This window comes from Aythya fuligula, chromosome Z (genome assembly GCF_009819795.1).
Source record: "Aythya fuligula isolate bAytFul2 chromosome Z, bAytFul2.pri, whole genome shotgun sequence".
NCBI lineage: Eukaryota > Metazoa > Chordata > Aves > Anseriformes > Anatidae > Aythya > Aythya fuligula.
This window is the reverse complement of record NC_045593.1, coordinates 28,019,658-28,091,746: the sequence shown is the minus strand read 5'-3', so window position 1 is coordinate 28,091,746 and position 72,089 is coordinate 28,019,658. Positions and strand designations below refer to the sequence as shown.

The following is a 72,089-nucleotide window of genomic DNA, read 5'->3' as shown; positions in this document are numbered from 1 at the left end:
GGCGATTTATCTTGATTCTTTTTCATGGCTGTTTGTGGTAAAGGGCTGCCTCATCACAGCTAACCAGCTTCACCGTGACCTGTTCATCTTTCTTGCGACTATTGTCTTCTAGGGAGAACTACTGAGGCAGATGCTTTGTCATTCAGAGCCTCTTCAGCACTGCACTTTCCCAATTCTGTCTAATTTTTGATTGTGTCAGAAGTGAATTGGCTGCATTTCATTTAAATTAATACTATTTATTGAGCAAAAGGATAAAACTTCTCCCCTCAAGACATCTGATGTCATCCTTCCTCTGAAGAAAAGCTCTTCAGCCTCTTCTTGAAGCTTCTATTGTACAGTTGCTGCTGCATAGCTCTGTTGCTGCTACCTCTTGCCAGTAAGCATAACACCCACTTGCAGTTTTAGATGTTCAGAGGAAATGCTTTGGCCTTTTTATTCATCATTTTGGATTAGAAGTCACCTCACTGCTACTGGTATCAGGCTATCTGACTGGGATTTTGCCTGCTAGGAAAAAAAAAGAAAAGCTTGATGAAAATTTGAGGTGCATTGTTCTGGATGAGCACACTGTGAGTTTGAAGCCCTCTCTGAGTGAGGCAAATATGGGCTTCACTAATCTTTCTCTTTGGAAAGTACACTGTAGTCTGGACAAACTGTCTTCTTTCATCCTTTGTGCTCACCAGAACCTTAAATGCATGTAGGGTTCTTGATCATTCTGCCTCAATGTCTTCTCTGGTACGTCTCCAAAGTACCACCACAGAAAAGTGTGGATTCATGCACTGAACTGCAGAGCAACGTGTCAAAGAAAACATCTGCTGATAAGACATCAGTGGCGTGATGCTACGCAACCCAGTGGAATGCCGAGTCATTTCTTAATATATCATGAAGTGGGAATGGCTTGGCAACCTGCATTTTCAGTAATTACATTTGGGATGTTATTTTGCTGAGGGGGCAATCCTCCAACCCACCGTCCAACAAAGAAGAAGAGGGGAGTGAGGAGAAAGCTTCAAGATCTTTCCACTGATTTGGCAGATGCTACTGGGTGTGCCCTGTCTGCTGTCTGATCATCCCTGTGTCTAGTGGCATTGCTCTCCCAAGACTGCAGAAAGAAAGAGAGAACCCCAGCTCAGTCATCCTCCCAGTCATTACTTCCATACTGTTAATGATATACATCATTGGATTGACCTTGGATTTTAGTTCTAGATTTACTTCCATTGTATTCAAACCTAATTTGATTTTATAATGTACATAATACATCATACTCTGTTATAATGTGCATGTATAATTTTATTTTTTTTCTTTCATCCAGAGTGCTGAATCATGCAGCTGCAAATCTGGTATATTCTAGCTGAATCCAAACTTCACCTTCTGTGTGCATAGTATGTCTAAGCTGTTTTTTGTTTGTTTTCAGTTATTTATTTTTCATTGAGTACTATATTTTGGACACTGACTGGCTCAGTGGTCTGACTATGCCTAACCAGGATCTTTCCCTTACCACAAATCTGCATCCACAACAAAAGTGGTTAGGAATGGTGGACAGGCTCTGTCATTAGCAGCATTGCTGAATCATAGTCCTTATTGCTTAACTGACCTCCAGAAAGCTTCGCAGTCTTCCCACACAAGCTTGCTGTCAGAGGCCACCAAGCTGTTATCTTGTCTCTTCTTCAGGTCCAGCACTCACTTATTCGACACACTTCAGCTTCATGATCAGCATCACATTACTTCTCATATACTTTTCATATGCACAGTACATGCGTGGTATTTTATCATATTTACTTTCTTGATCTCAAATATTCCAACACCTGGAAAATATTAAAGCTTGCTGAGCTGTGGTTGCCTGCCAAAACTACGCCCCAAAAATGTACCATATGGCCAAGAGATTTTTGAGAAATGAAAATAAAGAGACTTGCAGAAGACAGTCACTGCCTATGCCTCTGAACAATGATGCATAAGTCAGGAAGTGGAGGTGGTTGATTATAGTTCAGTTATTTTTCTCTGGAGTGGTTATGAAACATACAGATGATACTGTATTTTCAAATCTCTCTAGAGTTTAATATTGCAACAACTTAATAACTGGTAGCATATCCCAGTAAGAAGTGTGCTCATACTTTGACTGGACTGCTGACAAAGAAAAAGCACTTGATGAATTATCTCTGCAGAGGCTTCAGGCTCCTGAAATGCAGATACCCATATTTGCATGGAGAACCTCCTCAGAGCTGCAATGGGAGACCAGCAGTGCAGATCTGGTTTCTCTGCTCTTTCTCCCCCTCATCCTTCAGCCCTACAACATGGCCTCGGCCAGAGGGAGGCTTGATGTTTCTGAGAAAGCATAGGAGTCAGCATTGACAGGAAAGCTAGCAGTCTGAAATCCTGACAGTTACAAGAAGTGCCACCATTGGTTGCACAGTATGAGAGGTTGGCCACACATCTCTTCAGGGTTCTCCTCCAACCCAAAGGTAGCAAACCCCAAAGGGATTTAACTCAACAACTTCATGCAAAGACATGGCCGAGTTTGTGGGAAGGGGACAACAGGCACTTTCTTAGGTGCAGTCTCTTCTGCATTTGCCAGCTAATTTGTATAAGTCTAGTGACATTCCCTTAAGAAAAATCAATCAATCAATCAATCAATCAATCCATCACTATGATGTTGGTGCTTAAAATCACAGCAGTGTCTAGACTTACCTGTACTACAGCAGCCTACTCATTGTTTTTGAAAACTTAACAACAAAACCAGAAAAATACTAAAACATATTATCCTGTTAATAGGATTATTTTTTTTTTTGATGTTGTCATCAAAACATCATGGTAGGAAACTAAACTTGTGTTTTAGCTACAGGGATCTTGTTTTTCCCTGGTCAAATGTCAGACCTTAAAATATTTGATTCCGAAATATATTTTTATGGTCATATGTGTCAACTGTATCATTTCCTTAGTAGCTGAGGAGGAAATAGAGATGTGATGTTTATTAAAATAAAAAAAGATCAAGTGTAGCATTTCTAAATCTCAAAAGTAGAATTTTGATACTTTATAAATAAAAGATCACTTAAATTTTAATTTAAAATGTGGGGCACTTCAAAGCTTTAGAATGAAGAAGTCAGCAATATAATATTTAAATATTTATTTAATAAATATTTGTTTAAATATTAATTTGCAACATGTGAGGTAACATTGTCCTTCTCTTTCAGTTTTGTAAATAAGTGTACTGCTATTTTAAAGTCGGTGCAGGGACATGGATGGCTTCTCACAATGTAGCTGCTAGGTTGTAGGACCAGCAGTCACAAAGCAGGGGCTTTAAAGATTGCCACCATTTGGAAAGCCAGATTTCCTCTTTCTTCTGGCTGATCCCTGTCCAGAGTGCTTCTTCTGAGCACTCCACACTTTGCAAAAGATGGCTGCCAAGAAGAGAGGCTGGTTTTGGAATTTATAAATATGCAAATAACGTGAGCGTAAACTGAGGAACAGTATATATATGCTGATATATCTAGCTAGATGTCTTTTTGTGTTTTGAATTTTAGGAATCCGATCATGGGACACAAACTTGATTGAATGCAACTTGGATCAAGAACTGAAACTTTTTGTATCTCGCCATTCAGCTCGATTCTCTCCTGATGTTCGAGGTGAGCTTTTGGACATGTTAGAGAAAGCTTTGTTTTGCTTGTTTTTAAGAACAGAATTCATAAATACACTTGGGTATTACATGGCCCATTTTCATTGGTTGTTCTTCACAACGAATACTTTTTTTCTGTATTTTTAATACATACCTTGAAAATTATATATCTATTTTTAGCCTTCTGACAAAACAAAATGCCTGAAATGTTAAACTAATCAGATGTTTAGGTTAGTTTGATGTATATCACCATGATTACTTTGGTAATAGATATTAATGTTGGGTCCCCATTAAAGTTAAGTGAAGCTTACCTTTTGACTGGACAATTTGTAGCACAATCTGGTGATTCGAGAGACCAAAGCTACTCCTTACTGTGGTAGGCAAAACACATACAAAAAATAACCTGAAGGTTAGCTCCACAGTTCAATAGAGCCAGAAATGGTGTCATGGCTGTTGTGCAAGTGTGGCTCAAGCTTTGTGTTTCTCCCCAGAGAGCTTGGTACTTTTTCTCGGTATAAAAAGCAGAGAGGTGGAGGGTCTGTCTTGACTCACAGGAACTTTCATTGGCTTTTATGAAGAAATTAGTGCTTTAGAGGACTTATGAGACTCAATCATTTCTTCTGCTGCCTTTTCAAGCTTGTCCTTCCTTCCTTTAGAAGATTCATACAATTTAAAAAAGAAAAAAAAAAGTTTTTAAGTATAAAATTTGTTTTTTTTTTCTGGTTGCATGGGAATCAAAATATTTGGTCTTTTTTTTTTTTTTTTTTTTTTTTTTTTAATGCAAACACTGAGTAAGCATGTATGAGGTTAATTTTGGCTTTCATGTAAAAATATATAACCTTTGCACAGCAGTATAGCTTGCTTTCCATGGTGAACATATTGTGGCAGTGTACATATTGACTAGTATAACCAAGAATTGACAAATACTATAAATTCTGGTTTCAGGGACATCTCTTAAACATGGTGAAAAAGGATATGAAATATATCATACCATCACATTCCTAAGGGTCAGTTGTTACATGCTGTTGACAAAGAGATCCTGATATCTTGCTAGCATGATAGCACTGACCTGCTGGTCTTGAAGAATGCACTAAAAGATCTTGTGTAACTAATTCCAGGATTGGTTATAGCAGGTATTGCTATCGTGTTCCCATATCTATAGAGATTTCACTGGATTTAAGAAAAAGATGTACCTTTATGATTTTTCACCTGATTTAAAAAACAACAGAACTGGTACAGGAATACTTGGGGCTGAATTACATGGGATTAAACTCATGGCTAGAATACAAATCTTCATTTTAAATGTCCAGAAGGAAATTTATCTCAGTGACACCAATCACTTCATTTTACAGAGAAGTTATTCTAATAAATGAAATTAGCATAACATATTTTCAAGAAGTGTACTGTAAAGTAGAATATATCTTTAACATATGTGTCTTTAGTTTAGAAACGCAGAGAAAAAAAAAAAAAAAAAAAAAAGAAACCTGTGCTTCTCCTTCAGCACAAATGTTCCAGTCAGTTTAATATGTTTGTTATCTCATTAAGATGAGCATTTGATAGCATTGCTCTTGATAGCATTGCATGACTTAAAATAAAGCAAATACTCTGGTTTCATATGATAAATGAAGGAAGATTATGCACCTCTTTTTTAAAAATTCAAATTTTGATTCAATTTCAACAACGATTATAGAATTCTCTAGGAACCCTTCTCTAGAAATTGTGTATTATTTATTTATTTATTTATTTATTTATTTATTTATTTATTTATTTGACTAGACTTGCCTATTTAGTCTGTCATTGTGTTGAATTACAGCTTAATTGCATGTGACTGGAATTCATCAACATCTCTATGACAAGCAGTAATGAATGTGTTTTTCAGCACTGCTCAATCTTTGTACAATAAGCTGCCAAAATCCATGTTGAAAGAGACTAAAACCTAGAAAAAAAAAATGAACACCCAGGAATAAAACTAGCCCTTTTGACCATTTTCTCTTCTCTCAGATTTTGTGTGGAAACCCATTGGCTCCTTTTCAGTCCCATAGCACATATCAAAAGACAAGATTTGAGTCTCTGTGGTTCTTTGATGCTGAATCTGCCTCAGGCTCCTTTGTCTTCTCAACTATTTGAGAACAAGGAAGGGTGGTGGTTTTTTGTTTTTGTTTTGCTCTGTGGCCATGAAGTTACAGAATATTTGTTTTCTGTTACAATGGACAAATGTTGAATTTCAGTGAATGTGAAACTGGCAGCTCGTACTAAACATACTGAAGAGATTGTAAGGACATACTCCTTTATGGACTCAAACTCTGTGGAATTTGTGTAACTAGGTGAGCTGTTGTCCAAGGAAAGTACTCATCCAAGGTGATGGGATAGTGTGTGGCAAGTCAGATAGGGTGTAATTAAACAGCCTTTTTTTCAGTCTTTTTTGAGACTCTGAACTCTTTGTGCAACTCAAACACAGGGACAGTTTACTCTTGAGGAAGGATAGACTCTTAGCGAGTCTGCACAGCCCTTGGTACAGTGAGGTCTGAATACTGACTGAAGCCTGTTTGATTATCATGTTTAATTATGATAATTGCTGTGCTGGCTCAGTACATGCTTGTATGCTTCTCAAAGCAGCTCGAGGATACACACAGCAGTAATGCGAATGGTATGACTAGTTCTCCAGGAGGAAGCTTGCAGGAAATTGGGCCAACCCTGTCCCCATGCCATATGCCTGCAGTGTTGAAGGACAGACATGTGAGAGAAGATGTCTGTCAGAGCATTCATATGTTTTCACTTGAGGAATTTGAGGTGTAATCCTTCTGTTTGTAGTGAATAGCCATGTACATATTGAATTTGAAGGGAGCATGACCGGGTCCCAACACTCTTTTTATGCTCTTACCAAGGGAAAGGTTTGCCACAATGGTATTTGCACATCCTATACTCAATTGCATGACAATTTGTGGATGATTTATGATTCCCTGAAAAATAGGATTCTGAATGGAAATGGTAGCAGATCTTTTCTGATACCTTGTAAAGCAGCTGAGTTAGCAGACTCCTTAATAATATCAAATCTTGCAGGAATGTTGTTATCAGGTGCTGGTGAAAAATGAGTAACAGAGCTTATTAAATGGTTGCCAAGACAACAGGCAACATGACTTAAAATGGGTGTTTGCTTCTGTTTTCTCTGTCACCTACTGATGATGACTTCCATCTTATGGTTAGCTTCACAAGGACAAAAAATTCAAACAGTGAGTTATAATGTATATACTGGAAAAGGAACTGTGTGTCTGGTAGTGAGGCAAAGCAAATGGAGGTGGTTGAAATTGCAGCTGTAGCTAGCAATCTTTTCTCAATTAAAATAAATAAATATATATATGTATATGTATATGTATATATGTTTCAACTGCATAAAGCTGAGTATCCTGCTTCACAAAAGGCCAAGTAAGTGGATTTTGCATGGAGGTGGAACAGCTGAGCGTCATTCCCTGCAAGACTTCCACACCTGCCATTTTGTCCTTCTGCTTCCACCTGTGGACACTTAAATGTTGTATTGGTGTCTATTCAAGCCCTTGTCTAGATAAAATCAATTTTATTTAGATAGCAGATCAGTACATAGTCACCTCTAACCTTCTTGGTCTCTGTGAAGAACAGCTGCTCAAACATTGTTCAGTGGCTACCTTATCCTTCAACCACATTTCATGAAGAGCGTGCATCTGTGGAAAATGCATTTCCTGCCTAAGCAGAACCAGAAGGTCTCTTGTTGCCCACCAGTCAGCAGCTGGTGATTGCACTGGCTTAAGTGAGTCCTTTCTGCACAAGATTATTTTCACCAGCCTGCCTGTGGCTAGGAGAAACTTGTCAAAATGCAAGGGGTTTATGGATTTGCCTTCTTCAGGTTTCCTAGGGAAGGCTCTTGTTCTCTGATTGCCATTGCCCCCCAAAAGCCTAACACCCTTAAATCTGAACAGTACCATTTCATAAGTTACAATTAAGGATTATTAGAGTTCTTTGGAGAGATACTGGGTTGGGAGGGGCTTTGGTTTTCAACACTTGTAGCATGGAGTTTCTCATTACCGTTGTCAAAGCAGATCTGCATCCAGTTAATATCACACCTAATAGCTTGTAATATGAGCTTGTGGAGTTGCTGATGAAATCCAAAAGTGCAAGAATTTTGTGCTGTCTTACTTTTTTTTTTTTTTTTAAAGCTAAGAATTCAAATTTCTGTTTTGCTTACTCCTACCTAAATCACTGAGGGACAGCAGTCACCAGCCTGGCTCTTTGCCCACTTCTGCTGCGAGATCTGTCTAGAAGATGATGTAGTCTTGTGTGGGTAAGAGAAAGGGGTGGACTCAGATGGTATCTCAGCACTGTCACCAAGTGCCCAGGAATTAATTCAGACTAAAAAGTCAAGTAGTTTGGTATGCACATTTAGGGACAATCTATAAATATGATTCTACAGCTATTATAGGCTGTGATAGCTGGAATAGCTATCGAGTAGAGTCATTTTAGCTCATTATATGTTTGGAGAGGTTAATTTTAGCTGGCTACTAAAGTTGTTTTGTGTTTTAGAGTATTTGTGTCTTGGAAGAAAGAAAATGGAGGTGGAATGGGACTTGAATAGGGAATTGAGCTGACTCACGCTGCTGCGGCAGTGGCTAGTGTCCCCGCAGGATGATGCTGTCCATGGTGCAAAGGTGCAGCAGTGATGCTACTGGCAGCACTGGGAGCACAGGGGCAACCAGAAGGGGCAGCACACACTGTGCCCTTGTCTGCTCATGAGCTCTTTTTGTGTGCACTGCTAGGGTTTTGGTGGCTTGGGAGAGGATTACAGTGTAACTGCCTACACGCCTGGGTACATGAACTGACATAGCCTTCCTATTTTAGTACTAATCAAAACACCAGAGATGGGCTAATAAGCTATTTTTTTTTTTTTTCAGTGAATTAATTCTTGAACTTATGTGACAATCATTTTGGCGCTGACTTCCACTCCTGCTTTTTTAGGAATGATCTCATAGAAAATTAGCATGAATTTACATTACTGCCACAACTCCAGTACCTGCTGATGCTAAGCTGCTAACATGAATCAGCAAAACAGCTAGGAGTTTATTTTTAAATGCCTTGCATCACAAGTACATACAATGAGTTCAGTTGTGTTAGACTCAACCATGTTTTACAGGAACAGTTTTTTGACCTATGTGAGATGGCTAACAGAGGCATGGGATTAAGTTAATTATGAATAATGATAGAATTTTAACACCATTATGAAATTTTTATCCCCATTCCTCTTTATTATTTGGATAATTAAGCATACCTAATAGTATATTCACAAGGGTTATTTTGTCATGGGTTATTTTACAAATGTTTACAGAATTATACTTAATTCATCCTTTACAAGACCCCTCAATCTCTCTTAGCTAGAGTTTTTTCTATTTAGGATGTCTGAAACTGAAGACTTCAACTGTTGGGTTTTTTTTTGGCCCTTGCTTAGTATCATTTATAGATGAACTGCCTCTCATCTTCTCCATCATGGATTCAAAATAAATCTGTAACCACAGCATCACTTATTTTTTGTTTGTTTGTTTGTTTGTAATGGGTAACTTTTTTCTTAGATCTCCATTTTTCTTGATTTTGTTAAGATTTATCTTTGTTTAATTGCCTGAATTTTCTGTTTATTTCTGTTTATCAATCACTAGAGAGAAATATTAAATATTTGTAATTGGACTTTATCATGGAGAGAAAAAATAATTGATCTTAGTATTTTTAAGGTTAAGTAAGGACAAAATTGTATGTTGTAAAAACATAGAAAAGGCAAATTTAAACTTCCACTTCTTGTCTGATCCAAAACAGTGCTTTATTTGCAGTGAATTGCCTACTGTTGTGTTCTTCAGTAGGACCAAACCCAGCCTGCACTGGGAAGAATAGTTTAGACTCTACTTGTTTGTAGACTGAGTGGAATGAGGAGCATGTTATTCCCTCTTTCACAGTGTTGCATGAGAAATGCCACTATGACTGCTTCCATCAACCTCACAACAGCACGGAGAGACCCAGCCCTGGTGCACCTTGTAGAGACAAATGCAGAAAGCGTAGCAAGAGATGTGTTAGTGCTGGCCACAGATCCAGGTGCTCCTGTCTGTAGTCTGCTGGGAGTACCCCTTAGTACCTCATCAGGCATGTAAGTAGAGAAACTACATGTTTTAGTTGATGTTAGTCACAAATAGGAAGGTGGGTATTTTTGTAGCAGACACCCATGTATTTACATCAAACTTCCTGATGGTTCCTTCAAAAAGACATGATGGGTTCATTTGGCTTATATTTACTGGTTACAAACTATTCCTAGAGTCAAGCAGAAAAGTCTCTATTCCTGATGACCTGGGATTGTATGCTGTCTGTGTGTGGGGGTTATGTGCAACATAGACCCATAAGCGTTAAGGACATGACTCTTCTGGTTCCTGGCTTTCCTACTGGTTGGAATTAGGCTGTTTGTGGCTCAAACCTAGTTGCCGATACAAGGCAAAATTAAGTTAAAAAATAAATAAATAAATAAATAAATAATAATAATAATAATAATAAATCAAGCAGTGCATTCAGAAATTAATTTGTGTGAATTTCAGTATATTTGTGATTGAGTTGAAGTTGAGGGCTTCTCTGTAATGGTGAGATGAGTCATCGACATGTGTCTGTCTTCTGTATAACTGTATGTGAGAAGCTTAGGGTGTTATTTAAAAACAAAACAAAACAACAGCAAACAAAACAGAAATCCATCCAAGGAGGCAGACTATGTCCTTGTGGTATAATCTCAGGCTGTATAATGTCTGAGTGACTCTAATGTGCTACAGAGACCATCAGCTGGAAGTCAACTCCCCCATGCCAAGCTAGGTAGATTTAGGAAGCTGTTCCAGTGTAATGGCAACTCTGTAACTCCTCTGAAAAAAAGGCTTCAGCTCCAGCTCTCCAGTCTCAAGACACAAATAGGCTCTACTAGCTCTTTAAAGCTCTTTGTGGTGGGTTGAGCCCGGCCAGCAGCTAAGCACCCACACAGATGTGCGCTTACTTTCCCACATCCCAGGGGAGATTGGAAAGAGGAAAAGCAAGAAAATTCATGGGTCAAAATTAGGACAGTTAGATAGGTCAAGGAGAGAGGAGGAGGGGAAAAAAAAATCAAAGCAAAGGAAATCACCATCTCACATAGGCAAGCCAATTGCCATCTGGTCTCTAAAGAATGGCCACTTTGGAAACAACAACAACAACAAAACAACTCCCCTTCTTTTTCCTTGACCCTACCTTTATTGCAGAGCATGAGTTATGTGGTGTTTCTCTCTCCTCCAAAGTTCTTGGCAACCCCCTGCCTTCTGGGGGCAGACTGGGAAACAGAAAGTCTTGACACTGTGCATATGCTGTTCAGCTGGAACATTGGTGTGCTATCAACACTGTTTCAGGCACAAATCCAAAACAAAAACCATACAAGTTGCTGTGAAGAAAGTTAAGTCCATCCCAGCCACAGCCTGTACACTCTCCTAAGGTGGGTTACCTCCTGATATTCAGTTGTGTATGAGTCCTTTCAAAAGACTGTCAGAAAAGGACCGGTGCTTCCTGGATCACTTTTAGTGTGAGGAAATCAACATCATGAAATCTGTCCTGACAGCACTGGACAGACATGACAGATGAGAAAAGTATTAAAATAGGGAAAGGGCAAACAATACTTTTATCTGTTTTGAGTTTGAGTCATGCTTTTGTTGGCACCATTGTTGGACTTCTGGGATACAAATACATGATGCCATCTGATGGTCCCTTAAAAAAAGAGTCCAGCTAAAGAGTTCTTACCAGGACACCTCCTGACATGGGTGTTTTAGCAATCCAGCATGCTTTCATAGCCTCAGGCTCTGTCTAGAAGTTTTCAGCCTTCTAAGACCTGCATGGAGCTTAGACAAACTGAAAAAGTGAATGGAAAATTATTTTCTATACGAACAGGACTTTAGATATAGAAGGCAATGCCTCTAAGAATATCTCCAGTAGGATTTAATGCCTGTAGCAAGTTACTAATTTAATGGCATTAGTCATAATTATTTGTCTCATGCTATTGATTTTTTTTTTTAAACTTATCATTTCTAGCTGCAAAGCTTAGATTCTGAAAGTTCATTAAGCTTGGAAGATTTAAATATTTTTCAATGCTAATTAGGATTTTGTACATTTAACATTTCCTGACAAATTAGTAAGTTTTAATCTTTCTGTCTACTTTTTCAGTAATTGTATTACAGAAAACCACTCTTCTTACACTTCAATCCACTATCCATGCAAAAGCTTGAAATAATATATATATACATATATATATATGCTATATATATATTTATATTGTTATATAAATATATTATATATAATATATATAATATTATAAATTATATATAATATATATAATATTATAAATTATAAATATAATATATAAATATATATTATATTTGCTATATATATATATTTAATTGTGTCCTTCAATGTGAGTTGCTGGGTCAAATGAAAAACAAACCACTGTTCAACTGAACACATGGAAGTCACCAAAAAGAAATCCAAATGGAAATGGTGTATTGTTTAGGTGACTCCTTAGAAATAAGGATGGGACCATTTGATTGCAGCACTGTCTCAGCTGCATAAATAGTATGGCTGTACCAATTGTATTCCTGGAGAGTCCCTGGTGGGAATAGTTGCACTGCAACAAACAACCTTATGTACCAACTAAAGCCTGTAATTACAAGAATTGTAATTTGTCTCCAGCTTTGGTGGGATAACTTCATTTCATGTCAAGTAGGGGATTACCATGTGGAAGGAGGGAGAACTTTGCGACATTCATATTTCATGTTAAACAGGAAGATCTGATTGTATTAATTTGTTGGTAGGAGCCATTGCCTTTCTACAGTGGAGAAGAAACCCATTTACTGGGATATACTATTGGGTGTGGGTCCTCTGCAACCATTTATTGACAATAACCACAGGAAAGAGGAGACACAAAACATTCCCATTTCCTTGAACAGTATAGGCTTACTCTTCATTCCATTGAACACTGTAATACAATCACACATTATAGCTGTACTTACCAAAAAAGATATAGTTTCATCCTTTATATTGTTTATTGGCCTGTGTGCTCCCTTTGCAATTAGATTGGTTTAAACTGAAAACAGATTCCAAGTCAAGGAATGCATTTCTTACATGTTATAGATTTGTAGAACTGATGCTTTTTTTTATTTTTATTTTTATTTTTTTTTAACTTTCAGTCCATTTCTAACTTGACTCTTTTTTCTTGCTGGTGTTGGAGACAGCTGGGCATCTATGAATTTACCTGCCTCCTGCAATGCTGTCAGGCCTTCCTGAATACTCTGAGAGTCAAGTTTTTAACATAGTGCCTTCTGCTTTCAAGGGCGGTGCTGTGTTCAACCCAGGGCAATGTTCAGTCAGGCACAGTAACACTTTCTCCCTTGCTGTCTTGCCTTGTGGTCACGAAATAAGCAGAGCTGAATTCAGAAGGAGGGCCCATTCCAATACCTTTCTTTCACTGTCAGAAGTAAAAGAGCAGTGATGCAGACAGCCGTACATGAAGTTACCCTACCAAGTTCTAATGAGCTGTTACTTCAGCCCAGGACACTGCAGCTCCATGGAGGTGCAGCCTCAGTCTTCATCCTGCGGAGCAGAATTATCCCATCATTTACAGATGGGACCTCTCAGAAGACCTTCAGAGGACCTTCATCCTGCTCATAACATAAGCATTTAGCATTGCTACAACACTGTTTTGGCACAGCTCTACTACCATGTTTCAGAGACCAGGTGTCTCTGCAAAGGCAGCTTTTGCTTGGACTAACTATAGATGACAGACTTTCTTTGATGACATTCACATCTAAATTTTTTTCCCCATTTTTCTGTTTTGCTTTGTTATTTCATCATGTTATTTTAAAAATTATATCCTGTTCTCTTCTGCTTTCCTAAAATGTGTGAAATGTTGAGTTTGGATGTTAGCAGATGTTTTCAAGGTGACAGAGGAGCTAATGTGGATCACACTTACTATTCTTCCTTTCCCTGCTGCCGTTCCTCTTAAAATCTTCCTATATGTCACAGTACATCAAGGTGATATGGTGGTAAAATGAAAATGGCACATTGCTAGTACTGGGACTTCCAGGCTTGCTCCCTCTCTTGGAGCCACACCACAGCTAACAACAAATTAACTTTTTAATTTTTAAAGATATGAGTTTTAAAAGCTGTGGTCAGGAATGTCTCAGATCACAAATAATATTTTGTAATTCTTCCTCTTTCTACGTCTACCTTTCCTCTGCTACTAAATATGTTAGAGGCTTCTTCAAGCACTTCCAACTTCTTTTTTTGATGTTCCTTTTGAGGAGATTGCTATGTCTGTCAGTGATTGTTATCTTAGTCTGGACAGTGATCAGATCAGATTTAGACCAAAGTCCTTTCTCAACCTCAGCAAATACTATTCCATACCTGTTACTTACTTGCAAAGGTAGGAAACTCTGACAGAAATGGCTCAATATTAGACTGTCTGTTTTTCATTAGCTGTTCTAGGTCATTGACTAGGTGTGGACTGGACACAATGAAGATCCCATCAGTAACCAAAAAAAAAAAAAAAAAAAAGCAGAGCAGCAGAGGTGAAGCTTAAGTGGATCTGCCTTGATGTAGTACTAGAACAATAATTATTGCTTTGTGAGTGTAATTAATAGGTCAGATATTCTCCGCCAAGATGATTGTTTGTGATCAAACCACAAACTGGCTGGGTAAAGTTTGAAATTGGGGTTGATGTAGCTGAGAGTGTAATAACAATTTCACTGCTGAGTTTGACACTGTTACAGATTTTAGTGTCAAAGGCTTAGACTCTGAATATTCTCACCAAATATTTTAAGGACTTTCAAGACTTGTTTTTTGAAAGCCTGTGAAATAAGAAGAATGGTAGAAAAGTAAAAGAAATCTCAATCTTTCAGTTCTATTCATATTTTATGATTATCTCTCATATCGTTTAAATTGTTACTATTTTCAAACATTACCTTTTTCTGGTACATAATTAATTTATAATAATAACCCTCAGATGCAAAACTCTTTCCAACCAAATTTTGTACATAAAATTCAGCATCATATCACATAGTCAAAACTATAAATTTTAAGACTTGACAAGAGCAATTAAAAAAAATATATAGGTAAGAAAACATCAGGTTTTCTTACCCTTTCCCTTTTTTGGAAATAGCTGCTGTGAAATTAATGCTCACTCATGCTTTTTTTGCCAGTAGATGGCATTCTCAATGCCCATACTTCTTGCAATGCAGCAAACTGGCATGTACCAAGCCCAGTATGAATACTTCTCTACAGCTTTTAGGTCATAGTACTTAGTATGATACATATGTTTCTACTTTGCTCTGAGATCTTGCTTGGAGTTCAGATTTCACACAATTGAGATCTGTTGACTGTGAAGGACAAATTCCTCAATGTGAAAAAAGCTCAGCAAACTTTAGATTTAGAAGGAGAGTACTGCTTATACAGGGCAATAGCTGTTACAGCTTGAAAACCACAGGTAGTGATCATGACAAAAATGCTTAATATTAAATGAACTCTGCAGAGCCAATAAGGAAAAAAGAAAGACCATCATACAAATGGTTGTATTTGTGCATAAATTAGTGATTGCTGTATGTGTATCTGAGGAAATGTTTGTTACGTTAGCCTTACAGATGATGTATTCTGTGTATTGTTAAGTTGCCTCTAACAGACCTGAGCTTCTTCCTGTTTTGAAGCTGGCATATAACTACACCAAGACATGAAGTAGTGCTTCCTCTCTGGTGCTGAATTCAGAGCATGGCATGAAATAGAAGACCTAAGACCTAAGCAAGTAGACTCTGACTCACTTGTCAAGTTTAGTACATCTCTTTTTTTTTTTTCCGCTGTCTCAGTCTGTGGTATGACTGTCTGTTAGGAGTAGAGCACCACAGCAGCATGTACTTAGACAAAGCATTTCAGTATTGTCTATCTAAAAATACTTGTTCATACAAGTTAAATCCCTGTGTAGCCTTTTGACTTCCTTAAGGATGGAAGAAAAACAAAACATAACAAAACAAAACACGTCCTTCTAAGTGACTGTAGAACATGATATATCCCAAATTAAGAGATATGGAACTTAGTTCTTAACTTTGTACTGTATAAAGACTGTCTGAGACTGTCACTCAGATGCTGTGGACAAACCTTGATCTGGTTTGTTCAGTTGCAGGGATTTAATAACAATTCTTTTTGTCTTGCTTCAGTTTTCTACCAAGGACTGCTCTGCCAACTGTGCCAGTAGGGAATCTAATGTCAGTGATTTATGCAGTGTGGTCTTCATTAGAATTCAAAATGAGGCCACCATCTCTCTTCAAATAAGCTACCAGACAGATGTTTGAAAATAATCACTCCAGCAATCACTCAACTTGGCTTGAGAATAACGCAAAAGATGAAAAGCTGAGATTAGCCATTCACCAATTTAACTCTTTCAGATTTCTTCATTGTATTAAAAAAAAATAAAATAATAAAGAGAAAGAAAGAAAAAAAAAAAAGTGAAGGACATTTTATGAGACTGAACACCTGCATACATCTGCATCAGCAAAACCTTTCAACTTAGGAAAATACTAGTAAATTGACATTCATATACTTGTCCATTTAGCTGATTTATCTGCAGACAATGTACCAGGGTTCTGGACTCTTAAAGGGAGCAGGTGTCATCATTTACTACTACTATTACTACTACTACTACTAATAATAATAATAAACAAACACAGCCAGATGTTTATCTTAAATTGTGATAACTATATCATTTTGACAAATTCTTCTTTTAAGAAGTGTAAATTCTGAGTAATTTTACTGACAGCAGAAGGGTTCCTCTAGATTAATCAAGCCATTTATTAGGACAACATTGGAGTGTTTTTGAAGAGTTGATATTTGTAGAGCCTATCTATAGATGGTTTGAGGGAATTGGTAGTGAAGAACTTACTTTGAGTTTGTAACAGGGGTGCACATAAAATGAAAGGCAGCACCACTGAGTTGCTGTGACAGCACAGCAACTTAAAATCCTTGCTAGTTCGGGCACTGCTGGGGCTGGCTATAAATCAGCTAACTTCCATTAGACTTAAACTGCTGCAGGAAGCTGAATGCTTGTGTGAAGCATAATCCAAGCTGGTGAAGTAGTCTGCCATCTCTAACAAAGCTTATGTGAAGTGGAAGTGAAATGCTTTTAAGCAGTGCCATGTGTCCATGGAAATATGTGCTCTGTGGTTACTGAGATGTTCTTACCAGTCCTAAATCCAGGTAAAGTAAAAATGTCATGGGAGGATGAAATAAATGACATTTTGATTACCCCTCCGAGCCTAGCTTAGTGACTGACACAACCTTCAAATCCTGGGGGAAGAGAAGTGGCAAGGAGGGATCCATGCCTTTTGTAACCTCTGCGAAACCATCCCCACCTCCACACAGCTGCTTATCTCATGGCAGAGGGTTAATGAGAAGACTTTGAGGCTGGAGTTGTGGAAGATAATTTGAATTCCATCTGTGTGGATTTCTATCTGGTGAAGTTCATTAGCATGCAGACAGAGCTTGAGCACATATCTTCCAAGAGGCCCATGACTTCCAGGCATTTTCACACTCCTGCAGATCTGTTGTGCCTTATGGGCTTGGCCCACATTTTTGTATTAGTACAGTTTAATTAGGCAAGGAGAGATTGCTGCATTTCCAGAATGATCTACTGATACAATAGATCAATATTTATTACAAAGATTCTTTCAAATAAATGTCTGTTCTCTTAAGACAGGTTTGCTCATTCAAGGGCCCTAGAGACATTTGAGAAACAACTAAATCCTCTCTGGTGTGAAGTGGAATATTAAAAAGGATTAACACCGACAGGGCAAGGCTTCTTGCTAGTTTAAACTACGTTCCCATTTCTTGCTCTTCTAATCTGATATTTAGGCTTGATAGAAGAGGTTGTGTTCAGCAACAGCTTCCCACTCCCTGCAGCAGCATAAGTGTAATGGGGGAAGAAAAATGGGCCATCCCAGAAAAAATGGGATGTTGGCTAAAAATGATCAATCCCAAACAGAAACACAGAGCTGTAGAGGAATATACAACCAGTATGCTGAGAAGAATGTTGGATAGCTCAATTCCATGCACTTGTCATGGTTATCCAAATTGGAAGTGCAAGGCAGGTGTAAGTGGTCCAGTCTTCTAAATATTCACATGAACAGCCATCATTATGGTGCCATCTAGTAGACGTTACATGAGGAGAGACTGCATGTTCAGGTCATTTATTTTGTTCGTATTTATAAAAAAGTATGTTATACATATTCTTATTATTCTTATTATAAATTGCACTTTTCATGTTAACATATTATGAACTACTCAGTAACATAACTTTGTAGAAATGTATCAGTCTATAAAATACGCAGTAAGGACCATAATCACCAAGTTTAAATGTATGCCTAAACTGGCAAATATGGCTAATTTGACAAGTGCAGCATAAAGGACCTTAACTTTGCTGAAATTTTCACATATAAATTGAATTTGTAGTTTAGGAAGCCTTTTTAGCAAGAAAAATCTTGTACCTGAAATTTTTTCTATTGGAAATCAGTCAGATTTTTCCTACTAATTCCAATACATGCAGGATCTATCCCAACATTGTTTATTATTCCTGTTCTCCAAGGGCAAGTAATTTTTTTTTCTCTCAAATTAAGAATATTCTTGTGCATTTATACTATTTCAAGTTATCACCAGGTGTGGGTGAGTTGGTTAACATCTAAGAAGAGTTCTCCTTAGAAAATGAAGTGTGTCAGACAGCATGAATTGTGCTTCATATGAAAGTAAAATAAAATAAAATAAAATAAAATAAAATAAAATAAAATAAAATAAAATAAAATAAAGCCTATAATACAATGCAGTGAAAGCTTCCATTGGAAATCTAATGTCAACCTTTAGATTTCTTTCTCAAGATAAAATTTTAAAATTCACAGGGTGAGTGAACACATTAAAGATGAGAAAATACAATACTGAATTATTTAATTTCTGGGATACTAAATGAACCACAGTGATACCATGTACCTTAAAGTACCTGTGATAGTACAAAGTGATATCATGTACTCCTGCACTGATTTTTCAACTGATCATTATCCTGAAGTATATCTGAGTTATAGTCATTTAATATTAGGTGTGTTAAATGTCTCACCAGTGCTGACACTTTGTCATGTTCTAATGGAGTATAATTTATGAATGTCTGTAATTTCACAGCTTGCATGTAATCAGCAAGATTTTTAAAAGGGGTGTATCATATCTAAAATAACATTTTCTGCATTACACAGTCCAATTTCACCTGACATTTTGCCAGCCAGGGCACAAGTTTTCTACAGGAAACAACAAAGTATCTCTGGTCTCCTTTAGACAAAAGAAGGTGGAAAATTAAGATTTTAAAATTTGCTTCTAATTATGTTGATAAAGTATTGCATCATGTAGATCAAACTACTGTGGATCATAGATACTTCTTTTATTGTTTTAGTAACTTGCTGTATTTGTTATGCATGAAAAAAAAATATTTTTGATAATCCATGTTGATCATACTTGCTAATGAACCAATGCCTACAATTACTGCACTTAAAGAAATCTTCAGAACATACACTGTTAGAGGGTAGATAATGAGCACACACAGTAGCTGAAGACACTGATCAGTTTAATCAGGGTTATTTTGCTTACTGCTGAAGTGTAGGAGGATGGGTGATGCCACTGGAAAATGCTGAAGTATTTAACCTATGGCTTTGTATTTATGGAAAAATCAGTTCAGCCATTCTGTTTCAGAAACACTGGTAATGAAAAATATTTCTCCATTTTAAAAGGAGTAGGCATTTACTACCTTGTTCAGATCAATTTCTTATGAAGCAGCATGACACTTAGCACTACAAATCTTAATAATGCCCAGAGGCATCCACATTAAATTTGTTCACTTAATTTTCACTGCATTACTTTTCTCATTTAAACAACAGTAGTAATGTAAAGTTAATCACAGAGCTCCAATAACTTGCAAGGGTCCTTCCAGGATATTCTCTACCTAATTCTGAAAGATTCATCTCCTAATATGCAGCTTCAGATTTCAAAGCCAGATCAATATTTTAGATAGATAGTTAAACACCTGTGTGTTTTTATTGTAAGGTGTGTTGTGTTTTTGTTGTTGTTGTTGTTTGTTTGTTTGTTTGTTTCCATATCTGGGAAGCTGGATATTTGCTACTAGTTCTCCTAGTTCAATCAAAGGACAGTACTTATGGCCAAAGACTATGAGATATTCTTTAGGCAAAATCTCTGACAACCCAACTGACTGAAAGAAAATGGGTGAGAAACACAATTTGCACTGGGTCAAGGTTTTCCACTGTCAAAAAAGAGGTGTCCAGTGCAACATTTTACTTTCCTGTGGTTGGAAACCAGTCATGTAAAAGATGTACTTCATCTTTGAAATGGATATTGGTGATAGAATTGTCTGTGAGAGTGTTCTCTGCCAGATGATGAGTAGATCAGCCAAGTTTGTCTACTGCATATATGATTGAGCAAGGTCCGGGCAAAGCTGAGAGAAAAGAGCCCCAGAATCAGTCTGGATTTTTTTAGGGAAGAGCTGGGTTTGTTTCTTGTGCCAACTTTGTTCTGAGAGTTTTTCAAACAAGGTCACCAGAACACTGGGCTTGTCATGTTCTCCATCCTGTACCAAACCTAGAAGAAAATTAGGCTAGTGCTGAGAAGAATAGGAGAAGGTGGTGATGGGAAAGACTAGAGGTAACTTTCTCTTTCTGGGTATTACTAGGAGACACACTGAGTGGGATTTGTTTCTTTCCAGGAGAAATGTTTGTTGGTTACATCAAACTGCAATGTAACTAGTATGGTCTTCAATTTATTGTTGAAAACTATAGAAAACCATAAAGAAAATCTGTTGAATATAGACCTTAAAAAGAGTCTGTTATTTTTCATATAGTAGTCCAAGGGAAATCTTGATATTTTCAAAGCAATATAGTTCTTCCCTCTTCTCTTTCCTGAATGTCCTACAGTGACATTCATACCTGGAAATTGCTTTTGTGTTCTTAAGAAGAAAAAAAAAAAAAAAATCAGTGAGGTACATACTCCATGTTTTATGTTGCCATTCAAACACTATTTTCAGATTAATCAGTACTAAAGGAGAATTCTAACTAAACTTAGGCCTTTCAAAATATTACTAGGTGAGTGGCTTTTCAATAGCCAGACAAGCTGTTCAGAGCACTTCTCAGTGTAGTAACATTCAAGTGAAAAGATAGTTCAGTATTGTGTTGGTGGTGGTGTGGTGTCTTTTTTTTATTATTGTTATCATCCCATTCCTTTGCTAATAGACCCCTTCCACTCTACTAATGTGATAATTAGCAAGAAATTGCAGCAAATCTTGACGTGGTCACATACTTCAGAACTTTAAATGGTTGGTTTAATTACAAAGAAATCTGCATTTGTTAACAAAGTAATAAAATGCAGAAACAGGGAATAAGTCCCCAACTGGGAAACCATGCATGCTGCTACTGATCTTGCAAAGAAATGCTTACTCTGCATAAACTGTTAGCTGTTTATATGTGTATGTATAATTTGCATAAACCAAAGCTGACACAAGACATTTTGAGAAATGGTTTTAGTGTTAATTTTGCTTTCCCTTCTGCTTTAATGAAACAAGAGATGGGAAGCCAAGCCTTCCCTTTGTGCCGTGTTTAAACAGATTTCCATTCTGGACAAAGATGAAGGCTGAGAAAAATTGTCATTAATATCAGAAGGACTCAGTCTGGTCCTTGTACTATTATGCATGACAAGTTAGTGCTATAAAAAGCCATTATAACTACAGAAGCTCTGCTATGCAGATGTTACATGGGTCTTATGGACCACATACCTACGTGGAAAACAGCATGGTGCAAGCTAACAGAAATGAAAGCGTATGGGAGAGTTGATTCCTGCGCTGAGAATCCAAGTGTGCCCTTGTTCTGGATGCATGATCCTAGGACCCCAGGTGCCCATGGTGTATGCTTGTCCTATCAGAAACCCTTGATACTCCAAGGCCTGCTAAGTCCTTCTCCAGGTGGCTGCCAGCCCAGTTTCTCTTCAGTGGAGAGAGATCCTCATCATCCTCTCCTTCAGTGCAGAGGGATACTCTCTGCAATACCATTTTTAAATGCTTCTTTGGACTCATATGTTTCTTATCCTACTCCACTTCCTTTGTGGGTTTCTCATCTATTTAGACTCTAAGGTTGTCAGCATAGGAAACCCTAATATTTTCATAAAAGAGAAGACCACCAAATTATTATAAAAGCTGAAACTGGATGATTCACAGGGAAAATTTAAGCTGAGGGAGATCATTTTAAAAGAGAGTTTATTTTTGTCTTTGTTTATAAAAGAAATAAAAACAGCTTCAGTACTGGAAATGTAATGAAATCCCAATGTTTTTGTGAACTTTCATTACTTGTTTAAAAACAGTACAATCGACCTATTTCTTCCCATGTGTTTTTTGAAGGGAAGCAATTTACAATAGTCAAGTTATAACCATTCACTACAAGCAGTTTGTGAAAAAAGTGCTGACAATGTCTTATTTGTAGCTACACTGCTGGGCCATTTCTGTTATGAGGTTACAATCTAGCCTTGACAGATATACTACAAAGGATCTTACACTGTCAGATTTCTTCTTAATAGAAATATACCTATATCCCTGGAGGAAATGCAATAAACAAGTTTTTGTCAGGAAATTACATTATGGTTGTATCTGGTTCTGTGAAATTCCTTTGCCAGATTGGATGACTTCACAGAGATTTTCATGGATCCAGACATCATCATACACTTATTCTCTACTCCACACAGAGAGTAGAGAGGGCAGCTGATGAAAGGTCTATCTGTTGGTCCTAGTATTCAATGTATTATTATAAAAGGTTGCCAGGATTTTTTAGACTAATCATGCAATAGTAAAATGCACAGTGAACATAAGAAAAAAAACATGAGAAACTCAAGCCTTTTATCAAGGGAACACTAAAAGAATTCTTAAATCCATCCTAGACTAGAAAAGTGCTGACTTCATTTTAGGCTTTAAGTCATAATGTTCAAAATACAATGGTATATGAGAAGAGCTGTTTGCCTACACCAAGTCCCTAGACTGCATTTTCCTAAAGCAGTCTTACAAGGTGTTTTCTAAAGTGTGTGTTTTTTTATTTTATTTTATTTTATTTTATTTTATTTTATTTTATTTTATTTTATTTTATTTTATTTTATTTTATTTTATTTATTTATTTTTAAATAAGATTAATCAGCAGTGCAAATCAGCAGTGCAGATAACATTTTCATAATGATTAAAAAAGATAGATAAAATAGGAAAATCACAGAATAAAAACTGAGGTTATGTTTTCTTAAAAAAAAAAAAAAAAAAAAAAAAAAAAAAGTAACATTCCCAGTGATTTCATCCCACTTAGAATAATGCATATGAGTAAATTCCTAATCCAGCATATGATTTCTGTAAGAAATCTAAATGTCTCTTGTTTAACTTTAGAAAAATGAAGTTTGTTTCAATGTAATATAAGCTAACTATATGCTAATGGGCAAAAATTGGTGTTACAATTTCAAACAGTTATTTGGAAAATGATACCTTTAAACTGTTTCCATTCCAGTAATATAGCTAACATCACCATCCAAGGACTTGAATCACTGTGTGCTTTATTACAAGGTGCAAATACATAAACTGAAAGGAAAGCCTTCAGAAGGATATTGGATGTATTTTTGTTATGTCAACCGTTTGCAAAATATGCTGAATTTGCCTCTTTGTAAATCAGATTTCACCTCTTACTAACAGCCAGACAGAAGAGAACCTCTTCTTTTCATATTTGTTAAGGCCAGATGGAAAAAGAAAGCAAGAAATAGGAAAACACACAAAAAGCTGATATGACAAAATGTCTTGAATTCTTCAACTCAACTTTTTTCCTTCTAGTGTTTCTCCCATGCCCTAGGGCAAAGACAGGTGCCCTTTGATCATTATTAGGGTAAGAAAAAAACACTTAAGAGTTGAAACTGGGGACTTTTTAACTAGGCAGTATTCATGGAGTGTTTTAATGGGATGAAAAGAATGCTAATACCCATTTACAGTTGTTTGTTTTTTTTTTTTTTTTTTTCCACTGGAGTTGGACATCTCCTTCGTTCACAGACATTTTTTGATCCTCATGCCTCCAACTTGAACTGATACTGCATATGAGAACCTTGAGGCTTTTGCCTGGCCAACTTTCTGCCATGCCTGGAGCAATTGCTTATTAAAATGTTATAAACATGTTAAGTATATTAGAACATTATAAATAATTTATTAAATGCAATAGCTGAAGTTGTTGATTTTAAAATAACTCTGTGTAGAAAATGTTGCTTTTTTTTTTTTTTTTTTTCCTGTTGAAACTGGAGGAATCACCCAGTTACTCAAGGCACCTGAGAAACAAACTAATTACTAGTTGCTAGTAGCATTTGAGATAGCACTGCAAGAAGTTGAAGGATGTCAGAAGACAACTGTACCTACCCTTAGGGACGAGGGTAGAAGTCTGACCAGGCAGTTTATATTTAGCACATCTCTTTCTGCTGTTGTAGAATATTTATTATTATTCATTTTTGTGTCAGTTGATAAGCTATGTGCTGTACAAGAGGAGACCACAAAAGACAGGCAGAATAAAATCAGACATGCTAGCGGATAAGAGAGAGAAGCGAAACCTTTTTTATCTTTCACTTGTCCTTAAGTTGTCGTTGTCCTATCTAATATGATAGGACTTGTCTTCAACAGCAACTAGAAGGTTCTGGTTCTTTGTGGACCAACAGAGGGTGGCAATTTGGGTGGTGACTTCCATGGATACGTGAAGAGATAAGTACCTATGAACGTTAAAAGATAATGATTTAAAATGGATGATTCACAAATATGTTTCTTAAAAATATATTTTAAACATAGTAAGACACAATAAAAAGCTAATATGTAGGATGAATAAGTAAGAAAGCAAGAGACTGTCTTCTGCAATGTTTAGAACAGCCTTCGTATTGCAATAGCTATACTGCTTGGTTGGGCATACTTCTGAACTTAGGTTACTCATTCAGCAGACTTTTGGATTTGGCTGGATCCTATCCTTTAAAGATTTAAGCACTTATTTATGTTTTAGTATAATGATTTAGATTAAACAAACAAACAGCACTTTGAATTGTGTTGTGTTGTTTTTTGTTTGTTTGTTTTTAACTTTCCCTTTGTCTTCTGGTATGTCTCTTTTGTCTGATATCAATACAAAAAGCTTGAATGGGATGATAAAATGCAGATGGTTAGACCTACATTGCTAAAACAAAATCCGTCCTTTAATTAATTAATAATAATAATAAAAATAGTAATAATAATAAAGGACTAAGCAACTAAGCATTATACTGAAATACTGTCTTTTCTTCATAAAATTTGGAGCAGCTGTTAGTCTTCTGATAGATTAGAGTTTATTCCAGTATTGCTGCTGCACCCACATATCTCAAATTGCCATCCACAGAGTCTGCTCAGTTCTTAAAGATACTATCAAGTAGAATTTCTTCAGCTTATTGCTAAGTGCTTGCTCAAGACAGAATAACTGTGAATTCACTGTTGCTATGCCAATTTACATTAGTTGGAATCTGAGCCAGGGGGTAATTTCCATCTAACTTGCAGATTGGATATAGAGCTATATGAGAGATGATGAATAATTTATGACTGAGTTCACAATATTATAGAATAAATCCACAATTAGCTTATTCTTGAAGCCATGGGAAAATTCAGGTTGTGGTGCATGGTGAATGTATTAATTCGTTGAAAATCTGTCACCATCAATGTTCTTGGGGATTGCTAATTAGCAAGTTAAAATATTTTTGGCAGTGTGAAATCCTGTACTTTTTATCTTGTAAATCATATTTTCTAGACAGTTATTTTCAATGAATCTGTCTCCAGTGGTTTTATCCAACCCCTACTGAAGTCAGTGGAAAAAGTTCTGCTGTCTGAATACCAGTTGGATCAGTCCTGTGTAAATTAGGATTTTTTGTTTATTTGTTTCCAGCATTTATGATAGATGTTGCATGAGAAATAACTTATACTTCCTAGGATTTCTGTTACTACAAATGTACAGTAGCCATAACCAGAATGTAGATCTCATGCACAGCAATTTATAAAATCCAAGTATTTCCAAAATGTTCATTAAACAATCTTATAAACAGAAATACACACAGTAAACAGATTTATCTGAAGTGCAGTGGTGGAGCAAGCACACAAAAAAATTATCACAAAAACTGGTAAGTGTATTAGCCAGGGAGATACTAGTAGGTAGAATACAAACTACCTCTAGGTGGGTATTGGGTTGTGAGACACAAACTATTCTGCAAGGTGCCAGGAGATGCTTTGTGGACAGGACCTTGGTTTTGTGTGTATTTAAGCCACCGCAGCTGCAAGTGTGTCTTGATATTCAGATGGGACGAGATGAATCCCTGCAGGATCTAGCCACCCTTTGACCTTTTCCTGTCTTGAACTGAAAGAAGTTCAGAATGCAGAATAGTGACCCTGATTCTGCCACTGCTTTTCAGAGATGGTTTGTCTAGGCATATCTCAACTCTGAAGAGGGGAAAATAAAAAGGGAAATGAGCTGGGGGAGGACTAATGCCTAATTATTCACACTGAAGGTACACTGGGGATCCCAGAGGTCCATTAAGAAACAAAGTACTCTTGTTATTAGTGTCCCAGCCATCAGTTTAAGAGGTCTGATGTCATAGCCAGGGGCTCAGTATGGCCATTTCTAATCCCAGTGCTCCCCTCCTGCCCTTTCCCCCAGGGTATATGCTGTTTTTTGCCAGTAATGTTCTTTGGTATTTGGAGGCAATGATGTATATCCTTTGGAGGTACAGCAGGGCATGGATGACAGTGCTGTTTGGAAGCAGAGGGAAACAAATGGGATTAAATTACACTCATGGCTTTTATTAGAAGCTTGACTGAAAGCTGTCTTTACAGCAGGAGTGGCAGGCGGACTTAGTGTCTGTAAGGATGGGAGAATATGCCCCCATTCAGCTCCCTGCAAAAGATCTGCCCACTTGCAGTCATGCTAGCACAGCAGGAACACCTTGAAGACATGCTGCTGTGTCTCAGAGAAATGTATAAACTGGGGCTGTGTTCAACCATTGTTGTAGAAAACTTGACTGGAGTTTATATGGGAATGCTGGAGTTCCTCTCTGGCTTTTCTCCCTTATTTTCTTTTAAATTCTCAATTTATTACACTGTCTTCACTTACTCAATTATATCTGGCACTATCCTCCAAATACATCTCCAAATGCTGGATCAGTGTGTGAGAAACTAAGTTGTGTTTTTGTAGTAGAGAACTACTTTTCTGTATTCCAAGGTAGTTGGGTAGTCATAATAATGAGAAATGCTAAGTAGATAAGCGGGCAGTTATCTAAAAAGCAGGATGAGCAGTGTGGGAATAGTAAAAGATCACAGGATCACAAAAAAACAAGAAAGGGGGAAAAAAAAAAAAAAAAAAAAAAAAAAAGAGAGAAATAAAAGGGTTGAAAGAAAAAAAAAATCATACATATATGGTATAGAAGAGTGTCAAGTAGCTTGTGAACCTGCAGTACTCAGGCAATGAGGAAACAGGGGAGGTGATCAGGTGTTGGGTAACAGGGAATAAAACGTTATGATTTGTTTACTAAAATATGCTCCTAATTGGCAGGTCGCCTGCCATTGTAATCGAAAATAAAATAGCTTCACCGAAGATCCTGTCTGAAGAAAATTATTTGAGATTTTTCTCACAAGTGCAAGTGAGAAACTACCTAAAGGATATGAGAATAGGGCCAAGATAGGTAATGATTTCTGAATAGCACTGAGACAAGCTCCTTAGGGAAGTTGTCATGGCACTGAGCCTGCCGGAGTTAAAGAAACATTTGAACAACCCTCTCAGACACATGGTCTAACTTTCTGGGTAGTCCTTTGGGAACCAAGGATCTGGACTTGATGGTCCTTGTGGGTCCCTTCCAATGTGGATATTCTGTGATTCTATGAATTGCAAATTTGAGCTAGGAAATACAAACTTTTACAGTCAAGGTACTCAGGAGAAGAAAAGAGGAAGGATTAGAAAACATCAATTTATTTTCTATTACACTACTTTCGGAATCGTATTGCAATGTGTTTAAACCGGGCAACAGAAGTGATTACTTATTGAAACTAGGTTACTATCAGCTGTAGAAAAGCTTTCCATTTTAACTTAAAGTTTTTGACATGTAGTTACTCTTGATCTCACCTGACAAGGTACTTGGAATTAGGGACTGTGTAATCTTACTAAGTTTTTCTTGTTTCAGGACTTCAGCAGCTGAGTCATATTAATAAAAGAACTTCTATGAAGAACTTCAATTTAGTTTTTAGTTCATTGCTCCCATTGATTCTATTTGAAATGCAAATAATGGCCAAAAAAAGGGGTAGGCCAACAGCTGCTGCTGTGAAACATGGCACTCATGCCAAATGTAAATGCAGCACACAGAGAGAAACCCACCAGCCCTGGGGCCTGGGGGTGTGTGTCTGGAATAAAGCAAGCAAGTGCTCCCAAGAGCTAGGGAAGTGAACTGGAAGGAGTGCTGAAAGGAAACCAAAAGGAGAATTTCAAATTTGATCACTAAAAATAAAGATAGTGGAGCTTGCCAAAGATTTAAGCTAAGCATATTTTAATTGAAAATTCCCTTTAAACAAAATTTATATTCTGTTAAAGTGACTTTTTTTTTTTTTTTTTAAACAAGGACTTTTTGAGATACAAGCTGAATGTGTCCTATCTTGTCTTCCTTTCACTGCCCCCACAATTTCCAAGTTGAACATGGTGTAAAATTTCAGTTCATTTAAAAAGCATTGCACAACTAGCATTATTGAAGATATTCATACAATGTCTTCTTTTTCCCCTGTTTATTCAGGAAGAGGAGTGAGAGAGGAAGGTCTGCATAGCCAAGGCAGGGGCGCTGTGGTCTGATGTGCTATTGATTCTGCCCATTTTCACTTGCCAGGGTGCTACAACCAGAGGGTGTCCTGGGTGCACTAAGAAATCACTTTGACTCAGTTGGTGCATGCTGGGTTCATGCTGCTCATGCATTTCATGTTTTTATTGCACGTTTGTGTTGGTTCACCTACTTCTCAGGAAAGCTTTTGCTCTGAAAATTACAATTCAGGAAGAGGGGAGACAAGGAACAAGAGGAGAAAAGGTCTGGCCAAGGAAGACAGGTTGTAAACCACCAGAAAGCATGAATGATTCTGGTTCCTCTGATGGTGGGGATGGATTTAGACCTTAGACCTCGGACCTTAGGGATGGTTTTACAAACAGGGAAGAACAGAGCACTGGAGTACGTTGTTTAGAACCAGTATTAATATCTCCTGTGATTCAGAAAATCTGGAATTTACTGGCTATGAAAACTGAAAATGTACTGTAGTCTGTTAGGGTTAAGTCGCTGAAATGAACATATTGTTTAATATATTACCTGATGCTAAGATGGGCAATGAATGTTTTCCTTGGATATTAAAAGTGTGCAGTGAATAGGGAAAATGTGGGCATAACTCATATTTCAAATAAATGCAAATGAAATACCACCTCATAGATACGTTAATATACAGGAGATGCCAAGTGGGGAAAAAGAAGCTCTGATGTAGGGTGCTCAGAACAGTTTCAGTACAATTAAAACTTTAATACAGACCTATTGATTTTAAGCCTGTGAATATATATTCTTCCCCCACACATAGTTTGTGTAGACAACTCATGAGGCTTGAAAAATCATAGAATCTACAATCATAGAATCCTGAAGGTTGGAAAAGACCTTCAAGATCACCTGGTCCAACTGTCACAGTACTACCAATGTCACCCACTAAACCATGTCCCTAAGCACCATATCCAACCTTTCCATGAACACCCCCAGGGATGGTGACTCCATCACCTCCCTGGGCAACCCGTTCCAATGGCTGACTGCTCTTTCTGAGAATAAATGTCTGCTAATTTCCAACCTGAACCTCTCCTGGCACAACTTGAGGCCTTTCCCTCTAGTTCTACCACTAGTTACCTGCAAGAAGAGGCCAACACTCAGCACAACCCATCCTCTGATGATACAAATGAGCCTTTAATATTTTTAAGGATTGTATGGTCTGAATTTGTTGAATGTTATGAAGTGTTTCTGAGAGTTTCATGCATAAATGAAATATTACTATGTCAACTGAATTTTCATATCTCTAATCAGATCATGAAAACAATTTATAGCATTCTGACGAGAGCAGCAGGGGACATTTTATAAATATATTAAAAATAACAGTAAACATGCTGTGGCTTGGTAGTACATCTATAAAGTGTAAGTCCACATGCTTTGACCTGAGGGAACAGCAGAGATGTGTTTACAGTTGCATATCAAGATTTAATATTCACTAACAACAAATAGATTTAATCTGTATACTATGTAAGCTGTGCCAAAGAACTTGTGTTTTCACTTTATAGCAACCAAGCCAAGGACAGTTTGTAAATAAATGTGCCAATTTTCATGGGATTCTTTGATTTTATTTTTTATTCTTTGGCGTATGAAAAAGAAAATATTTTGCTAGTTGTAACTGTAATTACAGGGGTTTTGCTGTTGAACATATGAAACATTATTGTCACAGTCTAATATTCATACCAAACCATATCTGTGATTAAAAGTTGGTTGGATAGTAGCCTGTGTTTTGTTGTCTTTTAAATTAAGGATGAAAGCATGGGTATGCAATGTGAGCAATGTCTCACAGTATTTGCGGAAAATGGAGCAAGGGAAAAATATTTGAGAACCTCTTTCTGAGGACTTCAAATTGGGAAATAAGGGATACTAGAGAGAGTGCCAGAGACATTATTTTGAAATCTAAATCTGATTTATTCCTACACTGTTGGCCATTACTTAAAGCACTGGAAAGCATGGCTTTGACCCACAAGTATTTTCCTGGAGGTGATGTGGGTACAGATTTACCCACCTCAGCAAATCTCTGTGATTGATGAGCTCTGTACCCATCACTGCAGCCCTGAAGGGATGGGTCCTAAAACTAGGATCATGACAAGGGAGGTTGTGAGAGGTCTCATGTCCAGGTGAAATCTGCTCTTCTCTAGGGTGGCCTTTGTTTGCTTCTAAAGCATCCAAGCCTGGCAGATCAGTACACAGGTCTTCTTCTCTTTCTCTCCTGTAACTGGATATGTAGGAGCAGCCTCAGGGTAAGTGTTGAGTGTTCCCAGCAGCAGAGTCCCTGTGTGGAGATAGTTACACACATATACTTTTCTTTTTCTCTTTCTTAGCTATGTGAAGAAAATAAATAGTCTCCGTATGTAAATATACAGTTATTTACCCCATGCTTACCAGCAGTCATATACAGGCTGGCATAATGAATAAAGTTTTGCCCAGGCAATGACCTATTAAAGTTGGGTAACAGCCTACAGGATTTGGCCCACACTACTTGGCTTGTGTGGAGAAAGCCACTGTAACCAACAGCTCATTTCATAATCACCGGGTATTTATTTTTTCCAGGTGCTTATAAAACAGTCTCAAGGGCTATTTCAGCACTGAGCCATGACAGTTCAGATGAGAAAGGTAGACATCTAACAGGATTGAGTGAGAGGTTTTCTTCAGTCAAGGTTGGACTGTGTGGTAATGAGGGTGTGGGACACGGAGCACATCCTGCGTCATTGTGTGGGATGCAAGTTGCATAAGAGACTCATTTTATGTATCAGGTGAAAAAAAAATAATCCTGCAAACTAGCTCTTCTTTGAAGATGTGCCCTCCAGAAGTTCAGAAATTCAGGTAATATAGAACATTTAGGTTCAGAAATTCAGGTAGTATAGAATCCTCTTTCTTAAGAGAACAAGGTGAAACCTCACTGTGCAAAGGTGATGCTGCCTTGCTTCATGCCACGTGTGCAGACCTAATGCATACTATTGGCCCTAAGGCAGATGTGGCATAAGACCTACATTCAGTTTGAATTTCACTTTCTTCATTTAATGTGTAGCTATCGATTCTTAGACAACACACAGCGTTACATGACTGTAACTAAATAAGGAAAATGTTTGTCTTGTGATTTTTCCAGTGGTTTTCTTCAAGGGATCCTGAAATAGACCTCCTTTTGTTTGTGCCTGTCAAGGGCACACTGTTAAAACTTATGAATATTCTCATGGAGTCTTACCAAATGTAACAAAATTCCCATTTTTGCAGCTCTAGATTCTGCATTTTGTTTGTTCATTTGTCTGTTTTTTGTTTGTTTGTTTTGGGGGGAGAGGAAGAGAAGGGATGACTGCAGGAATTTTTGAGACAAGCTATATCAAAATAAAGGTGTTGATTATTGATAAATGATTTATATATACAAAATGTCAATAAAACTGTCCTTAGTCTGCCGAATTTACCACTCTCCTTTCTTCTCACCCATATGAGAGCTGAGGTTTTTTTCATGTTTTCTATATTGTGTGCATATCACCATCTGTCACCAAACTCTGAAGTGCTGTTTGTTTGTTTATTTGTTTGTTTTCTGTCTCTCATATTCACTGATTGTTTTATCTGGGGAAGCTTTGCATGAAGATAATTCAACAGTAAGACCCCTGTGGCTACTGCTTAGAGCCTCCAGAGGGGAGGACTGATGGAGCTTGTTTCCAGGGGCAATCAGTGCAAGATGATGGCAACGTCTGGAGCCTGCTGAGTAGAGGAACCAGACAAGTGGAAGGACTATCTTTATAATGAGAAAGTGAGCTGGATCTCTTTAAAAATCTATACTTTTCTAAATACATTTTTTTCAACAAAACGTTTACATCTCTAGATCTCTCAGGGACTGTTTAAGAGCTTACCACTTTAGATAAATTATCTGTGTGAATCATGAAATCTCCAGATGGAATACGTATACAAAACATAATTTAAAACATACAAAATAAAAATACTGTACATTTATTTCTTCAGTGTTACCATGTTCACTGGAGATATTTTAATAATGTTCTGCCAATACATCTCCAGATTTCATTTTTGACACATTTGTAAGTGCATATTTTTCTCTAACTATATTTAATGTCTCATCTTGGAAATTCATTGCTGGAGGCTAGCTGGTGTTAATTGCCAAAAGTAATTAGAAAGATGGAGTTTGTTTAAAAAGTTGGTGATCACTGTTCATCCTGCTTGTACCCTAAAGCATCACAACTGGATGCAAGACAGAGAGATTAATTCTAATCCTGAGCCTAGTGGAAATGTCTCTTACTAAAGTTTGAATTTTCTAAATTTTTTGATACAAAAACAGAGGGTACCAATATTTTTTATTTTATTTATTTATTTATTTTTCACAGCATGGTGAAATTTGTGTGATGAAACCTCCTTGAATTACTCAGTCAGTGCCTGCAAATTGTCACTTAATGATTAGTGGGCTTCCTTTTCAAATCTGTGGGAAAACTGATTTGTGGATTAGGACACTAGCTGGTGTAAATCAGCATGACTCTGCTGATTTAATTCATACACACCAATCAAAAAGTTAAAAAGTTGACCTAGTTAAAAATGTCTCCATACATGCTTAAAAATAATATGACATAGCCTCTATACATAAGGCAGTGAAGACCAATGAAAGAGATATCTTGTATGATTTTCAGTGTACTCATTTTGCTTTTACAGCTGTTTTTACGATTTTACTTTTGGAAAGCACTAGGTGAAGCTGGTCTTATGGTAACTCAGGAAGACCAGTCTGTGTGAAGATTGCACTGAAAAACATCACAATGTGTTCATTCCTAAATAAACATCTTTATATTTGAATACATGATTCTCCACCAACCTCAAAACAAACAAACAAACAAACACTTATGTTTTAATTATCTGCAGTTAAAAATAATTTACAATGCTCTGTAGTTTAGATACAAATATTCAAACTGAAAATAAAACACATGTTGTTCTCAGTGGGGGAGAAAGTGTCAGGAGAATAGAATTGTAGCAGTTTACAGATTAATCTCCTCTGCAGAGACTGGTCTGTCCATGTGTTGAGGGACCAGTCTTCCAGTTACAGGGCACCAGGTGGTCACCTATGGTTGATTTAAGAAGCAAACACTGCCACAAATGCTATTAGTAGTGTATAATGAGATTAACTCCCCATAGTACTTGCAATATCCTTGAGGTTTTTCATAAAGCAGCACATGGCTGATCACTACATCTTAAACAATGAAGAGTTTAATCTTTCATTGCTGTATGCACATAACTCTCATTGGCATTAATAGGTGTTAAACATGCACATAAAAGGAAGAATAGACCTTAAAGTTTAAGCAATCATGGTATGCTAAAGGTTTCTAACACTTTCACAAAGAACCAGACCAAAATTGGATGGCTATTCCCACTGGGTGAAATTATTAAGTATTTTCAGAGGTTTGTGTTTTTGAGGCATAAAAGGTGATTAGAGGTTCCTAAATAACAAAGAAGATTTAGGAAAAGGCAGGAAGACCTAGCTGCAAAACACTGAACGTAAGGTAGAGCTCATATTTAATTATTTTTTCATTTCTTGATAGGGTGAGCTCCTTGCTTTCTTGAAGATTAAAGTAGGTGTTTTCAGAAAGAGATCTCTTCCTCTCTTTCTTTCTTCTTCCTTTCTTCCTCTCTTTTTTTATTTGTCCATATTTACATAGGTGCAGGGACAGAAAGGAAAAAAACAATCCAAGCTGGTCTCTTGACTGGCCTTTGGAGTCTGCCCACTTTTGTCATATAGATGGCCAGCTTTTGCTGTCACAGTTGCTGGTTCATTTATTTCTAATTTCTGAACCCTTAGACTTCTGATAATGGATATCTTTTTCTTTTACTGTATCAGTGGATATGAGCTACCATCATTGTTTATATATTGCTTTTGATATCGCAGTTTCCACAAGTGATTAGTGTAATTGCTTTGTGAAAATTTAGATTTTAGGTACTAAAAGACACTGACTTTTATTTGGATATGATAATATTTGGATATGGTTTTGTATTTATTGAATATATTGCCTTTTTTCCCCTTCCATCCTTGTTTATGACGTTCTAATTACAGGATTGAATTTTGATTTTCTCAGTTTTATACTACTGTTGATTACTGTTGTAATCTATTGGTTGTACTTAAACATATCATAGGAAAACTTAAGGACAAAGACTACTTTAAGCATTGTTTCCAGAAATTAAAGCAAAAAGAAGGTCCACTTTGTGCTGAAACGTGTTGCTGGTAGATATGCTTTCTCATTTACTTTTATATGAAATCTTGGGATTAATTAATAGCACTTGCCTGTATTGTACTTGGAGGCACTTTATTTCATATTACATTTGCAGTTTGTATAAAACCAAAGAAAATTGCACACATCCAATCAAGAGACAGCAGATGAAAGAGTTTTGAGGCTTTCAAGCAAGTTTCTTGTCTGGAAGAGGAAGATCTCTGCCTTTGTGTAGAGCAGTTGATCTCTGCTTTCAGACCCGGAAAGCTTGTGTTGCTAAAACGTGACAGTGAATTGAAGTTCAGAAACTGATTAATAACACTAATAGCACTGTTAATCTTCATGGCGTTTTTGTTGTTTTGATGTTGTTTAATTGATCGATTGATTTTCTTTCCTTGCTATATAAAGCAAAATAATAGCTTTGGGCAAGATGTCCTGTGGATGGTTGCTGGGGGAAAAGACTAAACCAAATTCTTATTAAAGGCTTAGAAACAATGTATCTTGTTAGGTTTTACTGTGGTTGCAGAGGCTCAGAGATATTCCACAGCTGGTAATTTAGTTGATAGTAACAATATATGTTTGAAAAAATTAGAAGTTTCTAATGGTTATAAAAGTAAAAGCAAGTTTTTAAAAAATACAAATTTTTGCTTAACATAGATATTATGATTGTATGAATTGTTTAGGAAACAGCAAAAAAGCTGTGATGCTACTTGTGAAACAACTTCACCAAAACATAAATTCTTTCAAAGTGCATCATTAGGTTAATCATGTTTAAGGAGGTATTTTGGTTAACAGCCTGGGATCTTTAATTTATGTAATAAATGTTACATTACAAGTATCAAGGGTACGTTGCAAACCATTGTTTTTTGTTTGTTTGTCTGGTTGTTACCCAAGAAAACTTATTGATTTTCAGGCTAAAGGAAGATTCAACCATAAATAATTTTTTATGCTGAAATTTAAGTGTCTGATCTTGAGTGCAAGGCTTGCTTCAACAGCCCTTAGTGCCTGTGAACAGATCTGTCATTCATTATACATGGACTGCCAAACCAATGAAATTATTCTCTGAACTGAAGTGGAGGAAGGATAGAAATTATATATGAACTGAGAAACTTTGTTTTTGTTTTTTTTTTTTTTTTTTTTTTTTTAAATAAATATATGTCAAAGAAAATCTGCTTGAGGGAGATAATGGATTCCCCATGTGTGAAACCCCTACTGGTTGTATTAAGACTTTTCTGATTTTCAGAGATGGCAGATGAACTTAAAAATAAGTTGCATTTGCAGTAATGACCCTAAGACCAGAAATATCCCCCAGAGGGTTTTAATTGGAGCTTTGGGTTTGGCTTCAGCTGCCACAGTGATGAAAGCCCATTAGTAAGTAAGCTAAAGCAATTTGGTAACATTAACAGAGACCTTCTGAAATTATCAAAATCCAGAGGCTTCTCACTGAAGGAAAGGAGACTAAAAATGCATTCGGGTAGAGATGGCTGGGAAGGGAAATGGCAGATTTCTGAAATTATTTTTTTTTCTGAAATGCTCATTTCGGTATTCAACCCTTTGCTGCACATTTTGCATTACGTGCTTTTCCCTGATGTTTACTGTGCTGTCTTCCACACAAAGCTGGAATTTGCTGTGAAGTGCAAGCATGCATCAGCACAAAGTGCTGCAGGGGAAAGGAAAACTCTTGGGAAACTTCCCCAGTAGTCAGAAAGGTAAAGGCAGAATGACTCAGACAGGCACTGCAGCACAGGGAGGTAAAACTGAAAGGATGTTAGAAGGCTTTAGCAATAGCTGCATTGGAAGGGAAGTAAAATACATGTAACAATTTTTGTTTTCTTTTGTTTTTTCAATATAGGAGAATCTTGTCTAGTTGCTTAAGTTCTATTAAGGTGAAACATAATGCTGATGTTTTCTGTCTTATTTTTAGCAGTAGACAGTTATAATTAGAGAAACTCTTCCAGTCATCATTGAGCTCAGTGGCAATTTTCCTTGTTCATTTGTATTTGTGTTAGACACCATGTTGTTTAATGCAAATTGGCATAATCATTCTTTATTGGAAGAAGTTGTTAAAATTAATCTGATGTTTCTTTTCCATAAAAAACAGCCCTTGGAAATAGTCCCAAGCATTCTCCCTTTGACACATGAATTTGCTTAACGTCTTTAACAGCCCAGTAAATGGTTTTGCTTGTAATGCTATGAGCGTACTGGGCACTCATTATAACAAAAGAACACACATGCTTCTAACCATCCCATATAATGATATAGGGTGTTGCTTGAGAAACTCTGGAGTGTGAGATAATGAGACACAGAGATATTGGGGGAGAATCTTCCAAACAAGATTTTGTTTGTTTATTTGACAGTTACTCCAAGCTGGGATGTGGAAGAGAGTTTATTTTTCTGAATAAGTCAGCAAAGTCAAAAATCACATTGTTGTGACTATTGCAGAAGCAATTCTACTGGGGAATGGACTGTTCTGCTTGTGATTATTTTGGTTTCTGGGTCCAAGATATTTTCTGGTTTTAGAAGAAGAAATTTCCTTGTAGACAGAAGAGATCATTTCCAGAAGAGGCCTGATTTTGTACAGTTCTCTTTTCTTTTCCCTGATTAGTAATGCTTCCAAATGCAGGCTCAGATGAGGACTTTCGGTGACCTTCAGGACTGATGAGTCAGCTCTGCATCACTGCAGTCTCCCATCGCGTTGTGTGTTGGCTGCCAATTTCTATGCAGTACCAGGGTAATGCACTGTGCAGCTGACAACTAAAACTCCAGATCCATGGATCAATTTTGCAGCATATTTTAGAGCTGCCTTTGCCATTTTCTATGCATTTGGGATTTAAAAGAAGGAGAGAGATTAGTATGAAGCAATGAAAGGATTACAGTCTATGTTATTATACAGGGCTGACCACAGCATGGATGCCATCAACTTCCTCACTAGCTGTTAACAGCAATTTAAGATTATTACTTGTAATGGAAATGTGTAACTTAAGACCACTGCTTACAGAGAATCTCACATTTGCCTACCTGTATCAAGTTTATGAGGTACAAATTCTAGGAGAGGAGAAGATTAAATTCATTTGCTTTATAGGCCTGGCCAAATCTCTCCCTAACTTCAGTGGGTGCTGGTTTCAGTTTTCTGTTGCCATTTGTAGCTAGAGTTTCAGTGTCTGGAGTGCTGAAGGTCTTATTTGTTAAATATCTTAATAGCCTGGCAAAGGGTTTATGGAAGAATTTCATCCATGGACAGTAGTTAACAGTGACTTAAGGAGATCTTCTAAAAAGTAATCCATTATGCATAGCTTTTTAAGTATTCAGTATTTTATAATGCACAACATACTGATCTACCCAGCAGAACCAAAAGGATTGTGTAGCTAAGGCACTCTGCCTGACTTCTAAAGATTCAGGTTTCTGTTTCTATATGACCTTGGAAATTGTTTATGGAATACGCACCCACAGAACACCTTTTTCTTCAATTGCTTCTCAAAATAGTTTGGTGTTCTTTAGCTGTTGATTAAAATTGGCAAGGAAATGCTGCTTTCTTCAAGAAGAGGCTTGTATTTTTGCCTGTTGGTAGCAAATTTTAATGATGACAACAGTAACTTGCAGGTGAATTCATTGAATGGATTGGTGCCACTGACTGACTACTGGTTATATTTTTCCTTTAGCAAAGTCAAGTGTGAACCCATTTATCTGGATCATTGGAATCCATTACAATTGCAAGTGCATTATATAAACAGGGAGTGTATTTTCATTCTCTTTGGCAGTGATTTTATTGAGGTCTTCAGCCATGCTTAAGTTTCACTCCTGTCCATTGCCTCAGTGAAATCAATAATGAAAACTCTAGGTGACTTGGTTTGGTTTCTAAGGTATATCTCTTTTTTTTGTCAAAACAAAACAAAACAAAACAAAACAAAACAAAACAAAACAAAAAACAAACCAAAACAAAAGAAAAAAAAAAAAAAAACCACCAGGTTTGTAGGCATTTAAAATGTAATACATAAACTTTTATTTGTTGTACTTTAGACTGGTTTGCTTCAAGTTTTTTCAGAGTACTTTTTGTAATATATCTTTATTCAAAAGAAATTTTTAGCACTTTAGCAGTCATCCTTAGTGCCCTGAAATTGTAAAACATGAAGAATTATGTGAAAATTGCTGTTTCTGACGGTGAGTGATGATAGCTGAGGGTAATAATTTGCTCCTGAGAGTACCAGATGGAAGAGAAAGACCAGCAATTTGCTTCTGCTTGATGAATGGCTGTAGTTTGACAGCAAATTGGATGTCACATGAAGTTGGCAAAGGGTGCAAGAAATTGATATTTATTGTGTAAAGTTGATACAATTAGTCTGTTGATAACAGGGTATGTGAAAATGTGATTTAATGCATTGAATTCACTTCAGATTTCAATGTGAACTGTGGAGCCCCCTGTGTTGCTTGATAGGGGGGCAGCACTTATAGCATCTCCTAGTACAGCTCAGCTCAAGTCTGCAAGCATTACAGGTAGAAGATATGAACCCAGATACGAATAATCATGTAAAGGGGTTGGCTTGCTTTCCCTGACTGCAGCTCAAGAGTACTGAGCAAGAATAATGGACTGGCTTTGTGTAGAGTAATTGGGGGCTGAATTATGCAGTTTCTTTTCAGGCTGCATCATCATCTTCTGTCTAGCCATATATTTTCAGGGATCTGTTACTATCTTGAAGTATAAACTCATATTAAACCTGATAAATAAGGAGTTATCCAAGAACTAACATGCAATTATATCCAACTTGTCTTATTTCATTAAATAAAAATGAGTTTAAATATCTTAAAATACAATATGCTGTAGGACATCACCTCTCAGGACTTGTAGTTGCAAGGCAAGTGTGAGTAGGAAAGACCTTAAACTATCACCAGGCTGCAGCTGAACCATATGAAACTTGAATATGAATTCCATTTGTATTCAGAAGCAGAAGGTAAAGCAGGGATTTACACTTCTCACAAGGCACAGCAGAGTTTATAGTCCAGCAGATCAGATGCAAGAGATAATCTAACTCTGCAGAGATGATGCATAATTCTCTATTAGAAAGTATGTTGTGTTTGATTTGAATCTGAACTAACCATTATGTTCAGGGCAAACAGGTTTAAGCAATTACAAGGAAAAGAGGAACACTTTAGTCAGTGTCACTCTTCCAAATCTTTGTCACTGTCAGAGGGTTCAGCAATGTTAGTAGAGCTGACTTTTAGTTCACAGCTGTCACGCCGACTCAGCATCCTAGCCACTATGCATTTTATTTTCACTCAGAAATGTGTAAAGTATTGTGATGTTCCTATATATCTATAAGAGTTCTTGCTGGGAAAAAATAAAATAATATATATATATATATATTTAAGATATTATTCCTTCCTTGCACCCAGCTAAAATGTAAGAAGTCATTGGGTCACAATGAGCCCTGGAGGTAGTGAATCTATCTTCTCTGATGTAAATGCAGTTATGCAGTTAGGTGTAAATGTACACCCCATCATGACAGCTAGTTGTAAGACTGACTCTTCAGTCTCTGCAACACCCTGCATCACCTGCAGGTATCTCAGAGCATGTCTTGAAGGGGCTTTCTGAAGTTCTTCTCCCACTGTCTAGTGACTTAACATTATGTGGCCATTTCTTTAACAAGTCTGCAAATCTCAGTTGTAGATAAGGAACTCTAAATTTTTAAATCATCAGAATTTGTTTTGGCAGCTCTGTAAAACCCTCTACTTGACTTAATGCTGTAAATTTACCTATTTATTTAGTTTGCAGTTCAGGCCAGAAAAAGTTAAAGCCTCTGGTGACCCCATTTCATTGGAGAAGGTAAAGGGGATGGAATTCTGCATGTCATATATGAAGATATCTTTAGATAACAGATAATCTGCTGTAAAGGAGGACCTTGATCCTTCCTCCTTGGTCTGGAATTGTTGCAATGTAGTGCCTCCAGACTGACAGTGGGGAAGTTTAGGGGCTGATCACAATTATGGTGTTATTTGATGATTTATGACTGATGATCTTTGTGTTGGAAATAAGAAAAAGAGAAAAAGAATAGATTTATTCTGTTAGTTTAAAAAATAGCTGAGCAGTCATCCAGAACTCAGAATACCCTATTGGTAGCACAAAGCAACCATGCTGACCACAAGGTTACCATGATCTTTTTGAAATCCCTACTGAAAAAATAAGGTGAAACAGGTAGCAGTTTGAAGTTATCTAAAAGGTAAGGGCTATTGCACTATTGTTTGCTAGGGAAGAAGCCCAAAAGGAATTTATTATTTTAAATTGATTACATGCAAAGGATATGATAACTTTCCAATAAATTTCATCAGGCATGGTAAAGCTGAAACCAATGTGATGATTCTTAAACATCACTTATTGCTTTCTAGCATAGTGGCTGATGTACCCCAGTACTTTTCTGGAGTCCTAGCAACTCACATACTGTGCTCTATCTGACATCTTGTATGCCTCAGACTATTACTTCTTTTTCTGCTAAAGGTGTATTTTGTTTTATCAAAATAATTAAATACAAAACAGTGTCTGTCTTGCCCGTTCCTTGACCTTCAGTGGTTCAGACCATCCCACTGCCGCCAAGCCCTGTGCACTCACATGTATGAAATCCATAGCTGGTAATATTTTTCAGTCGTCCAGCTCTCGCTTTTCATAGGCATAAAGCCACTAAAGTTTTTAAGGGGAGACTACATCTGTAATACCCACAAACTGCTAATGTCACCCAGCATGGTGACTGGCAGAACATGGTGGTAATGTCTTTTGATAGAGAGACAATACTTTAGTGTTTGTGTGTGTGTATGTTTTTGTTTTTTTGTTTGTTTGTTATACAGTGACATAGAAAAAAAAATGTTAAAAAATGTTAAACTTTAATAAAGGGTTGTGTTTGAATGTCAGCTCAGCTGCCAAACAGTCATCATCTTCAGAGAAAAGGTGCTCTCCCATCACCCTCCCTGCCAGAAACATGACAGAAAATATTTTCCTGCTTCCTCTATGGATGGGCTGTTCTGAATGTAATTTGTGTGGAAATGGCATTGATGGGGAGTGAGGGAGTGCTGTTTTTCAGACTAGGTAGAGGGAAGGGCTGCTGGAAACTCTTCTGTTGAACATCTTGTTGCCTATAGCATGCATCCCCATGGGCTGGTGTTGCACAGGCAGAGTAAAGAGTGTGTAGTGGTTCTTGGTTAAAAAAAATTAAAACAGGGCTTGCTTGCCTTCCCTTGCCATTCACTTACATTTTGTGCTTGCACAAAATTAACTGCAGTATAGTTACCATTAGAAGTGTGTCCCATGATCATGGTGCTTGGTTGGCCTGAAAAGACCAACTGCATAGGTTAGAAACATCTTCAGTCACTTTTCAATGTTACTGGCAATACCAGTCTCAATAATCCTAGGATATCTGTCATCAACGTTTGGTCAATGGGATCCTATGGCCGTAGGAACTGGAATGATGGTGGAAATCACCCTTTAAACAACTATCACATGCAGTCTACTTCTCTCTGTTGGACTGATTCTGGATCAGACAACTGCCATGACTATTCATAACTGGTTTAAATTTGAAGCTTTACTTCATAAAATTGGGAATGAAAAAATACTTAGATTTCTTCCAAACAGAATTAATATTTAATATTTATTTCCTGAAGTTGTTAGATAAGACTTTGACTTGCCTTTCTGAAACTAAATTTGGGTAAAATATAGCCACCCAATTGCTGCTGTGCATCCTAGAAATTTCTTCCTTTCTTCCTCTGTCGCATCATAAAAACATTCCATTAAATGTGTAGAGATAGGCTGTAAAAATCCAGTAGAGTTAATTTAGAGATACTTCGGGTCTTCTACACACATCGCCAATGCTCCTACTCCATCTATAGTTCTAAGAAGTCACAGTTTCTAGCCAGCCTGTGAAATGGTCATGCTACTTTCTTCTCCTGCTCTGCGACATTTAATTTCTCTTTGGTAAAACTGTCTCCCTGGGAGACTTTCCTTCATCACAGCCAAGCATCTCTAAGTAGCAACCACAGCAGCAATCCTGTGTTACTCTTACAAAATTGTCACATCCATAAAGGATGTACTTTTTATTGTACTTTTTATTATTCAAGCAATGGCATAGGATCATTTTATGGTTAATAACAATAGAGCCCACTCTAGAATTTTATATGAGGGAAGCCCCTGTAGTGTCTTGCACCCTGCCAGTGCTTGGTCCCCAGCCTGTGTGGTCAGCAGTAACACACATACACATGGAGGATCTAAAGAGAGGGCAGTCACAGCTCCAGTTGCAGCTCCAAATGGGCATGTGTATATGGTGCAGACCACCACACTTGCCTCTGGAAATCAATCTCAAGTTGTGTGGAACCATGCAGCCACTGGAGCTGGACTTCTGCACGATGGGGGTGTAGGTTGTACATTACCTCCATCAGTGCCACTCAGGGAGAGTTGGGGCTCAATCTGGTCAAATCCATCTCAGCTACAGAGATGACTTGAAGTAGCATCAGTGAGGTCCAAAGTTGGTGCTTTGAGTCGGGTGGACACCATGCATCTTTGTCTAACTTCGCATGTGGCTGAATGCATTTCCTTCATGGCTACGTTTAATGTGTTAACATCTAATCACAGATGAGGCTTAGTTTGGCCTGAAGCAAAGTGTGTGTTCTGTGTCACCCACTATTACATGAGAAATTTCCGTGGCAACTCAAGGGTGACAGTTTCTTTCATTTCCTTCCCAGCACTAAAGACTAGATTCAATACGCTGCTTAATCTCTTCATTTGATGGAAGCCTGCAGAATAACTAAAATATCTGATCATAGGGCATCTTCTGAAGGAGTCTGTGGTAACAGAGCCATCTGGATGCTTTACTGAATGCAACCTCATGTATGCATTCTTATTAGGCAAGGAAGTAGAGCTATTAAAATAAACTGAATTACAGAGGCTAATGCCAGAACTGGATGCTGCAGAGGGAGACTTGCCGTCCTCCATTTTTGTCATATGCAGTCTCTCCTTCTTGCAAATTAGTGCACCAAGAATAGGTGTTATGAAAACAACTTTAACTTGATTTGATTATTATCCACAAGTCTCCAGGTATTGTCACACACAAAACAACAAACAACAACCTCATCTCACATTTTAACTGAGAGCATTCTTGAAGTTTTTTAGTTTGTTTTTCTCCTTCTCCTTTATTTTCTATCTTTTGATTACAAGCTCTTACATTTATGAATGCAGAGCTTCCCCAGAGCAACAGCAGAAGATGCATCAAATTGAGAGGTGAGGAGGAGGCGGGTGCAGGATGGGTGAAGGCAGGGCCAGGGGCTGTGTGGGAAAGGCTGGCAACCCACCCTCTCAGACTGCCTTGATGGTGCTCTTGTATTTTCAGGAATGCAGAGCTCTTTTCACAATCACGGTTCTGGGCCTTGTTATTTTAAGTCTCTTTACAGGGGAGTTTTTCTAAGTTGGCAAATAGGTGACTTATTTTGTTTCCCCCCTACATCCTTCTGAGTACAATTAATTATTTTAATTAATTAATATTATACCAAGCAGTTTTCTTGGAAAGGAAAGCTATTCTGGTTTTGGTCTAATTACCAGTCCACATTTCTGAATGACAATACAGCTGCTAATTAATCTCTCTGCAGTTCTCACAGAAAGAGATGCTGATAAGCATTTGCCAATTACCATAAGAAAAAAAAAATGTCAAGAGTCCTGTTGTGTTTTTCTGGCATCCACTCTCAGTCAGATGAATATCACTATTAAATACACAGACAGACTAACTACTGAGTATGAAAGCCAGCAGGCTGTGAGGCTGCACCAAAACTGCCCAGACATTACTCATTCAGGAGCTAGCTGTATTTTGCACGTCTGTTCACTCTTGTTGCCTAACATTGCTTGTTACAGTTTTTGCAAATGGGAGGGAGGTGAAGCAGTATGGCAGGGCAGCAGGGCAAGTGTCAGACTGTCCTGAAAGGGAATTTTTCACAGTGTCCTGGTATTAGTCGATATTAGGGGAAGGCTGGAAGAGGACTTCTGTCCTAGCTTTAATTAACCTGGTTGTTTTGGTGTGGCTGGGGACCTGGGATCTATGTGGGATGCTGCCTGGCTCTAGAACACTGCCACAGTGAGTGTGCTTCTAGTGGTGTGGAGTGGGGACAACCCCTGGGCTCCTCTGCCCATCTCACAAACCGTGCTTGACAGGCAGTACCGATGTATAGCAAAAGTATTCACTTTGCTTCTTATACAGGGGAAGTTTGCAGCCCTTGCTGACTTCCCTACTGCTGCAGCTAAGCTGCTGATATGAGAAAGCTCATTTAAAATCACCTGGTCATACTAGAGAACTGTGTAGTCTCTGCTCTATCCATGGTGTAGATATGTCCACAGAAATACAGGGCCAGGTGCTCAGCTGGTAGCAGTTACCCTGGTCCGTGATCACACCAGCTCAGTGAGACCAATATGAGTAACAGGAAGGGAAGGCACAGAACTTGCAGCTATTGGCAGTTTATTTCCATTACCTTGAATTTCTCCCGTTTTTGGCATACAGACCCTCATGGCATTTGATGTTTCTGAAAACATGAGCCAATGCATTGGCTGCTGTGGCCATTGTGTGCAGCTGTGGTGAGCCAGGGAGCTGCTGCACAGTGGGACACATAGCTAGCTCATGGAAAGCATTGGTTTAAACCATGCTGCACAACTGGTTTGATTTAATTTCTTTTTTTTTTTTTTTTTTTTTTCCCTCTCTGTGTTTCAGGTCAGAAAATTCTTCACCACAGAAGTGACATCTTAGAAACTGTAGTCCTGATCAATCCCTCGGATGAAGCAGTTAGCACCGAGGTAAGTCACACAGAAATATTTCACTGGATGTATTACTAAAGCTCCATTAAGTGGACAGAATGAGAGAAGGTCCTGATTGTGCCTGAAAGCATATGTTAGTAGTAAATATCAACATTATCAACCATCCATTGATTTTCTTACTAGTTTCTCAGACTCCTGGTAAACTGCCAAAAGTGTAAACAGAAGCAGATCTCTGAATGTAGCAATCCTTTCCTCATAATTCACAATTTCCCTTCTTGATGAAATGGAGGCAGTGATAGAACCGCATCCATCTGCTTTTCTTTGACTCTTCCATTGTTGGTACCCCTAGATGTCTATTTTACACATGAAAAAGTGCCTGAAGAGCAACTGGTACCCTGATAAAAAAAAAAAAAATCAGGTTTTTGAGGAAAACTGCTGTGTGATGGTGACTCTAGTTTGATCTATGTGATTTGTCCTCGAAAAAAACATGTAACATAATCACTGGACTCTGGAAAGCACCAGTTCCTCATGAAATCAGTAGAGTTGAAGAACTGAGCACATAGTTCAAAGAGAAAATTGAGAAATTTAGATACTGAGACTGAAGGTTTAAAAAATAAGGATAATTGCATTGCTAGCTGGTGCTGGGGAGCACTGACATGGTACAATTTCTGTGGGGAAATGAAGTGGTTTTACTTGCAATACTTTATTTGAAAAATCTAATTTTTACCAACACAAAAGGATATTAAACACCAACAGGAAGAAACACACTGAAGCAAATGAAACTTGTAAAGTTTCATTTTATTTTATTTTGAATAACTAATCCACCTTAGTTAACAGCAGCTCATTGACTGAAAAACTATTTGTGAAAATCTCTTGCATTCATTAGAGATGACTGGAAAGAAACAAGGAGGGCAGCAGGGCAGCAGCTCTTAAGGTTGTCTTTAATACATTCAGGCTTTCAGAGTAAAAATACAAAACCTTTAAAGTGTGTGTGAGGGGGCTGGAGAGCAGAAGAAACTGCCAAAAGCAAGGAAATGCTGTTTCTATTGCTGTTTCTTGTCTTCCTTTGATGGATGACCACAAGGAAGAACATTGTCTGAGGCCAATTAATGACTTCTGAACTCTGGCTTTACTCCTTTGGCTCTGGAAGATGTTTGTCTAGGTTACTGCCAACTTCCTTTCACTAGGCTGTGGGAGGCAATCTTTACTTTGCTTTCATCTTGCCAAACTGGTCACAGCCAGAAGTTAGAAGTTAATCTTTACCTTGGCTGACTAAGCAAGATCCTCACTGGACAAAAGCCAGAAAAACGATAAGAAAGAACTAGGAGAATTAAATTGGAGGTTAGATGAGATGTGGCTTGTATGGCAAGTAGAAAACTTAGCTTCAAGTATCAGTAGTTTCCCATGTTGCAATTGAGGAGACAGTGATATACCATGGAGCTTTGACTTCATTAGAAGATGAAATTGAGTCTATCAGTTCAGGAAAAACAAAGGCAAAACTTGTTAGAACAATTATTATTATTATTAATTTTTAACTGGCTGGTAACAGCCATATTTGTGGTAGTTTGCACATGGTTCTGCCCAAAGCTCCTATCATGTTCTGTCAGCTGCCAAATCCTTCCCAAAAGAGAGAAGTCCAAAAGGAGACAGACCACATATCCCCTAAGAAAACAAATTTCTGAAAACCTTATTAACAGTTACTTAGTTTTTAAGAAGAGTCCACTCCATTGCCATAATACTCTTCCAATTGTGTATGTAATAAGTTACCAAGTTTTGGCTGAATCTTGCTGTTTGCTATCTTCAAACAATTTGGGACTTCAACCAAGGGTAAAGTTGAACAGAATTTATCGCCTTGCAATGTTTCTTCTTAGATGTAGTGGTCTTGAAATCAGAAGACAAAATTCTGATAGTCCCTCAGAATGCTTTGATTATAGCCAGACACAGAATTTATGTGTCTCTGGAAGTTCTTTCATGTGTATAATATGTTACCCTCTACAATCTGCAACCATATATTTACCTTTTTTTTCCCCTGCCATAGTTTTCTAGCTCTGCAGAATCTATTTATTCTGCAGAACCATAGATTAATAAAATAAGTTAAAGGGGAATTATGTGACAGTTGCATATCAGTGATTCATAAATCAGGAAATAATTTTGCTGTTGGAAAACCTAGTAAGTTTATACATAAGTTGGCAGACTGCCCAGAGCTGCTGCCAGCAATGAGAGAAAAGACAGCAGAGGAAACCATCTTTTTTTATGGTTTTAATGCCACTGGAACAGATGGGGTTTCAAGACACACATCAGACAGACCACTGCATTTATCTCTATTCTTATCTGAAATAGATAGACTCTAACCATCAAGGATATTGTTGAATTTATAATCACCTAAGTGCAATTAGTGACAAGCCAGCATTACTTTTGTGCTTAATTAAAGGACCTTACTGCTGTTTAAAGTCAAGGGCACTTATTTAATAAAATAACAATGAAGATGTCATAGAGTTGGCATCTTGCAGCTACAAGCTCTTCACTGACTCTTTTCTAATTGTACTGAAAACATGAGCTCAGCAGAGATTTAGGTCAAGCCTTTCTGGCTCAGCTTCCCTGGCGTGAGAGGGAATTATTTAGAACAATTGATTGCTTAATGATCAATATATAAATTTGAAAGAATGGCTTGCTAGGAGTGCTGAGGTGATTATGTCATCTCCATGGAGATAGTGTTTGGATGCAATATCTACATGTGGAGTTGTTCCAGACGGACTCTTCTCATTTAGTTTAGTTTGGATAGCACTGTTCTGGAATCACTACTCTGTTTTAACGTAATTCTTCTTGAACAGAGGAATTACCACACTTGAAATGCAAGCCTTACCTTAATCTGAGTTGATTTACTGGTTCTGGGAAAAACAAAACAAAACAAAACAAAACTTTTTTTGAAATATTAGCAAAAGGTTTACTCAACAGCACAGAATTTTATGAAGGTTTTATTTACACTTATTCTTCAATTTAAGTTATCAGCCAACAGAATGATAGTGAACGTATGAATATTTCTTAGGATACAATTAAATCTCTCCCTGAGGTAGAAACGGGAATTATTAGTAGCTGTTGTGAGGGTCAAGCAAAGTAATGAGAATCTACTTCAAAGTAGTTATTTCAAAATGCAGAAGAAAGTTATTTCGGAATAGCAAGCTCCTTTAAGCCATCAGGCATCTACATAATTTACTAATGTATATGAAATAAGATCTTTCACAGGCACACTATAAAAAGCCCATAGTTAGTGACATCATGAGGAGTAAATGGTGCATATGACTGTATCTGAGTGCCTGATGGTGAAGTTTATGATTTTGGTGAAGCAGGATTGTGATTTGTGACTGTTACTTTTCAGTGATATTTTTTCAACTGAATGGCAAGTTATCTTGTATACAGGGGAAATAAATAAATAAATAAATAAATAGGATGGCCTTCCAAAAACTGAGTCTGATACGTGTAGTTGTCCCTTATTAGAAAACGAGGCACAGTTGACCAAATTTGTCCTGATATACTGCTATTAAAACTTGCCAAGAGCTATACAAGGAATATATTTGTTCATTGAAAATATTTCTTGTCATTCCAATTTTATTCTCTTCTGCTCCTTGATTTTTTTTTCCATGTCTTTACTTTGACTTATTTATCAGGCCTTCTCCCTAATCAGTTCTTGTGCCTCCTTTGTTTCTTTTTGCTACAGAATTTCTTTTTGTTAGTTTGTTTCTTTTTGTTAGCAGAATTATAACTTGATGATTTTTCACCAGTACTGTGAGACTCTGCTGCAAAATATGTTTTAAATTAAGCAAGGTAAACTGCTCATTCTCATAGGAATGTAGAAACACATGGTAACTCCCATTATTGCTGTTTCTCTCTGTCATTCTAGGTGCGTTTAATGATCACAGATGCTGCAAGACACAAGCTCCTTGTACTAACTGGACAGTGCTTTGAAAACACAGGAGAACTCATTCTTCAGTCAGGGTCCTTCTCCTTCCAGAACTTCATTGAGATCTTCACAGATCAAGAGGTGTGTTCATAAAAGTAACTTCCATTTATTGTCATGTGGTGGCACAGGTTTCTAGAAGACCAAAAATAGCCTTCTGTGTTAGGTTGAATTTAGAGTTGGCAGCTTGATGCTGATGCTCTTTACTCTTCTTTCTTTAAAAACATATGCTTTCTTTAAAAACATCTATTTAATTTACTTTTTTTTTTTTTTTTTTTTTTTTTTTTTTTAACGTGAGTTGCTTATCTAAAGAATTGCATTTTAATTTGGGGAATTAAGTTTTAACTTTGAGAAACAGGAAAACAGTGAACTTTTTAACAATGGAAGGAGATAGTGTTGCTTCTGAAGTGTACAGGTTGTTTATCTAAGGTGCACATACAAAGCAGGCAAATTTGACAAAGGTTCTTCCCTGTTGGCAGCTGAGCAGTAGGTGACATTAAATAAGATAGAGACTGTCTGTTGGAACAGCTGGAGAATTTTGCACCACCTACCCGCTTGGCTTCTTTACCGTAGTGTTTAAAATCCAGCCAGAGAAATCTGTAAATTTTGTGATCTTTATACACCAAAAACACAAGTATACGACATACCAGTATTTAATGCTGTTTGTTTCATGGCTTGTTATTTTGCTGTCCTGCTTAATGTGCTGTGTCTGAAAGCTCCCATAGGGCAGGAGCCCATAGTAAACAAGCTGTCACACTTAATTTGGCTGCTGTGTAAATCATATATTTAGATAAAATATATGGCTATGTCCATAGGATTTTAGTTTCCAAAAGTAATTAGGAGAATTTCAGTGGAGTGATATTTGAAAGTTCAGTGCTGAAAAAGTAGAGTTTGCCTTAACTCTGGTATGACCTTACTGTATCTATTTGATCATGTTCTCAAAGCCTCTTTGTTCTGCATGTGGCTGTAGGGTTAAGGATTCCTGCTGGAATTCCAGAACTGGATTCCTGCTCTCTGAAGTGCATCTGGCACCTAAAAGTCAGTTTGCAGAGTTACTTTTCTGTGGAATTGTGAGACTGAGCTCCATGTGCTTCTGGCTAAGTAGGAACGCATGAACTACATGCAAAACCAGTGGCAAATCCTACTGTTACAGTTAATAAGCCAACAACAGTTGGCTGGAAAGCTGAGTGGTGATGTCTGGCAAAACACTAGAGCCAGTGTGGGATTGCTGTGGGGCATGTGGGATATATTCCTTTGGCCCCAAGAAGGTTCCCATGGCTCATCTCTGCTAGTGGCAGCATGCTCATCAGCCAGCACGACTCTTTTAAAGCATTAGCACCCGGCTTGTTGTCCCTGAGCCTTGGGTTCTCACTGCTTCTACACGTTTCAGAAACCCAAAGAAAGAACCTGATTCCCATACAGAAGCCTGCAAATGTGACATTTTTTCAATGCTGCCATCAATGGGAAATTTTCAGAGAGTCTACAAATTGGAAACAAGGTTAGAAAGAAAAGCTATAAAAAAAGTGGGCAGTGGTTTTTCAAATAGTGATTAAATGAAAGAATTTCTATGCTGTCCTGACCCATAAGCATATAAGGTTTGATGAATATTATGCGAAGTTCATGTTTCTGATTTCCGTCCCTTTTGTTTCACTGGACCAAACCTGAACTATGGTGATGGTATGTGCCTACAAATACATAAAGAAGTATTTCCCTTCACCAGGGTGATACTCTTTTGAAGTCCAGTTCAGTAATCCATGTCTAGCTTGAAGACCTCTCTGCAGGCGATGCCTAAAAGCATTGTTTTCAATTTCTCCTGTGCCAGAGCATTGAAGATGTCCTATTGCACCACCTCTGCAACAACAGCTATCAGAGGAAAAATATTTTGTTATTGCCTTTGTGGTCCAGGGTATTAAGCAATGTTGTATGCTCTCTGAGCAGCCACCTTGCTGTCTGCCTTCTATGGCTACAACACCTTTAAAACTTTTGATTCTTCAAAAGTGGTATCCCAGTGCTTTAAAGATGGCCAGGTTCATAAATAGGTTTCTTTGCTTGCAGACTGACCTTCAATCCAGAGGAAAGAAAAAGCATTTACATTTTTGTGTTATCAAATCATGTAAGCAGTGAAGATGTCAATGCCCGTTGTGTCATCGTTAGAAATATAAATCCATTAAAGCTTTTACTGGGGCATTCCTGAGCTTGCTGTTCCTAACAGATATGATCTATGTCTGGAATTTTTTTTTCCAACTCTTCATTGGCCTGTGCTACCAATAGCTTAACAGTATGCGCATTATGTGTGCCAGCTTTTAAGAGGAAACAGAGATTGAATTTAGTGGTATGAAGCAGAAATCCAAATATGGTATTATATAAACTAGACAGGACTAACTGCAAACCTTGGGACAGTATATTCATTAGCTCACTGTCTTACTACATGATCTTCTGTCTATCCAGAAAGTTGGCCCTCCATGAGAAACAGTCTGTACACAAGTTACCACCTTGTGTGCATGGGCTTTGATTTATTCGCCCAAAGGAAGTGATCTTTTACTACTTCTAATTCTCCCTAATAATGTGTTTTCAACCCTGACTAGAGCGACAGCATAAGGACTATACTGAAGATCCTAAATCCATTTCAGAGTTGTGGTCTTTGCTGCCACTCTTATTTCTGTGCTAAACAGCAGGAATAGATCTCCTATTTTCCTTGTCACTTATCCTCTTCCACCTTAACACCTTTTATTTTGCCTTTTTCTTTGTTCTTTTTCAGACAAAACCATGTCTGACATACAAATGAAATTTCTTTAGACTCCTATCAAATGGTTCTGGTACTATGTAAGGCTGACAAAAAAAAAGATAGAAAAAAAGATAGAAAATATTTATTTTCTGCTTTATTTAGGTACTGATTGAATTATTTTTGTTTGGATAACAGCTACTGCATCTTTGATGAGTTTTATTTTTGGTAAATGCTGAAAATAAATAATGTAACACAAAGAAAGGAAGTTAGACATAAGCACACAGAGACCCACAGGGATCACTGCAATCAAACATCATTTTAATTTATATATATTTGTTTCTTCTGCTGATTGAGTTTGTGGTCCAAAACTTTCAAATTGTTCAGCTGTAGTATAATAGGAACTGTTCTTATAGCTTAAATGACAGTTGAGTCTCTGTAAAGAAGATGATGGTATTTTCCATGATACTGTGTGGGCATATTTTACACTGATGTTTTATATCTGAAATACTTCTTTAAAGAAGAGTTTTACATAATTTTGTGTTTTCTTTGTTAAGAGCATATAGGATAGAGATGGGCTGTGTTTTTCTAACTGGCAGAAGGTTTAAAATATGTTATACATTTATACTTTAAAATGTGTTACATGTTTGTTTGTGTACTGGTCTGGAACAATTAAATGTTGTTTTTTAGACCAGACTGGAACAGAAAAATAGCCTTTCATACTATGGCATGTGGTGGTTTAATACCAATAGGTAGTTCAGCACTGCTCTCTCACTATCCCTCCTCAACAGAACAGGTGGAGAAAATATGATGAAAAACGCTCATGGGTTGAGATAAGGACAGGGAGATCAATCACCAATTAGTGTCAAGGGCAAAACAGACTCAGCATAAAGGAGATTAATATTATTGCCTACTGCTAACAGATTAGCACAGTGAGAACTAAAAGCAAACCAAGAACACCTTCGCCCCGTCCATCTCTTCTACCTCCTACCCCTGAGCAGCATAGCGAAATGGGGTTACAATAATTCTTCATCTTTGCTGTTCCTTCATGGTCACTCTCTTCCCCAACTTCAGCGTGGGGTCCCTCCCACGGGACGCCGTCCTTCACAAGCTGAGCCTGTGAGGGCTGCCCACAGGCAGCAGCTCTCCAAGCACTGCTGCCACACGGCTCTGTACCACAGGGTCCATCCATCCCCCAGGAGCAAACTGCTCCAGCACAGGTCCCCCACGGGTGGGTGGCAGCTCCCCCCAGACCCCTTGCTCCTGCGTGGGCTCCTCTCCACAGGCTGCAGCTCCGGCCCGGGGCCTGCTCCTGCGGGGGCTCCCCATGGGCCGCAGCCTCCTCCAGGCCACATCCACCTGCTCCACCGGGGGCTCCTCCACCCATGGGGGGGCTGCAGCGTGGAGATCTGCTCCATGTGGGACCCATGGGCTGCAGGGGGACAGCCTGCTCCACCAGGGGCCTCTCCCTGCACAGCCTGCAGGGGAACTGCTGCTGCCTGCCTGCAGCACCTCCTGCCCTCCTGCTGCATTCACCTGGGGGCTGCAGGGCTGCGTCTCACTCCTTTCTCTCCCAGCTGCTGTAGCACACCATTATTCCCTTTCTTCAATCTGCTTTCCCAGAGGCCCAACCAGCGTCACTCATTGTGTTAGCTCTGGCCAGTGGTGGGTCCTTCTTGGAACCAGATCGAGCTGGCTCTGATCTGACGTGGGAGAAGCTGCTGGGTTCTGCTTACGGAGGTCACCCCTGCAGCACCCTGCTACCAAAACCTTGCTAAATGAGCCCAGTACAGCCTGTTCAGAGGATGTGCCGTTTCCCATAGGTATTTGCGTGGCTCTTCCAGATTGATTGGAGTAGCACAGAGGCTCATGATCCAGTGGCAGAGATAGTGGCAGCGCTTACAGTTTTAAACTCATAGCTCTCATTCCCTCTAAATATAAAAGCTTCTACCGTCCTCCTGTAAAGGGTGAAGGAAGGAAGGGAGAACCTTGGGGTAATTTCCTCCTTTGGGCAGAGAGGAAGGGATCAGGAGTAAGCAGTTCCTTTGTATTTAAAAGTAATAATAATAATACAGCAGTAAACTAATAGTGTATATAAGTTCCTTTGGCTTCCAGGATGGGTACTCACCAGTGAAGAAGGTCTAACAAAAGTCTTATCTGATTAGATAATATCATGTTCTGTCATTAATTATCATTAAAAAATAATTTATGTTTATCTTCTTGTCTTTTTGTTTCACAACCCTAGATTGGTGAATTATTGAGCACCACACACCCTGCCAACAAAGCCAGCTTAACTCTTTTCTGCCCTGAGGAAGGGGACTGGAAAAATTCTAATCTTGACCGACACAACCTTCAAGACTTCATTAACATTAAACTCAACTCATCTTCCATATTGCCTGAAATGGAAGGACTTTCTGAATTTACAGAGTATCTGTCAGAATCGGTAGAAGTGCCATCACCCTTTGACATTTTGGAACCTCCAACCTCAGGAGGCTTCTTGAAACTCTCCAAACCCTGCTGTTATATTTTCCCGGGTGGAAGAGGAGACTCTGCATTGTTTGCAGTGAATGGATTCAACATGCTTATCAATGGAGGATCTGAAAGAAAATCTTGCTTTTGGAAGCTTATCCGGCATTTGGACAGGGTAGATTCTATTCTACTCACTCACATCGGAGATGATAACCTGCCAGGAATCAATAGCATGCTTCAGAGAAAAATAGCTGAATTAGAAGAGGAGCAGTCTCAAGGGTCTACTACCAACAGTGACTGGATGAAAAATCTGATCTCACCTGATTTAGGAGTTGTATTCCTTAATGTACCTGAGAACCTGAAGAATCTGGATCCTAACATTAGAGTTAAAAGAAGTGTCGAAGAAGCTTGCTTTACACTCCAGTATTTAAATAAATTGTCTATGAAACCAGAACCTCTTTACAGAAATGTGGGAAATACCATTGACCCCATTATTTTATTTCAGAAAATGGGAGTTGGCAAACTTGAGATGTATGTGCTTAATCCTGTCAAAAGTAGCAAAGAGATGCAATATTTTATGCAACAGTGGAGTGGTACTAACAGAGATAAAGCTGAATTTCTGCTACCAAATGGTCAAGAACTAGACATTCCATTATCCTATTTCACTTCTGTTTCATCCCTGATTGTGTGGCATCCAGCTAATCCTGCAGAAAAAATAATTCGAGTTCTGTTTCCTGGAAACAGCACCCAATATAATATTCTAGAAGGACTAGAAAAGCTCAAACACTTGGACTTCCTTAAACAACCAATGGTTACACAAAAAGACCTAACTGGAAACATTGCTAGTCCAGCTGTGAAACAAGCAAAGTTGAAACAGCGAACTGACAGCAAGGAGAGTCTCAAGCCTGCTGCAAAGACACCACCAAGCAAGACTGCCAGAAAAGAATCTAAAGAAGAAACTCCAGAGCCTGCAAAGCCTAGTCCAGCACCAGAAAAGACTCAGAAATTAGAAAGCAAAGAAAAAGTTCCAGTTAAAAAAGAGAAACCAGCAAAACCAGAAGCCAAACCTATAGTGGCAGAAAAAGATATAACAAGTAAGGAAGAACAATTACTAAAATCTGAAACTCCTGAAAAACAAGCTACAGATGTAAAACCAAAAGTGACAAAGGAGAAGCCAGTGAAAAAGGAAGTCAAAGCAAAAGCTGAAGAAAAGAAAGAGGAAAAAGAAAAAACAAAGAAAGAGGTTGCTAAAAAGGAGGAGAAAACTCCCATCAAAAAAGAGGAAAAACCCAAAAAAGAAGAGATCAAGAAAGAAGTTAAAAAGGAGGTGAAAAAGGAGGAGAAGAAGGAAATTAAGAAGGAAGTGAAGAAAGAAGCTCCACCAAAGGAAGTGAAGAAAGAAGCTAAAAAAGAAGAGAAAAAAGAAGTTAAGAAGGAAGAAAAAGAAGCCAAAAAGGACATCAAAAAGGTTCCTAAAGAAACAAAGAAGACACCTACTCCTTCAGCTGAAACCAAAAAGCCAGCAGCAAAACCTAAACCACAAAAGAAGGAGGAACCTGCTAAAAAAGAAGCAGTACCTGCTGGAAAACCAAAGGAAAAGGGAAAAATTAAGACTGTGAAGAAGGAGATCAAAGTCAGTGGAGCACAAGCTGCCCTTGCAGCCGTTGGAGCTGCTGCTACAACAGTAGCTGCTGTAGCAGCTGCAGAAATTACAGCTAGTGGAAAAGAACTTGAGGCAGAGAGGTCCCTTATGTCTTCACCAGAAGATTTAACAAAGGATTTTGAAGAATTAAAAGCTGAAGAAGTGGAAACAATAAAAACAACAAAACCTCAGGTTGCACTCATTGAGGATGAATTGAAGCTCTCCGGCAAAGAACAAAAAGAGGCCTTTGATATCCAAAAGGAAAAATTAGACAATGAAGGACCTGCTGAGTCCTCTGATGAAGGCATAACTACCACAGAGGCTGAGGGTGAGTGTGGACAGACACCTGAAGAACTGGAACCTGTGGAAAAGCACAGGGTTGATGACAATGAAAAGTTTGAAGATGAGGGAACTGGCCTGGAAGAATCATCTGAAGCAGGAGATTATGAGGAGAAGGCAGAGACAGAAGAAGCTGAAGAACGAGGTGAAGATGAGGAAGAAAAGACACCACTTGACACCACAAAACCATACATAGAAGAAGCAAGAAAAGTGGGTAAGAGTGCAGAAGATATAATGGCCGAAACAGATGCTAATATCAAAGATGAAAAATATATCGAAAAGGCAGGTTATGAGGCATCAGATGAACGGGCTGAGGAGGACAGGGAAGAAGCAGTAGAAAAGGCAGAAACTGAAGAGACTGAAGAAGAAGAAGAAGACAAAGCAGAAGACATCAGAGATGAAGAGGAGACTGAAAAAATAGAAGCTGAAGAAGATTATGTGATGGCTGTGGTAGACAAAGCTGCAGAAGCTGGTGAAGTTGAAGATAAATATGGCCTACTCATTATTACACCAACAAAACGCTCTGAGCCTCAGTCTCCAGCAGTTGAACCAGCCTCTTCAATCCATGATGAGACATTACCTGGTGGTTCAGAAAGTGAAGCCACTGTTTCTGATGAAGAAAATAGAGAAGATCAACCTGAGGAATTCACTGCTACTTCGGGTTATACACAGTCTACCATTGAAATATCTAGTGAACCGACTCCAATGGATGAAATGTCTACACCCCGGGATGTTATGAGTGATGAAACTAACAATGAGGAAAGTGAGTCACCATCTCAGGAGTATGTGAATATTACCAAGTATGAGACATCACTATACTCTCAAGAGTTTGGTAGGCCTAAACTTTCTCCACTTCCAGATGCTCTTAATGGATTATCAGAAGGATCCAAAACAGAGGCCACAGAAGGTAAAGACTATAATGCCTCAGCTTCTACCATCTCACCACCTTCTTCATTAGAGGAAGACAAATTCTGCAAATCCGTGTTCCAGGATGTGTACCGGCAAAAAGAAAGTGAAATCCAAGGCACTGCCAAATTAGAAATCAAAGAAACCTGTCCAGAAGATGTTTCTGGAAAACTTAGTCCAGCCAAGAGTCCAGCTGATAGTTTGTCCCCTCCATCACCAGTTGCCAAAACACCACTGGGTGAACGCAGTGTCAACTTTTCACTCATTCCTAATGAGATCAAGGTCTTGGCTGAGCCTGCCCCCATTGCTGCATTGCCCAGTGTACGTCAAGAAGTTGCTGAAGAGCACTGTGCAAGCCCTGAAGATAAAACATTAGAAGTAGCATCTCCCTCACAGTCTGCTGCTGGTAGTGCTGGCCACACACCTTATTATCAGTCTCCCACTGATGAAAAATCCAGTCAGCTTCCCTCTGAAACAAGTGAAAAGTCAACAGAAGCTCCAGTTAGCTTTGAATTCAGTGAAGTCAAAGATGAGTCTGCAAAACCCAGAATAAGCCCAATGGATGAGCCTGTGCCAGATTCAGAATCTCCTATTGAAAAGGTTCTCTCACCTCTGCGGAGTCCACCACTGATAGGTTCAGAGACCACTTATGATACATTTTTGAGTGCTGATATAAAGTCTCCCACCAGAGATTATGGAAGTCCTTCTGAGGGGAAACCTGAAAAAGAAAAATCACCAGTTCAAATGAGCCCAGCTTCTGAAGCCAGCTCAGTGGGGCTTTTCCAAGAAAAACAAGATGAAAAAAGCATGGAGTTTATGGTAATTAAGGAAGGCTTCAGTCTAGAGAGAAGAATGGAGGATACAGAACCCAGCAGCTCCCAGTCTTCACTGGTCTTGGATGAGCGGAAGTTGACAGGTGATCTCTCACCTACTCAAATAGATATCAGTCAGTTTGGTTCCTTAAAAGAGGACACAAAAATGTCAATTTCTGAAGGCACTGTTTCTGATAAGTCTGCAACTCCTGTTGATGAGGTCGTAGCAGAAGACACGTATTCCCATATTGAAGGAGTAGCTTCTGTCTCCACAGCATCTGTTGCTACTAGTTCATTTCCAGAACCAACTACTGATGATGTATCCCCCTCTTTGCATGCTGAGGTTGGATCTCCCCACTCAACAGAAGTTGACGATTCCCTTTCAGTGTCAGTTGTACAAACACCAACAACATTTCAGGAAACAGAAATGTCTCCATCTAAGGAGGAGTGCCCAAGGCCTATGTCAATTTCTCCACCAGATTTCTCACCTAAAACTGCAAAATCAAGAACCCCAGTGCATGATCACAGATCTCCTGAACAGTCAACTATGTCAGTAGAATTTGGTCAGGAATCCCCTGAGCAGTCTTTAGCAATGGATTTCAGCAGGCAATCTCCTGAATATCCTCCTGTAGGCGCTAGTATACACCATATATCTGAAAATGGACCAACAGAAGTAGATTATAGCCCTTCAGATATACAGGAGCCTACTTTTGCACGGAAGATTTCGCCTGTGGAGCAGATATCTTACTCTCAAGAGAAGGATATTTCAGAAATTATTTCAGTTTCTCAAATTGAAGCTTCATCTTCAAGTTCATCAGCTCATACTCCTTCCCAGGTAACTTCTCCACTGCCAGAGGAAACATTTGCAGGTGCTGTTCCACCCAGAGATATGTCACTTCATTCTTCTCTTACCTCAGAAAAGGTGCAGAGCCTAGGAGAAAAGCTGTCACCAAAGTCTGATCTATCTCCATTAAGTCCAAGGGAATCTTCTCCTCTATACTCTCCTAGTTTTCCAGATTCACCTCCTGCAGTCACAGAAGCAGTGTCAGCTAGTCATGCATCTTCATTGTCATTGCAAGTGTCCTCTGACAAAGCCTTTGGTTACCAGGCTGTGACATTACAGGAACCCCTAGAAAAGCACAGCCCAGAACCTTTATTCAGCCCAGAAAAAGAAGATTCAGAGAAAAGCAGCAGGTCACCAGAGGAACTTAGTTATTCTTATGAGGCCACAGAAAAATCTGCTAAATCACCAGAAGATATTAGCTACTCCTATGAGGCAGTTGGAAAATCTACTAAATCACCTGAAGCCACAGATTATTCCTATGAGACAACAGGGAAAACTTCTAGGTCACCTGAAGCCACAGATTACTCCTATGAGATGACAGGGAAAACCACTAGGTCACCAGGGGCCACAGATTACTCCTACGAGATGACAGGGAAAGCCACCAGGTCACCTGGTGAAACAGATTATTCCTATGATATGACAGGAAAAACCACCAGGTCACCTGGGGACACAGATTATTCCTATGAGACAACAGGCAAAACCACCAGATCACCTGAGGCCACAGATTATTCCTATGAGATAATTGGGAAAACCACCAAATCACTTGATGTCACAGATTATTCCTATGAGAGAATTGGGAAAGCTACCAAATCACTTGATGCTATGGATTATTCATTTGAGGCAACAGGGAAAACCACTAAGTCACCAGAAGCCATGGGCTACTGCTATGAGACAACTGGGAGAACCACCAGGTCACCAGAGGCTACAGCTTACTCCTACGAGACAACTGGAAAATCCACCAGCTCACCTGAAGCCACAGATTATTCATTTGATTCAACTGAGCAAGCCACCAGGTCACCTGAACCTACCAGCTATTCCTATGAAGCAAGTGCACATTTTACTCCAGGAAAATCATTAGCAGAATCTCGTCAAGATGTTGATTTATGCCTTGTGTCCTCCTGTGAATATAAGCATCCTAAAACTGAACTTTCACCTTCATTTATCAACCCTAATCCCCTTGAGTGGTTTGCAAGTGAAGAGCAGTCTCAAGATCAAGAAAAGCCATTAACTCAGTCTGGGGGAGCCCAGCCACCCTCCGGGGGAAAGCAGCAGGGACGGCAGTGTGATGAAACACCTCCCACTTCAGTGAGCGAGTCTGCCCCATCTCAGACGGATTCAGATGTTCCCCCTGAGACTGAGGAATGCCCTTCCATCACTGCAGATGCTAACATTGACTCAGAAGATGAGTCGGAAACCATTCCAACAGACAAGACAATTACATACAAACACATTGACCCACCGCCGGTCCCGATGCAGGATCGCAGCCCTTCCCCTAGGCACCCTGATGTCTCCATGGTTGATCCAGAGGCTTTGCCTGTTGACCAGAATCTGGGTAAACCTTTAAAGAAGGACCTCAAGGAAAAGACGAAAACAAAAAAACAAGGTACTAAGACCAAGTCATCTTCTCCTGTTAAAAAAAGTGATGGTAAATCAAAACAAGTGGCTTCACCAAAGCCAGCTGTGAAAGAATCTTTGGAAAAAACTTCCAAAACAGCTTCTCCAAAAAAGAAGGAGTCTGTGGAGAAGGCAACCAAAAATATCTCTAATCCAGAAGTAAAGTCCCGAGTGGAAGAGAAAGATAAGGACACCAAGAATGCAGCAAATACAACAGCATCCAAGTCAGCAAAGACCGCAACCACAGGTAAAAGCACATAAGAGCTCTCTAGTTGTTAAGATAGTGAAGTTAGATTGCCTTTATATCAGTTGAGAATGTGGTTTTCAGCAAACCCCCAAAGAAAGTCCATGTTTTAGATACAAACACAGGATGTAAATGACACATTTAAATGAATGAAATTCTCTGACTTAATTCTTTTAATCTGAGAAACTTGATGTGTCAGTTTGCAGAGATGTAAAGAATTAGTTCAAGTACCTCAAGTATAAAAAAGCTTAGTACCAGCTGTCTAAATTGTTAACTGACTAATAGAATTAAAAGTACTGCTCTTGTAGGTTAAGTGAAATTAGCAGTGAAGTGGTCCACTTTATTAATTTCCAGAATTATGTAGGCACAATGCTCTTAACATAAACTAACACAGTTTAATGTTGTAAGAGGCGAGGTGCTGTAGGACATTGGATGCTTTTATTACTTTGCTGGATTATTTTTAAAAAGTGTATTTTAAAAAATTATAACAGTAGTGAGAGCACTTTCAGTAAGCTAAGCATGTATATCACATAATCCGGTTAAAGTCTTATGCCATCAATGATGACTCAACATGTGGAAAGTTAATGTCATTTTGAATGACTGTTGTGCCTTCTAAGTAGTAATAAAATACAAATTAAATTACTGAAGAAGGCATTGTGCTAATAGGTTGTTTCCAGCAGATCTTATTACAGAGTTTTGAGGATACTCTGATTTTACTGTTATCAACAGGACTGAAATTTCTTGAAAGCTTTTTACTCCCAGCAGGTCTGTGATTCAGTACAAGCAAACCAACATTCATGTCCATAGCTCTCCCATTTGAAGTAGTCCACTGTTCATTTCTTAAACCATAGTTTGCATGTCTCTGTTAGTAGATGCCTTTCAAAACAGCAGTTTAGTTCCTCATGCTGTACATTTCTCTAGAACTTTAGCTCTATATTAGATTATTTTTCCTTGAAACATATCTCCCAGGCCTATGCTAGAGCTTAAGACAAGACTCTTATTTGATATTGACATTTAGGTTTAAAATAAAATGCCCAATATTGTATGCAAAGTTAGTGTCCAAAATTCCAGAAGATGTATTATTGATATATTTTTATTATTATTATTATTTTTATTTTTGTGATAAAAGATAGTAAAAGATTTTGTAATATACCCAATAGTTAAAAATGCTCTAATTCTGGAAATATTTTCATATTATGATGCTTGTTTGGCATATTGTCCTCTGATGAATATCAGATCAAGCTAGACAATTCTAATGGACTTTTCTGGCCTTTCAATATGTGACCCTAAATAAAGGATACTGCTCAGATAATTTAGTTTTCCAAACTTCATCCTCTATAACATCCCAAGGAGGCTAGTAATCAATAAATGGCCATTATCTGAATATGATTACTGATTGAACCCTGATTGCCAGTTCACACTGTGATCCAGTGTATGGCAAAAGCAGATTTTTTGTAACTATGTGAGTGTTTAAAATTTGGACTTCCTTTCGAATGAAGCTCTTCTTTGCCACTGCACTATGCATTGCAGTTTCTTCCCCCTGCTTTTTGTGATGTGGCCAATTTTTGTATATAAATAAAGATAGCTTCAAATCTGCATGGCTCCCTGTGTGACCCTATGTTTCATCATCATGCAGATCTGAGACTTTCAAAAAGCTGCGCTTTTTAACTTAGAAATTAAGGCTGCCATTTATTGAATGGTAATTCTGTAATCACAGATTTGTGTAGTAATTGTTGGATAATAGTAGCATATTACTGGGAAATGTTCAGTCAATTGTTGGTTATGTGGCAGTGAGTTTTTATTGTATTATATAGTTAGTTACATGTGTTCAGATTTTTTCTTCCTAGTACAATCAGTATTTGGATTTGACAAAGCTGGAAAGTGTCATTAGGTGTAGGAGGGTAATGCCATAATTGTTTCAGAAGACACAGAAGTACAACTGTAACACTTAACCAGCAGTAGCTATTTTAAGGAGTATCACCTCAATGATTTTAATGGTCACTAATAAATACATGTTTTTAACCACCCCGGGATGTATTCTTTTGTTGTTTGATTTCCAAAGGACCTGGGACTACTAAGTCAGCAAAATCTACAGCTGTGCCTCCAGGACCTCCAGTGTATTTGGATCTGGTGTACATTCCCAACCACAGCAACAGTAAGAATGTTGACGTTGAGTTTTTCAAGAGGGTGCGGTCATCCTACTACGTGGTGAGTGGGAACGATGCTGCAGCCGAGGAGCCAAGCAGGGCTGTTCTGGACTCCCTGCTGGAGGGCAAGGCCCAGTGGGAGAGCAACATGCAGGTAGGCTCTTCGCTAGTATTTCTGCCTGGAAATTAAAACTTTTCTGAGAAGCAACCATGGGTAGCCAGTACACCTGTAGAGTGGACAGCCACTGCTCTGGACAGGAGGTTCCCAGCTAGGGCACCTCATTTCATCAGTGGTGAAACCAGTGAGAGGACACATGAGTGAAGTACGGAGCTGTGGTACATGAGTGAAGTACGGAGCTGTGGTCAGCTGCACCTCCATTCCTCGCTCTTCTGACCTGACCCTGTAGAATACAATGGTTGGAAATGCATTATTTACAGGGCCATTTCGCTGTTTCATGTTATTATTATACCATAAATGATCTGGTTTTGCTAACCTTTCAGTTTGCATGTAGGAAATAAAAAAATAACATTCTGTGGTTTGTACAGCAACCATGTACACTTGGAAACTCCTTGTGCCTTTCCAATGTGATAAGTAAATAAATAAATAGGCCATAATCAGAAGGGATATCAGTGCAGACTATACCTTGCTCCTTCTCTGAAAAGCTGTATTTGAGCACTTTACAGAAGCAGGTTTTTTAATTTCTTTTTATCCATAAATTTATCTTATTATTTACTGCATAAAGATCTGATCTTTCCAAAAGGGAAATGTAGCTGTTGGTTGGCACTTTTAACAAACCCATTTTTCTTATGATTTTCTTCTGTTGCTCATGCCTGAGAAGCTCTACTTTTTCATGTTGCAGGTGACCTTAATCCCAACACATGACTCAGAAGTGATGAGAGAATGGTACCAAGAGACCCATGAGAAACAGCAGGACCTCAACATCATGGTTTTGGCAAGCAGCAGCACGGTTGTTATGCAAGATGAATCTTTTCCCGCATGCAAGATTGAACTGTAAGAACAAGACCACGCACCACAACGTTAAACTTTGTTTCCAGAAATTCTTCAGTTTGAAAACACCTTTTCTAAAAATTCAACCCATCTATTTCAACTGCTGAACTATATACCTGCCAAATGCTATACTGTGTCACGGTGATGCAAGTCACTAATATTTTTCAGTCTTTGCTGATTGCTAAGGGAAGTAACAGTATTCCTATAGTAGGGTTCAAATTACTGCAAAAATACAGATCCAGTTTCATCTCCGCTGAACGTTTGGAAACCATGCACTAGCAACCATAACTGACTTCTGCCAGGTAGAGGCATTTGCCCTCTAAAGAAACACAACAAGAGAGAAAGAGAGAGAGGGGTAGGAGGAGAAAGTAAAAAATAATTAGATCTGCATTAGTCTTACGGCAATAGATGTATCGCTTACTGCAGTCTGCTTATGCTCTCATATGAAAAGGAAGTTTTAAATTTGTATCAATCCGAGCTATCGCAAAGGGGGTCCTTACTTTACAGAGTTAAGTTAGCTGGAAAATGCAAAGAAAGAGAACGTGGCTAGGAAAGGACATAAAACTTAAAACTCTCATTAGCAGTTTTCCACTTTAATTTGAACTCTGCATACTGACATACCATAACAATCATAGGCCAAATATGCACATTGTCTGAACCCCATCCAGAACTCTAAAACCTTCCTTTTAACATCCAGAATTATTGGTCTAAGGCATACTCCCAGCAAAAGTCCACTTACTCCACTCAGAATTGACCAGTCCACATGCTTAAACACCCATGTCAACTGTTGATTGACTGAAGCAAAATACCAAAGCAGTTGGGAGTACATACAGTAGACAATTTGCCTTAGAAAGTGACTTGAATGTACAAAGAAACTCGATGCACTTATTTTTTACTGTTGAGACAGCAAATTTATAAACACCAGTGTAGGATCATAGTTACACCAGTAAAGAAGTGTGAGTGTGCATGTGTGGTACTAGAAACCTATCTGACTGGTCAAATGGCTCGGTGCTATGAATTACATATCTTAGTCATGTGAACACTTCATTGGTGCACCTGGACAGCTGAAGAAGGCAAGACGAGCATTTCTTTTGAAAGCTTCTTTTGTACTGTGGAAGCAGGATTGAAGTGGTGTCCAGTATCAGAGTTGCAAAACTTAGTGAAATTTTCAGAATGATAAAAAGGTTACCTGCGAGTCTGTACAGTATTCAACCTTCCTTTGTCTTACATTATTTTATTTGTTTAATTTAAGAGTGAATATGGGAACAAATGTACAGAAACCTTTTTTTAGCAATGTGTGAACTTTTAATAGATGAATTTTTAACAAAAGTTTTCATTTACAGGAAAACGCAAAGAAAAATTTTTCAGGTGAAGGCAGTTTTTTTAGTAGTTTTGTAAGATAAATGAATAATGTTGTTTAAGGTTCTAGTGAGAATGGATATTAAACTAAAATTTATTGAAAATAGTCAACTGCCAAAACCTTTTTTGGGGATAGGTGCAGAGGGGGCACCCTAATGATAAAATTAATCTATTGATGATGAAAGAAAATGGAATTTGAAATGTTGATTGCCTAATATTTACAAGTGTCTACATTCTCAACCCTCACAAGATCTTGAGAAAAGATAGAATAAGCAATAAGCTAAAATAAATCCTTTCCTTTCCTTTCCTTTCCTTTCCTTTCCTTTCCTTTCCTTTCCTTTCCTTTCCTTTCCTTTCCTTTCCTTTCCTTTCCTTTCCTTTCCTTTCCTTTCCTTTCCTTTCCTTTCCTTTCCTTTCCTTTCCTTTCCTTTCCTTTCCTTTCCTTTCCTTTCCTTTCCTTTCCTTTCTCCCTTCTTTTCCCCTTTCTTTCCTTCTCTAGACTGCCTGCAGAGGAACAGCATGTAGAACAGTTCCATGATTTAAGACAGTTTGGATTTTTTAGTCTCAGAAGTTTTACCCCAATGAAAAAAAAAAAATACTTTGTAGAAGGTTTGCAAATCAGAATTTAAAGAAGGTATAAAGGCCTCCGAAATGGAGATATGTGCTGGTCTGTATGATTCACTGTTATGGCTGATATTAAGTTTCACAATGTAGTGAACTATGACCTCATTTTATTTTCTTTACTTCTAATTTATTTCAAATTTACATAGTTAGGATATTTTTGTTAGGTATAAGTTTGCACTCCTAATTTTTATGATTTTTTTAATCCTGCTTTAGGGCCCTTTAAATATGGGCTCCTGAGGCCCATTTAATGCTGTGAATTACTGTTTGTCAATTGTTGGGGTTTTTGATTTATTTTTAATGTCTTCTTTTTTTAGGTATCTCTAGCAATGCTGTTTTATTTATTGCTATACCTTTTAAGTTGTTAAGAATAACTCAGAATGACTATGGCACAAAAGGCAGGTGGAAATGTATTGTGAAAGCAAGCATGTTTGCTGGGCTCATAATCATTTACTTAAAATTATGTTAGTAATACATAGTTTTCAAAGTTATAGGCAAAATATTTGGCAGAATAGTTGTATTGTTTCTACAATTCTTTCTGCTTTGTCTACTTTCTTATATAGGTAAGATCTCAAACATTTTGAGTGGGAACAGATTAACAGATTTTCTGATTTTATGACAAAATCTGAAACAGTTTGTACCTCTGCTTTGGAAGAAAATCTGTTTTAAGTACAGAAGTGGTCCTGAGATAAATCCCACACCACTGAGAGTCAAGATCAATTTCACTACAATCAGGGAAGTTACAGTCATTCAATCCTACTGTAAATTAAATTAGAATTAAGCCTTAAATCTCCCCAAGCAAGTTTGTGATGGCTCAAGCATTAGTTCTACTTAAAAAAAAAATAATAATGTAGTTACAGCTGACCTTAAAACGTGCATCTTTTTATTTTATTTTTTATTTTTTTTCTGTTACAATAATATTAAAAGCCCAGCCTGGCTCTTCCGAGGTTTTGTAATGCCTGTTCCATCCATTCCCTTTTAACTGGCAACCACCCCTGGGTGCAACACAGCGATGAACTCCCTCCTCCATTAGCTCCTCTTGCCCTTAATGTCTTTCCTGCCTGTGGAACTAATCTAACTGTGCTAGTTATAATACTACACAATTAGCTTAGAACAGTCATCAAAATGTACCATGTACATTAATGATGAGTGCTGTTGATCGGCATAGATTTCTAGGAGCATGGTTTGTTATTGATTACTCTAATTATAAAGATTCAGTGTCTGAGTGTAAAGGACACTCCATTTAAATGATGGTGTTATCCATAATAGCATCCCAGTCATGATCTTTATGCTACTAAGTATACTGCTTAATAAAATTTCAATGAAGAATTAACTTTAGAGATCACCTCCCACTCCTGAACTTAGACAGGGCCTCTCTTGCATGCCTTTTCAAAGTCCTGTGGTGGGCCTGACTTCATTGACCTTTACTTTTCACCCCATCTTTCAAAAATTCACTTTTGATTTTTTTTAATTACCTTACATGCTGTGGTGAATGGAGCTAACCGTACATATGAATGTTTTTTTTTTTTTTTTTTTTCTTTTTCTTTATTGTCTGCAATAGCTTACACTATTTAGGAGAGTTCCAGTACTCATTTTAGTAAGATTTAATTGATTTGTTAATTGAATTTTCAATCCCTCCCGCCACAAGCAAGTCAGCTCCAAAGAGCGCTTACCGTGCATTTTGAACATTTATGTCATATGCTTCTCTCTGTTCATCTGTCGCCAGAGGTTCTTGCTCAGTAATGATGTTTTGAGAGAAATAGTAATTTTGTTGGTCTGGATTTATTAGAAAAGGAAAAAGTATAATACTTACACTTGAAAGAAACTGTAAGCTTTCATCTTTTCACTTAATAATTGAACAAAACACTAAAACCAACTAAGGGTAAGCATTTCTTAGAATGCAAGTATACTATTCACCCGGTTTAAAAATGTTTGCTATTTAAAATAAAAGGAAAAAAAAAGAAAAAATAGTCTGTTTGTTGTGACTTTACAAAAAAAAATCTGAAAATTAAATAACTAAATAAAACAATTGCATAAAAATATTGAAAGGAGAGAAAAAGAAAAAGGGAGAAAAATAATACAAAGCTTCTCTGCACTAGACTTGCTAGGAGCTCCAAATGGCAGGAGCTACCTCTTCAAGACTGGGCTGTAATCACAATTGTAAAAGAGCAAATCTGAAATATGCTTTCACGCATTTGCATGCAGCCATTATCTTCCAAACCATGGAAAGAAACAGTCTTGTTGCTGGCTGAGAAGCACCTCACACACCTCCTCTCTCTTGTTCTGAATGGTGTTTGTGTCAGTCTGCAGCTGTGTATGGTATTATGTCTTATAATCCTGCATCACTTCTATTCTATCCAGTCATATCTAATGTAGAAAATTAGTTTCCAGTGAAAGTAATATGTAGTGCTTTTATGATATTTGTGTGCAATATCCCCTCTTCCATTGAGGATATTTGATGTAAAGGAAACAAACTCAGTTCCACAATAAAATACAAAAGTGGTAAAGTGGTGTTGACATGTTTCTTGTCTTTGTGTGTGTACGTATTTGTAAGTTTCCTCTTTCCTTCAATCATGGTTGCCTATTATATGGGGTTTAGCTCAAAATATCAGTGATTATTTAAGTATTAGATTAGAACCAATCTCTATTTAGAAATTTGAAAATAAATGAAGATTACTTTTATCTCTCGTGGTGTAAAACATTGCCATGATGTACCATGATGTGGCTTCTTTTTGTTCTCATTTCTGTATTCCCCAGCAGCATGAGAAAACACCTCATTTTCAGTAAGTACACATTCAAGTGGCTGTGTCAGAGATGATACCCAATAAAGCTACATCAAACTGAGCCCACCCTGGTTTGAAAAGAGATCTTTTCCAAACCAGATTGTTGTTGCAGTTTAACAAGACTGAATTGCTCCTTCCCGTTTTTTCTCCTTGGTGAGCAGCGAGCCAGTGGGTGATAGCCATCAGCAGGTCAAGGCTAGGGTGGCGGGGAGCAGGGGGTGCTGGCTCCCCAGAGAAGCTGTGGCACAGAGTGGTTTCCTTCCTCCTCAGACAGCAGTCCTGCTTGTGCACCCCTCTCTGTCTCTGACTTCTACGGTTTCATTTATAACTTCCAATTATATTAATAAAAAATGTTGTGCTTGGCTTGAATTGGGCTGACTGCAGCTAAGCAGAGGAAAATGAAGACCAGATGAGGGGAACGAATGCTATGAATCTTATACCTCAAGTATGTTTATGTCAAGTTTTTTTGAGCTGCTGTGCTCAAAAAATGCCTTAAGATATATTAAATATTATATATGTTCCTTAAAATATATTAGAATGAACATGTAGAATAGGCCAGGTCAGGTTTCAATCCCAATTATTCATCTATACTTGCAGTGTAAGGCTTAACACTGGTGGGACCACCCCTAGTACCTGTCAAAAGGATAGACCAGCTTGGTCTCTAGCATTGGTTTGCTGGTTCAAGGGGCCACATGAAAACTCATCTTCAAAGCACTTGATTACAAGGAGATTTTTTATTTCCACTAGTGTTATTAATGAACAAATTCAGTCAGCTTGTGAAGTACTATGGAAGACACAGGCAAATGATGCTCCCTCGGGTCTCTTGGGTCTCTCTAAAATGAAGAATCTGCTTGGTGGCACCCCAGACCTGTAGGCTGTTTAATATTAATTTTTAGTTCTTTACGGTTGGGAGGAAATTGTAGCTATTCCTGGTTCCTAGAATGGGATGAAAAAGGGTGTGTAAGGGTCCCTTGAGTAATATCCATGGTGGCACATCCAGCTCATTCCCAGGGTTACAGCGAAGCTCTTTGACTTCCTAGGGGGTGTCTCTGGTCTCACGGTGATTCTGCTACATGAGCATTGCACATGGCCTTCACCCAGCAAAGAGTCTTCCACTGCTGACTGCTGCTGAGCTCCTTACCTCCACCTCCAACAGATATGACTAGTCCAGACTAGCATGAATGCTCCCACAGAGCATTGTCCTCTGTTCTGCTGTGTGTGTTTTCCTCATATTCAGCCCCAACCCTGTAGAGGCAGAGCAAAGCCAAACTACCCAGCACTTACCAGGGGATTTACTGGCTTTTGACTGCATGCTCAGCACCTTTCCCACCAGAAATTAAAGTATTTTTATTCCCCTAAATGTTGAGGAGAACTAAAGAGCTAAATCAGCAGGCTCTGCAGGCTGCCTGAGCTTGGTGCGCTGTTTTTCACAGACCCTTACCACTTGATGTAGCTGCTTCTCCCCCTTGCGACTCCAGCAGTACTGTCCCCAGTGTGAACAGCTGGCAAGGAGGAGGCAGTGTGACTGTGCATCTGCTGCCAGCTTCACTGCCAAAACAGCTGCATACACCACAATTCACACATCGCACCACTGCTCTGCCTGTCACCCGTGGTTGTGAATTACACAGAGAAGACAAACAAAGTAGGTGGAACGTATATCCTGACATAAGCAAAGCTAGCAGTTTCTATATAAACTGTGGTTACATCCTGTGTACCTGTGAAGGTGCAGAAAGCCCTGCTGAGTGAACCTCACATTATCCCAGCCCAGCCACATTACTGAGCTTGAACAGTTTACGGTAAGCTAAACCACTGAGCCACTTCAATACTTAATGCGAACCCCCTGGACTGCAACTCAGTATTTCCAGAAAGAGTTTGCAGTTTCCACAGATATAATTATAGCAGCAGCTACATTGTGTGTTAGAGTGGGATAGACTTGATAGTTTCTCTCCCAGTTCGTTTAGGGGAAGAATTGTCAGGATTTGCAATAAACAAGGTATTTTGGAAGCTGAATTTTATCCTGCTAATCTAAAGTGTAATGGGGCTGCAGTGCTATTTCTGTGCCTGGGATATCTGCAATTTACATTGAGTTGGTCTTGATGTATCAGAAAAGTTTAGGAGCAATAACAGAGTCAGTACTATGGTGGTTGCTGACTGAGCCAAGCTTTGTAACTACTGAAAGCTGTATTTCCATAAGGAGACTGACCCAGAGTAGATAGCAACACATTTACTACCTGTTCTCTTGAACTGACGTTTTGTGACTAATTCTTGGCCTACGATTCATTCTCAAAAGTTTTGTTCTGAAGGAATCACTGTCCCAACTTAAAGTCATTTGTCACTTCTGCAGCAGTAGATTATCTCCATCAGACATGTCCTGATATTAACATTTCCTACGATTACATTTCTAGGAAGTTAAATTTAACTTTACTTTCCACAAATGTCCTCAAGCACTTGCTAGACCCTTTTGTGAAGTTAAATTGTAGTTTCTGCATAAATACCTCCAGCAAAAAAACAGCAGCAGCACTTGCAGGATCAGATGGCATTCTGCAAACCAGAACTTGCATCACCCAAAGTCAACAGTGCAACTTCTTTTTGTAAATATGACTCCAGCTTTCTGAGGAGGTGGGGGAAAGCAGGACATTTGCTAACCTGTGCCTCAGGATGTCTTCTGCCTGTGTCGGTGGCACAGCGATGAACAGATGGGGTCAGAAACCAGCCTCGTACCAGCCAGCCCTCCTCTGCAGCTGGGAGTAGGTCCACAACTTTAGGGAGGGGGTCAGTACCAGCACTGTGCACAGAGCAGCGTGTGGCCAGCCCCACATGCATCTAGTAACCTTATTTTGACATGATCGGGTGTTACTGTAAATAGAGCCCATCTGTGTAAGGCTTCAGGCAACATTTATTTGAGCTGCAAGGGAATAAATATGTAATTTTCCTCTTGTGAATAATGCATAATGACCTTCAGTGCTTTGCTGGAAGTGCTCTGCCAGTGACACTTGTGGGAGGAAGAGTTACATATTTGCTTACCTAATCAGCAGCGTATTTGCTG

At 38.3% G+C, this 72,089-nt stretch overlaps 2 protein-coding genes across 2 annotated transcripts in view; both read left to right on the top strand.

Moving 5' to 3' along the window:
- LOC116500538 (microtubule-associated protein 1B-like) overlaps window positions 1-5,924 on the top strand; it is a 7,418-nt gene extending 1,494 nt beyond the window's left edge. Inside the window, exons 2-3 of the mRNA XM_032205617.1 lie at window positions 3,513-3,614; window positions 5,833-5,924. Of these exons, the coding sequence (XP_032061508.1) occupies window positions 3,513-3,614; window positions 5,833-5,924 (194 nt within the window). The remainder of the gene's footprint in view (window positions 1-3,512; window positions 3,615-5,832) is intronic.
- A 39,596-nt stretch (window positions 5,925-45,520) lies between these two features.
- On the top strand, window positions 45,521-64,604 carry MAP1B (microtubule associated protein 1B). Its single transcript, XM_032205457.1, has 5 exons — window positions 45,521-45,616; window positions 49,476-49,616; window positions 54,500-61,127; window positions 63,187-63,425; window positions 64,132-64,604. The coding sequence occupies exons 2-5, from the start codon at window positions 49,485-49,487 to the stop codon at window positions 64,285-64,287; spliced, it is 7,155 nt and encodes a 2,384-aa protein (XP_032061348.1). The 5' UTR covers window positions 45,521-45,616; window positions 49,476-49,484; the 3' UTR covers window positions 64,288-64,604.
- The last annotated feature ends 7,485 nt before the right edge of the window (window positions 64,605-72,089 follow it).

Coding starts and splice junctions, on each gene's coding strand:
- MAP1B (XM_032205457.1), top strand. CDS start 49,485: ATGATCACAGATGCTGCAAGACACAAGCTCCTTGTACTAACTGGACAG. Junction 49,617..54,499: donor AGATCTTCACAGATCAAGAG/GTGTGTTCATAA, acceptor TCACAACCCTAG/ATTGGTGAATTATTGAGCAC. Junction 61,128..63,186: donor AGCAAAGACCGCAACCACAG/GTAAAAGCACAT, acceptor TGATTTCCAAAG/GACCTGGGACTACTAAGTCA.